This window comes from Oncorhynchus gorbuscha, linkage group LG10 (assembly GCF_021184085.1).
Source record: "Oncorhynchus gorbuscha isolate QuinsamMale2020 ecotype Even-year linkage group LG10, OgorEven_v1.0, whole genome shotgun sequence".
Taxonomy (NCBI): domain Eukaryota; kingdom Metazoa; phylum Chordata; class Actinopteri; order Salmoniformes; family Salmonidae; genus Oncorhynchus; species Oncorhynchus gorbuscha.
In genome coordinates, this window is record NC_060182.1 from 49952399 (window position 1) to 50012980 (window position 60582).

A 60582-nucleotide genomic window follows, 5' to 3' on the forward strand; every position below is an offset into this window, starting at 1 on the left:
GCCCCCTACCCTAGAGAAGTTAATAAAAATAAAAAATAAAAATAAACTATAAAACATAAAATACTTGACATCTAGTTGACGTCTAGTTCACTGTTGAGTCTACGGCTGATCGTTGTTTGTCATTTCGGAAAATGTTCGACAGCAGCATGGGCGACGATAGCTCCGGCACAATGGAGGTGTCACCTGCCGTCCAAACAATTGCTGGTGCTGCAGGAACACATTCGTAAACTTGTCCCCCTGCTCTTGGAAGATTGCGGCGAGGCTCTGACCACCTTGAAAACCGCTCTAGAAGAGAAGAGCAGATGAGGAAGTTTCTCTCAGACCCCCAAATTCACACCATTCCCGTCGAGAGAAGCACTCTCAAAGGTCAGTCTGATTCAAGTAACGTTAGCTAGCTAACTAGATGGCAATAAATATCTTATTTGTAGGCTAGCTAGCTAACCTGCCTGTCAAATAAAATGCTGACGGTTTTACCAAAAGACTACAGCAGGGTTCACCCAACTGGCCAGGGGGTGGTTTTATTTATGAGCATTCCTTTGATATAAAGTTTTTGACAAACGTGTAACTTATTGAAGTAATACCATGTTAAACTACTTAAGACATTGGTTCGAATTTGAGGTCCACTGATTAATTGGTATGGCCGGTTTTCATAACAATCAGTAATCTGCATTTTTGGGCTCCGATTATGGCCGATTACATTGCATTCCATGAGGAAACTGCGTGGCAGGCTGACCACCTGTTGCGCGAGTGCAGCAAGAAGCCAAGGTAAATTGCTAACTAGCATTAAACTTATAAAAAAACATCAATCTTCACATAATCCCGAGTTAACACGACATATGCCACTTTGTTTACATACCATACCCTACATTACTCATCTCATATGTATATACTGTACTCGATACCATCTACTGCATCTGCCTATGCCATTCTGTACCATCACTCATTCATATATCTTTATGTACATATTATTTATCCCTTTACACTTGTGTGTATAAGGTAGTAGTTTTGGAATTGTTAGGTTAGATTACTCGTTGGTTATTACTGCATTGTCGGAAATAGAAGCACAAGCATTTCGCTACACTTGCATTAATATCTGCATGTGACAAATACATTTGATTTGATTTGAATCAAGCGGAAAACTGACTGAACAACTCAAACTCCCCAACTTATGCTCTCCAAATGGACTTTAGATGTAAGGGCCTAGATGCCCATACATTGACATTTGTTCGCTATACTCTACATATCGGGATGCTTTGCACAAGGACATATTGTTGTGGCTCACAATTCCTGAGCATGAAATGGCACAGGATGTTCATTATGCTGCGTGGCTATATTGACATGTCACCATTAAATCCCATGAAATCTATGGTGGGATGGCAGGCAGACCTCTGTGTCTCCCTCTGCCATATGGACACATTTTATGATACACAGAGAGCAACTGGCAGCAATATAGCTGAGCACAGAACTCTGAGATGTACTGCAGCAGGTAACTTCGATTGTAAACTACATCAAACCACATCCACTGTGCGCATGTCTGTTCGCAAAACTGTGGAGATATGGTATCCGAGCATGACAATGTTCTATTTCACACCGAGGCTTGGTGATTATCGAGAGGGCGTGTTAGAAAGATTCTTTGCATTGAGAGAGGAACTGTCATTTTACAATTCATGTATAAAAAAAAAACAACAGACAGACTTGGTTGACTTTCTGTGTAATGAAAAGAAGACGTCTCCTCACCTATAACAGACATATTTGGCTAACTGAATGCAAGCATGCAGGGGAAATACAAAAACGTTCTACAGATGAGTGACCGAATCAGTGGATTCATAGGAAAAAAATTCTTATTGGAGAGTCTTTCAAAAGCTAACCATGCCTCCTTCCCTCGGCTATGCATGTTTGTAAAATAAAACAGGATCAGTAAGTGTCCCAAACTCCAATGCACTTTGGGACTCATTTCCAAATCCGTTTGAATGTGATCCTGGCTCAGTTGAATTTTCGGAAAGTGAAATCTATCAGCTGGTCGAGCTGTCAAGTGACCGAATGCATTCACGGGTCATTATGTAGGAGAATTTGTTCCTGACTCAAAGGGAATAAATACCCTGCAGTCTACATCTGAGCATTAATGCTGCATTAAAAACCAATGGGAACGTGGAAATCTCAGACTTAAGTACGTACAAGACAACTGGAATCTTTGAGGGGGGGGGACAAGCTCCTACTGGGAGCTGTCATCCAACCTCGTAATATTTTTTCACATGATTGGGGTCGTGAGAATTGTCATATCAAAATGGGGTCGTGGGACAAAAAAAGTTTGAGAACTCTTGGGCTAGGGCAACAGGCCTGGCTACCCCTGCCTACTCTGCTCAGAGAATATTGTGGAGGAGCAGACTGGCCGAGGAACGGTGAGGAGAAAAAACGCAAGGAAATCAAAAGATAACTAATCAAACACGGCAGAAAGATTACACAATATGACGCCCCGTCACCTCAATTCAGTAACTTACAGTAAACACTTCAGCGAGCAGGCCTTTCTAATCGACCTGGCCCAGGTATCCTGGAAGGATATTTACCTCATCCCGTCAGTAGAGGATGCCTGGTTGCTCTTTAACATGAGTCTATCATTATTAAAACGTATTCTTGCTAACTTTATAACCTCATTCAACAATAAACTATAATAATACTATTATATCAATTTCACATCCTTGTTGTGTTAAATGTATTACACACATTACAACAACAGCTGACTACCTAAGGGAAAATAAAACTTTGCTAGATTACTAAACATTACTTAAGCCAAACTAGTTGGAGTTTCAAAATAACCTTATGACAGTTTTTTTATAAACCCACCTTCGCCCCATGTTTAACCCATAATTCTCCATGAGAGTATTGTATAAAAATACTCAATAATAATAATTGGTCAAAAGATAAAACAAAGTTTCAAATAACATAATCAGATGATAATCACTACTCTGAAACACTCCACAAAGAAAAATTATTGTACCCCTATGGCCATAGGAAGACCCTATCTTTATTCTCATTGGTTCAAATTACAAATATGTCAAAGAACTATAAACTCCATCATAGTTATCAATTACACAAATGACCTTAAAATCAGTATTACAAATTACATTAAATTCATTATCCAAATAGCCCTCCCATGAGGCTGATCAGACCACAAAGGAAAGCCATCTTAGAGGTAAAAAGTCACCTTCAAAGAAACGTTTCTTACTATATTAGACATATTAAAGAAAACCCGTCAGACATTTTCGACATGTTGTACCCCAGGTTCCCAGAACAGTCCCTTATCAAAATAATTCACGTGTTTAATTAAAACTCAGAAAATAAAAATTCCATGTGTGTGTGTGTGTACCCCTTTAAGATGTCCTCCATGAGAGATGACTGTATAGTTCCCTTTAAGGAAAAGCACCTTTAGTCAATCTGCTTTTGTTCCACATAATGGAAACAGATTTATAATGTTAGAATACATTAACTTCCTGCTCAAATTCACTGTTGTTACTTAAACATTAAAACAAAAAACAATAATCAGAAAATATCACAAATCACTTATGAAATGTCCAAGATTTAAAAGTAACATGTATAACCTACATCAGTCAATCCATAAGAATAAAAAACACATTTTGGTGGGCACAACTCTATCACAATTACCTCTCTACATTGGATTTAGGTAACTGTCTCTTCTGTGATTCAGTCATTCCAGCAGACCATTTAGGCAACAGACAACATATTACATGGATATTGTCATGTTTGTCATTTATTATCATGTCTTGTCCCTGTGCTCCCCATTCTATTCGTTTCCCTCTGCTGGTCTTATTAGGTTCTTTCCCTCTTTCTATCCCTCTCTCTCCCCCTCCCTCTCTCACTCTCTCGCTCTCTCTTCTCTCTATCGTTCCGTTCCTGCTCCCAGCTGTTCCTATTCCCCTAATCATCATTTAGTCTTCCCACACCTGTTCCCGATCCTTTCCCCTGATTAGAGTCACTATTTCTTCCTTTGTGTTCCGTTCCTGTCCTGTCGGTTCCTTGTTTAGAATTCACCGTGCTGTGATTGTGTATCGCCCTGTCCTGTCGTGTTTTTGCCTTCATCATATGCTGCGTGTGAGCAGGTGTCTCTGTCAGCTACGGCCTGCGCCTACCCGAAGCGACCTGCAGTCTGTGGCCGCTTCTCCTGTTATTCCCCTCTACAGACTAGAGGATTTCTGTTATTCCCTGTTTGGACATTTCCTGTTAAGGATTCAGGATTTGTCGTTTTCTGTTTGGACTTGAATAAACTCTGTTTCTGTTAAGTCGCTTTTGGGTCCTCTTTCACCTGCATGACAGAAGGAACCGACCAAGGAATGGACCCAGCGACTTCAGACGCTCGTTACACTGCCGTCGAGATCCAAGGAGCCATGCTCGGCAGACACGAGCAGGAATTGTCTGCTGCTCGCCATGCCGTGGAGAACCTGGCCGCTCAGGTTTCCGACCTCTCTGGACAGTTCCAGAGTCTACGTCTCGTGCCACCTGTTACTTCCTGGCCTGCCGAGCCTCCAGAACCTAGGGTTAATAACCCACCTTGCTACTCCGGGCAGCCCACTGAGTGCCGCTCCTTTCTCACGCAGTGTGAGATTGTGTTCTCTCTCCAACCCAACACATACTCTAGAGAGAGAGCTCGGGTTGCTTACGTCATTTCACTCCTTACTGGCCGGGCTCGAGAATGGGGCACAGCTATCTGGGAGGCAAGGGCTGATTGCTCTAACAAGTTCCAGAACTTTAAAGAGGAGATGATTCGGGTTTTTGACCGTTCAGTTTTTGGTGGGGAGGCTTCTAGGGCCCTGGCTTCCTTATGCCAAGGTGAACGGTCCATAACGGATTATTCTATTGAGTTTCGCACTCTTGCTGCCTCTAGTGAGTGGAACGAGCCGGCGCTGCTCGCTCGTTTTCTGGAGGGACTCCACGCAGTGGTTAAGGATGAGATTCTCTCCCGGGAGGTTCCTTCAGATGTGGACTCTTTGATTGCTCTCGCCATCCGCATAGAGCGACGGGTAGATCTTCGTCACCGGGCTCGTGGAAGAGAGCTCGCATCAACGGTGTTTCCCTGCTCCGCATCGCAACCATCTCCCTCCTCTGGCTTTGAGACTGAGCCCATGCAGCTGGGAGGGATTCGCATCTCGACTAAGGAGAGGGAACGGAGGATCACCATCCGCCTGTGCCTCTATTGCGGAGTTGCTGGACATTTTGTTAATTCATGTCCAGTAAAAGCCAGAGCTCATCTGTAAGCGGAGGGCTACAGGTGAGCGCAACTACTCAAGTCTCTCCATCAAAATCCTGTACTACTTTGTCGGTCCATCTACGCTGGACCGGTTCGGGTGCTACATGTAGTGCCTTGATAGACTCTGGGGCTGAGGGTTGTTTCATGGACGAAGCATGGGTTCGGAAACATGACATTCCTTTCAGAGAGTTAGAGAAGCCTACGCCCATGTTCGCCTTAGATGGTAGTCATCTTCCCAGTATCAGATTTGAGACACTACCTTTAACCCTCACAGTATCTGGTAACCACAGTGAGACTATTTCTTTTTTGATTTTCCGTTCACCGTTTACACCTGTTGTTTTGGGTCATCCCTGGCTAGTATGTCATAATCCTTCTATTAATTGGTCTAGTAATTCTATCCTATCCTGGAACGTTTCTTGTCATGTGAAGTGTTTAATGTCTGCCATCCCTCCCGTTTCTTCTGTCCCTACTTCTCAGGAGGAACCTGGCGATTTGACAGGAGTGCCGGAGGAATATCATGATCTGCGCACGGTCTTCAGTCGGTCCCGAGCCAACTCCCTTCCTCCTCACCGGTCGTATGATTGTAGTATTGATCTCCTTCCGGGGACCACTCCTCCTCGAGGTAGACTATACTCTCTGTCGGCTCCCGAACGTAAGGCTCTCGAGGATTATTTGTCTGTGTCTCTTGACGCCGGTACCATAGTGCCTTCTTCCTCTCCGGCCGGGGCGGGGTTCTTTTTTGTTAAGAAGAAGGACGGTACTCTGCGCCCCTGCGTGGATTATCGAGGCTGAATGACATAACGGTTAAGAATCGTTATCCGCTTCCCCTTATGTCATCAGCCTTCGAGATTCTGCAGGGAGCCAGGTGCTTTACTAAGTTGGACCTTCGTAACGCTTACCATCTCGTGCGCATCAGAGAGGGGACGAGTGGAAAACGGCGTTTAACACTCCGTTAGGGCATTTTGAGTACCGGGTTCTGCCGTTCGGTCTCGCCAATGCGCCAGCTGTTTTTCAGGCATTAGTTAATGATGTTCTGAGAGACATGCTGAACATCTTTGTTTTTGTCTATCTTGACGATATCCTGATTTTTTTCTCCGTCACTCGAGATTCATGTTCAGCACGTTCGACGTGTTCTACAGCGCCTTTTAGAGAATTGTCTCTACGTAAAGGCTGAGAAGTGCTCTTTTCATGTCTCCTCCGTTACTTTTCTCGGTTCCGTTATTTCCGCTGAAGGCATTCAGATGGATTCCGCTAAGGTCCAAGCTGTCAGTGATTGGCCCGTTCCAAGGTCACGTGTCGAGTTGCAGCGCTTTTTAGGTTTCGCTAATTTCTATCGGCGTTTCATTCGTAATTTCGGTCAAGTTGCTGCCCCTCTCACAGCTCTTACTTCTGTCAAGACGTGTTTTAAGTGGTCCGGTTCCGCCCAGGGAGCTTTTGATCTTCTAAAAGAACGTTTTACGTCCGCTCCTATCCTCGTTACTCCTGACGTCACTAGACAATTCATTGTCGAGGTTGACGCTTCAGAGGTAGGCGTGGGAGCCATTCTATCCCAGCGCTTCCAGTCTGACGATAAGGTTCATCCTTGCGCTTATTTTTCTCATCGCCTGTCGCCATCTGAGCGCAACTATGATGTGGGTAACCGTGAACTGCTCGCCATCCGCTTAGCCCTAGGCGAATGGCGACAGTGGTTGGAGGGGGCGACCGTTCCTTTTGTCGTTTGGACAGACCATAAGAACCTTGAGTACATCCGTTCTGCCAAACGACTTAATGCCCGTCAAGCTCGTTGGGCGTTGTTTTTCGCTCGTTTCGAGTTTGTGATTTCTTACCGTCCGGGTAGCAAGAACACCAAGCCTGATGCCTTATCCCGTCTGTTTAGTTCTTCTGTGGCTTCTACTGATCCCGAGGGATTCTTCCTTATGGGCGTGTTGTCGGGTTAACAGTCTGGGGAATTGAAAGACAGGTTAAGCAAGCACTCACGCACACTGCGTCGCCGCGCGCTTGTCCTAGTAACCTCCTTTTCGTTCCTGTTTCCACTCGTCTGGCTGTTCTTCAGTGGGCTCACTCTGCCAAGTTAGCTGGTCATCCCGGTGTTCGAGGCACTCTTGCGTCTATTCGCCAGCGCTTTTGGTGGCCGACTCAGGAGCGTGACACGCGCCGTTTCGTGGCTGCTTGTTCGGACTGCGCGCAGACTAAGTCGGGTAACTCTCCTCCTGCCGGTCGTCTCAGACCGCTCCCCATTCCTTCTCGACCATGGTCTCACATCGCCTTAGACTTCATTACCGGTCTGCCTTTGTCTGCGGGGAAGACTGTGATTCTTACGGTTGTCGATAGGTTCTCTAAGGCGGCACATTTCATTCCCCTCGCTAAACTTCCTTCCGCTAAGGAGACGGCACAAATCATTATTGAGAATGTATTCAGAATTCATGGCCTCCCGTTAGACGCCGTTTCAGACAGAGGCCCGCAATTCACGTCACAGTTTTGGAGGGAGTTCTGTCGTTTGATTGGTGCGTCCGTCAGTCTCTCTTCCGGGTTTCATCCCCAGTCTAACGGTCAAGCAGAGAGGGCCAATCAGACGATTGGTCGCATACTACGCAGCCTTTCTTTCAGAAACCCTGCGTCTTGGGCAGAACAGCTCCCCTGGGCAGAATACGCTCACAATTCGCTTCCTTCGTCTGCTACCGGGTTATCTCCGTTTCAGAGTAGTCTGGGTTACCAGCCTCCTCTGTTCTCATCCCAGCTTGCCGAGTCCAGCGTTCCCTCCGCTCAAGCGTTTGTCCAACGTTGTGAGCGCACCTGGAGGAGGGTGAGGTCTGCACTTTGCCGTTACAGGGCACAGACGGTGAGAGCCGCCAATAAACGCAGGATTAAGAGTCCAAGGTATTGTTGCGGCCAGAGAGTGTGGCTTTCCACTCGCAACCTTCCTCTTACGACAGCTTCTCGTAAGTTGACTCCGCGGTTCATTGGTCCGTTCCGTGTCTCCCAGGTCGTCAATCCTGTCGCTGTGCGACTGCTTCTTCCGCGACATCTTCGTCGCGTCCATCCTGTCTTCCATGTCTCCTGTGTTAAGCCCTTTCTTCGCACCCCCGTTCGTCTTCCCTCCCCCTCCCGTCCTTGTCGAGAGCGCACCTATTTACAAGGTACATAAGATCATGGACATGCGTTCTCGGGGACGGGGTCACCAATACTTAGTGGATTGGGAGGGTTACGGTCCTGAGGAGAGGAGTTGGGTTCCGTCTCGGGACGTGCTGGACCGTTCACTCATCGATGATTTCCTCCGTTGCCGCCAGGATTCCTCCTCGAGTGCGCCAGGAGGCGCTCGGTGAGTGGGGGGTACTGTCATGTTTGTCATTTATTATCATGTCTTGTCCCTGTGCTCCCCATTCTATTCGTTTCCCTCTGCTGGTCTTATTAGGTTCTTTCCCTCTTTCTATCCCTCTCTCTCCCCTCCCTCTCTCACTCTCTCGCTCTCTCTTCTCTCTATCGTTCCGTTCCTGCTCCCAGCTGTTCCTATTCCCCTAATCATCATTTAGTCTTCCCACACCTGTTCCCGATCCTTTCCCCTGATTAGAGTCACTATTTCTTCCTTTGTGTTCCGTTCCTGTCCTGTCGGTTCCTTGTTTAGAATTCACCGTGCTGTGATTGTGTATCGCCCTGTCCTGTCGTGTTTTTGCCTTCATCAGATGCTGCGTGTGAGCAGGTGTCTCTGTCAGCTACGGCCTGCGCCTACCCGAAGCGACCTGCAGTCTGTGGCCGCTTCTCCTGTTATTCCCCTCTACAGACTAGAGGATTTCTGTTATTCCCTGTTTGGACATTTCCTGTTAAGGATTCAGGATTTGTCGTTTTCTGTTTGGACTTGAATAAACTCTGTTTCTGTTAAGTCGCTTTTGGGTCCTCTTTCACCTGCATGACAGATATAGCCTTGCTAGTATTTTGAATTAATTAGTCTTTCAATTTAACCTAAACAAGTTATTAAAACGTTCAGTTTAAAACTTAAACAAACACTAACGATCATATCTCTCCAGGCAAAACATACCAATAGTTGAATTACAATCAGAAACCCAGATTTTAGTCTATTGGTGCATAGGCTGGGAAATGAACCCAGTTCTCCTGCATAGTAGGTGAGAATTATACCCCTGGACAACCAAAGCTATTGAAATGTCAAAGACTCGCAAATAACCGTATTTATAATTGTCTGTAGTCAAAAAATCAGGCACATACTATCGAGACAATTCCCAGAAAATAGCCCTAATTTAAAGGTCCAAGCATTTCTCCGGCGATGATTCTCCTTACTCTCTCTCATTGTCTCTGTCTCTCTTTCTCTTTGCATGTCCCCTTATCTTCTCTTTTCCTTTCCTCTTTTGTCACTTTATCTCCTACTCAGAATTTAGAAATAATTACTATTGTGACTTTTGATAAGTTATTAAGTCTCACACGCACATCATTTTTTTCACCGCTGATATCCTTCTTGAAACTTTCTCTCACCCTTTCTCTACACTTGCCTTCTTACCTTACTTTCTGGGCTTCAGACAGCCAGGTTAGATAACCCTCGACCTGCTGTTTCCCTTGACTATCTACACATCTTATGTATCTACTTTATCATTAATTCTAATTTTTCTACATCTAGACGTTTCTCAAATTCATACTTCTTTCTCCATTTTGGGCATTAGATTTACCTCTCATCCCCGGTTAATTCCGGGACCTCCTTTGAGGATTTACCTCCCATTATTAGTTAAAACCTTGTAGTTATTATGACTAGAAATTTGGATGTATGATTAGTTTACCTTGTTTCGTTTAATTCAAATCAATTAATTTGGATCTATGATTAGTTTACCTCATTTCGTTTCATTCAAATCTCTCACCTCTCCTCCTTTTTGGACTTTATTTCAGTATTGTCTTTTGAATCGGATCTATGGTTAATTCACTCTTGTTAATTGACCATTTGAGTTATTTTGTTTGCATAGAATTTTATTCGCATAGCATTACCGTCCTATCTCACAAAACCTATTTTATATCCTCTCCTCAATTTAGGACTTTATTTAGGCATGTCTTTTGAATCGGATCTATGATTAATTTACCACATGTTAATTCATAATTTAAGTTATCCTATTTGCACAAAATCACCGTCCTGTCTCACAGCACCTACTTTATATCCCTTCTTAATAACCTCTCGGCCTTTTCTCACAGACCTAAATTATTAAGCTAGTTTTATTTATGGTAGTTCACATGTACCTCAGGTCTTCGCGGACCTGATTGATTTAGTTAATACACAAAGTATTAAACCGTCACGGTGAATCTGTTTAGAATAACTAAGTTCCTATCCTTGATTAATTCTAGGTGTTTAGAATATCAAGTCCAAGATGTCTTAAAATATTCCCCCAAATTTGTGAATAAAGATTTACTGACCTTCGTCTTGTAGGCTGGGAAAAGCAATGTTGGTTGGATTCCGTCACTGTCTCTGTCGACCTTAGATATATTACCGGCCTGTTATGGAATTAACGGGTCAACGACCCTCCCGTGCACGGTTTTTGGCATGTTACCTTTGGACAACAGGGAATATATTGGAATCCGGCTCAAAGGACCAAATTGTTATGAGAATTCCGTTATCAATGTTCATAAACTACAATTAATCTACTCAGTCTGCAACCCAGAGTTTGTAAGGTTCTGGTTTAAATGAAATGGACAGATTTCCCAGTTTATAATACACACAAACTTTCACACAAACAGTAGGTATCCTACGCACAATCATACACACAAACAGTAGGTGAGTTGCATCCTTCTCCATAGTTCTCACCACTGTGTATCACTACCCAGCTGACGGTTCCATTCCCTGAGATTAGGGAAACCTTGAGAAGTACTCCCTGTCCTATCATAAGTTTCTCAGAGTTCTAGCCAGGTCGAGTCAAACACAGTTTAATTGTTCTCAGTATTTTCTTAGGCACACACATTTCTCTCCCTTACAGTTCTCTTCTGAACCTAGTTGGACTTACGTTTAACACTTTAATTTTTCCTTATACATGCTACATAAACTATAATCTCTAATAGTTAGGTTTCAGGGTAGAATTGTTTAATCATTATCTTTAAACAAAAAAATATTTTATCAAAATACACTACCGTTCAAAAGTTTGGGGTCACTTAGAAATGCACCTTTTCTCCATTTAAAATAATATCTTATTGAACATAATGTTGTAAATATCTACATAGGCATATGGCCAGAAACAAAGAACTTTCTTCTGAAACTCGTCAGTCTATTCTCGTAAAACGCTGTATACTACTCCCTTCACAGAACAGCGCAAACTGGCTCTAAACGTCAACAGTGAAATGGAGACTCCGGGATACTGGTCTTTTAGGCAGAGTTGCAAAGAAAAAGCCATATCTCAGACTGGCTAATACAAATAAAAGATTAAGATGGGCAAGAGAACACAGACACCGGACAGAGGAACTCTGCCTAGAAGGCCAGCATCCCGGAGTCGCCTCTTCACTGTTGACTTTGAGACTGGTGTTTTGCAGGTACTATTTAATGAAGCTGCCAGTTGAAGACTTGTGAGGCATCTGTTTCTCACACTAGACACTCAAATGTAATTGTCCTCTTGCTCAGTTGTGCACCGGGGTCTCCCACTCTTTCTATTCTGGTTAGAACCAGTTTGCGCTGTTCTGTGAAGGGAGCGTTGAACACAGCGGTGTACGAGATCTTCAGTTTCTTGGCAATGTCTCGCATGGAATAGCCTTCATTTCTCAGAACAAGAATAGACCGACGAGTTTCAGAAGAAAGTTCTTTGTTTATGGCCATTTTGAACCTGTAATCGAACAAACAAATGCTGATGCTCTAGATACTCAACTAGTCTAAAGAAGGCCAGTTTTTTTGCCTCTTTAATCAGAACAACAGTTTTCAGCTTTGCTAACATAATTGCAAAAAGGTTTTCTAATGATCAATTAGCCTTTTAAAATTATAAACTTGGATTAGTTAATAACACAACGTGCCATTAGAACACAGGAGTGATGGTTGCTGATAATGGTCCTCTGTACGCCTATGTACAGTCGTGGCCAAAAGTTTTGCAAATGACACAAATATTAATTTTCACAAAGTCTGCTGACTCAGTTTGTATGATGGCATTTTGAATATACTCCAGAATGTTATGAAGAGTGATCAGATGAATTGCAATTAATTTGCAAAGTCCCTCTTTCCACTGCATTTCAGCCTTGCCACAAAAGGTCCAGCTGACATGTCAGTGATTCTCTCATTAACACAGGTGTGAGTGTTGACGTGGACAAGGCTGGAGAACACTCTATCATGCTGATTGAGTTCGAATAACAGACTGGAAGCTGCAAAGGGAGGGTGGTGCGTGGAATCATTGTTCTTCCTCTGTCAGCCATGGTTACCTGCAAGGAAACACGTATCGTCATATTTGCTTTGCACAAAAAGGGCTTCACAGGCAAGGATATTGCTACCAGTAAGATTGCACCTAAATCAACCATTTATCGGAAATTCAAGGAGAGTGGTTAAATTGTTGGGAAGAAGGCTTCAGGGTGCCTAAGAAAGTCCAGCAAGCGCCAGGACCGTCTCTTAAAGTTGATTCAGCTGTGGGATCAAGGCACCACCAGTACAGAACTTGCTCAGGAATGGCAGCAGGCAGGTGTGAGTGCATCTGCATGCACAGTGAGGTGAAGACTTTTGGAGGATGGCCTGGTGTCAAGAAGGGCAGCAAAGAAGCCACTTCTCTCCAGGAAAAACATCAGGGACAGACTGATATTCTGCAAAAGGTACAGGGATTGGACTGCTGAGGACTGGGGTAAAGTCATTTTCTCTGAATCCCCTTTCCGATTGTTTGGGACATCCGGAAAAAAGCTTGTACGAAGAGGACAAGTTGAGCGCTAATACCAGTCTTGTGTCATGCCAACAGTAAAGCATCCTGAGACCATTCATGTGTGGGGTTTCTTCTTAGCCAAGGGATTTTTTTTTGCCTAAGAACACAGCCTTGAATAAAGAATAGTTCCAACACATCCTCCGAGTGTAACTTCTCCCAACCATCCATGAACAGTTTGGTGACAAACAATACCTTTCCTGCACGATGGAGCACCTTGACATAAGGTAAAAGTGATAACTAAGTGGCCCAGGGGACAAATCATTGATATTTTGGGTCCATGGGCAGGAAACTCCCCAGACTTAATCCCATTGAGAATTTGTGGTCAAACCTCAAGAGGTGGGTGGACAAACAAAAGCCCACAAATTCTGACAAACTCCAAGCATTGATTATGCAAGAATGGGCTGCCATCAGTGTGGCCCAGAAGTTAATTGACAGCATGCCAGGGCGGATTTCAGAGGTCTTGAAAAAGACCAAATATATGCAAATATTGACTCTTTGCATCAACTTCATGTAATTGTCAATAAAAGCCTTTGACACTTATGAAATGCTTGTAATTATACTTCAGTATTCCTTAGTAACATCTGACAACAATATATAAAGACACTGAAGCAGCAAACTTGGTGGATATTAATATTTGTGTCATTCTCAAAAAAATTGGCCACAACTGTAGATACTCCATTAAAAAGCAGCCATTTCCAGCTACCCCAAACTTTTCAATGTGTGTGTATTTGGTCCTTTATGTAACTAGGCAAGTTAGTTCAGACCAAATTCTTACTTACAATGCTTGCCAAACCAATTGTGTGCTGCCCTATGGGACTCCCAATCACAGCCAGATGTGAACCAGGGACTGTAGTGATGCCTCTTGCACTGAGATGCAGTGCCTTAGACCGCTGTGCCACTCAGGAGCCCCTATAAACTAGTTACTGATTTTGAACATTCAAGCTCATTCTGTTGTAGATTAAAGATATTGAAAACTTAAATTACAAATGTCTACATGAGGTATAACTTAGCATTCTGGTTTGTTTACCTCGAGCTTGTTTACCTCACTGTGGCACAGTGGTGGATGACTTATCTAGACTATCTAAATAGGTTTTCTCTCGCTCATTCATCTCAGGTGCCAGTGAACCTGCTACGTGCTGGACGTATCTTTGTATTTGAGCCTCCTCCCAGTGTTAAGGCCAATATTCTGAGGACCTTCAACAGCATCCCTGTGTCTCACATGTGCAAGGTGACACAACCATATGAATACTGATTCTCTCTGGCTTTCTCTCACTGTGCCTTCCTCTGCCTCTCTCTCATTCTCTCCTTCTAGCTTTCTGATCTCTCCTGTCACTCTACCTCCGTGTTGGTCTCTCACTTACACACACTCCTTCCTCTAAACTTGACTGAATGTTTTCTTTTGACCCTTTTGAATTACTAAACCAACCTTTTCCTCACCACTTCTTCAGGCTCCCGCCTCTACTTCCTACTGGCCTGGTTCCAAGCCGTCATCCAGGAGCGGCTGCGTTACGACCCGCTGGACTGGTCCAAGAAGTACGAGTTCGTAGAGTCGGACCTGCGCTCGGCCTGCAGCACCGTGGACACCTGCTGGACGACACCGCTAAGGTTAGTCACACACGCAAAATAGACACACATAAAATACGCCCACACTGTTGTCTCTTACGTATGTAAAAAAATATATGGAAATTGTCATGCAGGTGAAAGAGGACCCAAAAGCGACTTGGCGAAAACAGAGTCTTTAATCCAGTAAAGTGAATACAAACAAAAAAACACAACTTTCACTCGAAATGACGAGGACTAACTGGAGACTCGATCTTGAACAGCAGGTGAACAGCAGGTTGCCTCGGGAAGGCACTCGAACCAGACAGACTCAGACACCTGCTCACCACGCAGCATCTGAGGAAAACACGACACGACAGGGCGATACACAATCACAGCACGGTGAATTCTAAACAAGGAACCGACAGGACAGGAACGGAACACAAAGGAAGAAATAGGGACTCTAATCAGGGGAAAGATTCGGGAACAGGTGTGGGAAGACTAAATGATTGATTAGGGGAATAGGAACAGCTGGGAGCAGGAACGGAACGATAGAGAGAAGAGAGAGCGAGAGAGTGAGAGAGGTAGGGGGAGAGAGAGGGATAGAAAGAGGGAAAGAACCTAATAAGACCAGCAGAGGGAAACGAATAGAATGGGAAGCACAGGGACAAGACAAGATAATAAATGACAAAACATGACAGTACCCCCCACTCACCGAGCGCCTCCTGGCGCACTCGAGGAGGAATCCTGGCGGCAACGGAGGAAATCATCGATGAGTGAACGGTCCAGCACGTCCCGAGACGGAACCCAACTCCTCTCCTCAGGACCGTAACCCTCCCAATCCACTAAGTATTGGTGACCCCGTCCCCGAGAACGCATGTCCATGATCTTATGTACCTTGTAAATAGGTGCGCTCTCGACAAGGACGGGAGGGGGGAGGGAAGACGAACGGGGTGCGAAGAAAGGGCTTGACACAGGAGACATGGAAGACAGGATGGACGCGACGAAGATGTCGCGGAAGAAGCAGTCGCACAGCGACAGGATTGACGACCTGGGAGACACGGAACGGACCAATGAACCGCGGAGTCAACTTACGAGAAGCTGTCGTAAGAGGAAGGTTGCGAGTGGAAAGCCACACTCTCTGGCCGCAACAATACCTTGGACTCTTAATCCTGCGTTTATTGGCGGCTCTCACAGTCTGTGCCCTGTAACGGCAAAGTGCAGACCTCACCCTCCTCCAGGTGAGCTCACAACGTTGGACAAACGCTTGAGCGGAGGGAACGCTGGACTCGGCAAGCTGGGATGAGAACAGAGGAGGCTGGTAACCCAGACTACTCTGAAACGGAGATAACCCGGTAGCAGACGAAGGAAGCGAATTGTGAGCGTATTCTGCCCAGGGGAGCTGTTCTGCCCAAGACGCAGGGTTTCTGAAAGAAAGGCTGCGTAGTATGCGACCAATCGTCTGATTGGCCCTCTCTGCTTGACCGTTAGACTGGGGATGAAACCCGGAAGAGAGACTGACGGACGCACCAATCAAACGACAGAACTCCCTCCAAAACTGTGACGTGAATTGCGGGCCTCTGTCTGAAACGGCGTCTAACGGGAGGCCATGAATTCTGAATACATTCTCGATAATGATTTGTGCCGTCTCCTTAGCGGAAGGAAGTTTAGCGAGGGGAATGAAATGTGCCGCCTTAGAGAACCTATCGACAACCGTAAGAATCACAGTCTTCCCCGCAGACAAAGGCAGACCGGTAATGAAGTCTAGGGCGATGTGAGACCATGGTCGAGAAGGAATGGGGAGCGGTCTGAGACGACCGGCAGGAGGAGAGTTACCCGACTTAGTCTGCGCGCAGTCCGAACAAGCAGCCACGAAACGGCGCGTGTCACGCTCCTGAGTCGGCCACCAAAAGCGCTGGCGAATAGACGCAAGAGTGCCTCGAACACCGGGATGACCAGCTAACTTGGCAGAGTGAGCCCACTGAAGAACAGCCAGACGAGTGGAAACAGGAACGAAAAGGAGGTTACTAGGACAAGCGCGCGGCGACGCAGTGTGCGTGAGTGCTTGCTTAACCTGTCTTTCAATTCCCCAGACTGTTAACCCGACAACACGCCCATAAGGAAGAATCCCCTCGGGATCAGTAGAAGCCACAGAAGAACTAAACAGACGGGATAAGGCATCAGGCTTGGTGTTCTTGCTACCCGGACGGTAAGAAATCACAAACTCGAAACGAGCGAAAAACAACGCCCAACGAGCTTGACGGGCATTAAGTCGTTTGGCAGAACGGATGTACTCAAGGTTCTTATGGTCTGTCCAAACGACAAAAGGAACGGTCGCCCCCTCCAACCACTGTCGCCATTCGCCTAGGGCTAAGCGGATGGCGAGCAGTTCACGGTTACCCACATCATAGTTGCGCTCAGATGGCGACAGGCGATGAGAAAAATAAGCGCAAGGATGAACCTTATCGTCAGACTGGAAGCGCTGGGATAGAATGGCTCCCACGCCTACCTCTGAAGCGTCAACCTCGACAATGAATTGTCTAGTGACGTCAGGAGTAACGAGGATAGGAGCGGACGTAAAACGTTCTTTTAGAAGATCAAAAGCTCCCTGGGCGGAACCGGACCACTTAAAACACGTCTTGACAGAAGTAAGAGCTGTGAGAGGGGCAGCAACTTGACCGAAATTACGAATGAAACGCCGATAGAAATTAGCGAAACCTAAAAAGCGCTGCAACTCGACACGTGACCTTGGAACGGGCCAATCACTGACAGCTTGGACCTTAGCGGAATCCATCTGAATGCCTTCAGCGGAAATAACGGAACCGAGAAAAGTAACGGAGGAGACATGAAAAGAGCACTTCTCAGACTTTACGTAGAGACAATTCTCTAAAAGGCGCTGTAGGACACGTCGAACGTGCTGAACATGAATCTCGAGTGACGGAGAAAAAATCAGGATATCGTCAAGATAGACAAAAACAAAAATGTTCAGCATGTCTCTCAGAACATCATTAACTAATGCCTGAAAAACAGCTGGCGCATTGGCGAGACCAAACGGCAGAACCCGGTACTCAAAATGCCCTAACGGAGTGTTAAACGCCGTTTTCCACTCGTCCCCCTCTCTGATGCGCACGAGATGGTAAGCGTTACGAAGGTCCAACTTAGTAAAGCACCTGGCTCCCTGCAGAATCTCGAAGGCTGATGACATAAGGGGAAGCGGATAACGATTCTTAACCGTTATGTCATTCAGCCCTCGATAATCCACGCAGGGGCGCAGAGTACCGTCCTTCTTCTTAACAAAAAGAACCCCGCCCGGCCGGAGAGGAAGAAGGCACTATGGTACCGGCGTCAAGAGACACAGACAAATAATCCTCGAGAGCCTTACGTTCGGGAGCCGACAGAGAGTATAGTCTACCCCGAGAAGGAGTGGTCCCCGGAAGGAGATCAATACTACAATCATACGACCGGTGAGGAGGAAGGGAGTTGGCTCGGGACCGACTGAAGACCGTGCGCAGATCATGATATTCCTCCGGCACTCCTGTCAAATCGCCAGGTTCCTCCTGAGAAGTAGGGACAGAAGAAACGGGAGGGATGGCAGACATTAAACACTTCACATGACAAGAAACGTTCCAGGATAGGATAGAATTACTAGACCAATTAATAGAAGGATTATGACATACTAGCCAGGGATGACCCAAAACAACAGGTGTAAACGGTGAACGAAAAATCAAAAAATAAATAGTCTCACTGTGGTTACCAGATACTGTGAGGGTAAAAGGTAGTGTCTCAAATCTGATACTGGGAAGATGACTACCATCTAAGGCGAACATGGGCGTAGGCTTATCTAACTCTCTGAAAGGAATGTCATGTTTCCGAACCCATGCTTCGTCCATGAAACAACCCTCAGCCCCAGAGTCTATCAAGGCACTACATGTAGCACCCGAACCGGTCCAGCGTAGATGGACCGACAAAGTAGTACAGGATTTTGATGGAGAGACTTGAGTAGTTGCGCTCACCTGTAGCCCTCCGCTTACAGATGAGCTCTGGCCTTTTACTGGACATGAATTAACAAAATGTCCAGCAACTCCGCAATAGAGGCACAGGCGGTTGGTGATCCTCCGTTCCCTCTCCTTAGTCGAGATGCGAATCCCTCCCAGCTGCATGGGCTCAGACTCTGAGCCAGAGGAGGGAGATGGTTGCGATGCGGAGCAGGGAAACACCGTTGATGCGAGCTCTCTTCCACGAGCCCGGTGACGAAGATCTACCCGTCGTTCTATGCGGATGGCGAGAGCAATCAAAGAGTCCACATCTGAAGGAACCTCCCGGGAGAGAATCTCATCCTTAACCACTGCGTGGAGTCCCTCCAGAAAACGAGCGAGCAGCGCCGGCTCGTTCCACTCACTAGAGGCAGCAAGAGTGTGAAACTCAATAGAATAATCCGTTATGGACCGTTCACCTTGGCATAAGGAAGCCAGGGCCCTAGAAGCCTCCCTACCAAAAACTGAACGGTCAAAAACCCGAATCATCTCCTCTTTAAAGTTCTGGAACTTGTTAGAGCAATCAGCCCTTGCCTCCCAGATAGCTGTGCCCCATTCTCGAGCCCGGCCAGTAAGGAGTGAAATGACGTAAGCAACCCGAGCTCTCTCTCTAGAGTATGTGTTGGGTTGGAGAGAGAACACAATCTCACACTGCGTGAGAAAGGAGCGGCACTCAGTGGGCTGCCCGGAGTAGGTAGCAAGGTGGGTTATTAACCCTAGGTTCTGGAGGCTCGACAGGCCAGGAAGTAACAGGTGGCACGAGACGTAGACTCTGGAACTGTCCAGAGAGGTCGGAAACCTGAGCGGCCAGGTTCTCCACGGCATGGCGAGCAGCAGACAATTCCTGCTCGTGTCTGCCGAGCATGGCTCCTTGGATCTCGACGGCAGTGTAACGAGCGTCTGAAGTCGCTGGGTCCATTCCTTGGTCGGTTCCTTCTGTCATGCAGGTGAAAGAGGACCCAAAAGCGACTTGGCGAAAACAGAGTCTTTAATCCAGTAAAGTGAATACAAACAAAAAAACACAACTTTCACTCGAAATGACGAGGACTAACTGGAGACTCGATCTTGAACAGCAGGTGAACAGCAGGTTGCCTCGGGAAGGCACTCGAACCAGACAGACTCAGACACCTGCTCACCACGCAGCATCTGAGGAAAACACGACACGACAGGGCGATACACAATCACAGCACGGTGAATTCTAAACAAGGAACCGACAGGACAGGAACGGAACACAAAGGAAGAAATAGGGACTCTAATCAGGGGGAAAGGATCGGGAACAGGTGTGGGAAGACTAAATGATTGATTAGGGGAATAGGAACAGCTGGGAGCAGGAACGGAACGATAGAGAGAAGAGAGAGCGAGAGAGTGAGAGAGGTAGGGGGAGAGAGAGGGATAGAAAGAGGGAAAGAACCTAATAAGACCAGCAGAGGGAAACGAATAGAATGGGAAGCACAGGGACAAGACAAGATAATAAATGACAAAACATGACAGAAATATTTTATTTAACTAGGCAAGTCAGTTAAGAATACATTAATATTTACAATGGCGGCTTAGGCCGGCCAAACCCTCCCCTAGCTCGGACGACATTGGGCCGAACGGAAATGGAACCAGGGTCTGTAGTGACAGCCCTAGCACTGCAATGCACTGCCTTAGAGAGCTGCCCTACTCAGGAGACTTTCTGTTTGCAGCAATTCTCTGTATTAGATGATGAATCCATCACGAACATGATTCTATGTGATTGGAAACTCCTATACGGATCTGACGTTTGATAATGCAATTCACACACAATTTATACATTCTTGCAAATGGGAATGAAGTTGTTGGTCACAAAACAAACACAAAAAAATGTGTACCTAGAGTGCAGTGACCATAGAATTAGAACATATATGCAGTGCTGTCCAAAATGAAATGATACAATGACTGGGGTAAAAGTGCAGACTGTCAAGCTTTAATTTGAGGGTATTTTTATCCATATCGGGTGAACCATTTAGAAATTACAGCATTTTTTTGTTCATAGTCCCCCCATTTTAGGGAACCCAAAATTATTTGTCCAAATTAAGTTGTGTGTTCAGGGTTCGATCCAGGACTTTCTAACAAGGGAGTGCCTTTGGACTCAAGTTTTTTTTGAACACCTGTAACTGCCATTTCCTGCAATCTAGGGAAAATAATAATACTCTATTAGGCTGTGGTACCTGGCCTTAAATGATAAAAACAAAAAAACTTGTTGGATGCATTTGCAGTTTGTTTTGGTTGTGTTTCAGATTATTTTGTGCCCAATAGAAATGAATGGTAAATTATGTATTGTCATTTGAGTACATTTTATTGTAAATAATAGAATGTTTCTAAACATTAATGTGGATGCTACCATGATTACAGATAATCCTAAATTAATCGTGAATAATTATAAGTGAGAAAGTTGTGTGTCTAGCATACCCCCCTCAGAAATGCTAAACTCCCCTGTTATTGCTAATGGTGAGAGGTGTCGTGGCAGAATCAGAGGTCGGGTTAGTCTTATCTGTGAATGTGTCTGTAAACTATTCCTAAACCATGTGAGGGGATGGTGTGATTAATGGGGAACCAGTTAGGTGGCTCCACAATGGCTGTGTGCCAGTCACGTCTCTCTGTGATCTTGTCCAGGAGGGGGTGCATTTGATATATGCCATTGGATGAGGTAATGTCACAGGGCTATGGTGAAGCACATATAATTAAAGATGGACTTTATGGTAACTCTGACTTGTGTGTGGTTTGCTCTCTCATGATTTGGTAATACAGGAAATTTCCATGACATTTGGCGACGAGGAAGGGATGTGAATCTTCACTCGGTGACCAATCCTGACGATCTAGGTAAATAAATCCTGCACGAGGGATCCCTCAAACTTGGGATCTTAGGGAAACCACACTTCGGGAACGAAGCAGATGGACCAACCTTTGATCTGAGAGGAAGCGAGCCGAGTGGATACCACATTTCGAACATAAATTTCGAACATAATATTTTTTTTTTTACTCTGTGTGAGTATTTTGTTACGGGATCACTAGGTAATATTTGTCGCTCTGTGTGAGCGGGGTAGGTTGACTCTGTGTGTACCTTTCAAGTATGTTCTGATGTTCTCTGTGAACGTCTGACCAGTTCTGTGTGAACATCTGACCAATCCTGTGTGGGTGATCCTTAAAGTTCTGTGTGAGTACCTAAGTTTTCTTATGTTTTATATGGATTCTGTGAATATTTGAAATTATGATAAATTGTATGTGTGTATAATCAATTACTAGAGATTTGATAAAGTAATGCTGAGAATATAATTAGATAAAATTTAAACCACCCATTCGTAGACGTGGGTAGGTTTTGAGTTGGTATCTATAATTAAAGAATTTGATAAAGATGAGGGTTTAAGCAATATTAAACTAGTCTACAAAATCTGGGAAATTGAGCTCTAGAAACTGATTAGAGTGTGTTCACTTTTGGTTATCTTACCCTAACGATGTAACTATAAAACGCATATTGGATTATCTCCGTCTGGGTACAACATTTGAAATAAAACTGCCCCTAAGGTCTGATAATGTTATATTTTTTCTTCCCAGTATGAGAGAAGTTGCGGGATTTATTGAATAAACTGTTTTCCATAAAGTTAGAGAGAATTTGAGGGAATCTCGATGTAATTTATAATGTCGTACAAAGCCTAAGGTTTTCCATCAAACTAATTATAATTGCGTGATGTAGTAAAGTAATTGAAATATGTTGCATAAGTAAACATAATCCACTTTTATTAAAAGGCGCAAGATCTATTTCCTAGTCAATAAATGTCGATTTTATTCTTTGATTGCTAATCTAAACCAGGGCTATTATTTTTCTGGGAATTGCCTATAGTAACGTGTCTTGATTTTAATTGTAAAGTGGGTTTCTTTGCGGAGAATCTTAGTCATTTACATAGTGTTGGTGGTATAGTGGTGAGCATAGCTGCCTTCCAAGCTGGAGTACTGGGTTTGGTTCCCAGCCAATGCGCTAACTAAAATCTGGGATTTTGATTGTAATTAAACTATTTGTATGTTTTGCCTGGAAAGTTATGGTCGCTAGTGTTTGTATAAGATATAAACTGAACATTTTAATAGCTTGTTTAGGTTAAATTGATAGACAAATTCATTCAACTTAAAATAATAACGAAGCAAATTTTGATGCAAGACAATGTCTGTTCACTAAATTATCTGCTGGAATAATGTATTGAGAATTGAGTCTAATTTAAATTACTGTATCAATAGAGGAGCCAGTTACCTAAATTAAAGAAATTCTAAACCATGGCGGAGAGATAATGGCAATAGAAAGTGATTTCCAAAATGTTTTTCATTCTTATAGATTGACTGACACATGTTATAATTTTGGTGCTGTGTGTGTTATTTTTTAAAGTCTTGGACATTTCATAAGTGTGAAGAGCAAAGAGAAGAGGAAGTTATAAAGTTTGGTTTTAATCTTATGATAAGAGTTAAGGAAAAATGTTGAAATGAGACGGGTTATATATTTTTGCCCACTGGGAAAAAAGGAATAGGATAGGAAGGGAGTTAGTTGCTGTGTTGGCTACTAATTTTCAGGGTAAGGTGCTAGAGGCAGGTAGATTTTTGAGGAATAACGTAAAACTGTGTCATTACGTTGGATATACAATAACATTAATCAAATTGTTTTGACCGTTGTTCAGGTACACTCTTTTCTGTACTTCTGGCAGTACAATTTTGATTGAGAGATGTTGATTTAACTTAATTAAACATTGTATTCTGATGTGTTTGAGTAGGATTATTTCTTCCAGGACGGAGGGGAGTTGAAGGAACCATGGGAGAACACGTTTACATTTTTATTAAATGCCTGGGATAAATGACTGATTTCTTATGCTGAGAAATGTACTACATTTGCGACAGAGGAAAAAGTATTACATTTAGATAGTAATGAAATCAGGATAATTGTATCTAAGGGTAGCATGTTCAATTAAGCATACATGTACTTTGATGTTGATTAAAATGTATGATTAATGATTTGAGGTACAGTGGAATTATCATTAGGTTTGGTTTATAGTTAATTTTTGAGTCTCTGAATCGATGTAGTGTAATGAATACTAACAAAGTGTTTTGTGTCTTTCTGGGAAAAGGGGTTTCATTGTCTCTCTTTGAAATGTTGCCTGGGACTATAATCTTGGGGAGAGTGAGTGAGATTGAGGCCATAAACTACCAAATTGATAAGGGCCTGGAAGTTTTTGTTTTTACCTTAAGGTTTGCAAATACACACACACAAAACATTTGTTATGACTGTTTGTTTGGTATTTTTAAACGCACATGGGTTTTTATTTTCTGAGTTTTAATTACACACGTTAATTCTTTTGATAAAGGAATGTTCTGGGAACCTGGGATACAAGCAAGTAGGAAATAATTGTCTATTTTTATAATTTGTCTAATATAGTAAAAATCACTTCTTTAAAGGTTTTGTATGACCTGTGACCTCTGATGACCTTCCGTTGTGGCTTGATCACCCGCATTGGAAAGCCATTTGGATAATGAATTTATGGTCATTTGTAAATACTGCTTTCAAGACAATTTGTGTAATTTGTAAATATGTTTGAGTTTATAGTTCTTAGCCATATTTGTAATTTGGACCACTGTGAAGAAGGAGAGGGCATTGCCTTTAACTAAGGGTATGCTGCTTTAAGTCTATTTTCCTATGACCACATGAGTTGAATAATTTTTCTTTGTGGAGTTTTTTCAGTTTAGTGATTTTAATTTGATTAGGTTAGATGACATTTTGTTTAATATTTTTTTTCCAGTACTCGTTTTGTTTTTTACATTACTCTCATAGAGAGATACAGTGGGACAAAAAAGTATTTAGTCCGCCACCAATTGTGCAAGTTCTCCCACTTAAAAAGATGAGAGAGGCCTGTAATTTTCATCATAGGAACACTTCAACTATGACAGACAAAATTAGAAAAAAAAATCCTGAAAATCACATTGTAGGATTTTTATTGAATTCATTTGCAAATTATGGTGGAAAATAAGTATTTGGTCAATAACAAAAGTGTCTCAATACTTTGTTATATACCCTTTGTTGGCAATGACAGAGGTCAAATGTTTTCTGTAAGTCTTCACAAGGTTTTCACACACTGTTGCTGATATCTTGGCCCATTCCTCCATGCAGATCTCCTCTAGAGCAGTGATGTTTGGGGCTGTTACTGGGCAACATGGACTTTCAACTCCCCCCAAAGATTTTCTATGGGGTTGAGATCTGGAGACTGGCTAGGCCACTCCAGGACCTTGAAATGCTTCTTACGAAGCCACTCCTTCGTTGCTCGGGCGGTGTGTTTGGGATCATTGTCATGCTGAAAGATGCAGCCACGTTTCATCTTCAATGCCATTGCTGATGGTAAAGGCTTTGTTACTTTGGTCCCAGCTCTCTGCAGGTCATTCACTAGGTCCCCCTGTGTGGTTCTGGGATTTTTGCTCACCGTTTTTGTGATAATTTTGACCCCACGGGGTGAAATCTTGCATGGAGCCCCAGATCGAGGGAGATTATCAGTGGTCTTGTATGTCTTCCATTTCCTAATAATTGCTCCCACAGTTGATTTCTTCAAACCAAGCTGTTTACCTATTGCAGATTAAGTCTTCCCAGCCTGGTGCAGGTCCTTTGACAGCTCTTTGGTCTTGGCGATAGTGGAGTTTGGAGTGTGACTGTTTGAGGTTGTGGACCGGTGTCATTTATACTGATAACAAGTTCAAACAGGTGCCATTAATACAGGTAACGAGTGGAGGACAGAGGAGCCTCTGAAAGAAGAAGTAAGTTACAGGTCTGTGAGAGCCAGAAATCTTGCTTGTTTGTAGGTGACCAAATACTTATTTTCCACCATAATTTGCAAATAAATTCATTAGCTAGCCAGCTATTTGTCGTCCTTAACGTAGGAGACTCTGCTAGCTAGCCAACAGCTCGCCAACAGCTAGCCAACGTCTACCGAATAGACTCACAACCCGGTCGCATTCACAGGTAGTATCACATTTTCATTTCATTTCATTACAGTACAACGGTTTGATTTGTTTGATCGTAGCTAGCTACATAGCTAGCTACATAGCCGTCTTTGTATCAAAGATAATTGTGTAGTCTAGAGCGATTTTCTAGGTTAGCTAGCCAGCTATTGTCATTCTTTTAACGCAACGTAACGTAAACAACACTACTAGCTAGCCAGCTAGCCCCCGAATAGCAGCACTGCAGAAACTATTACACTCAACGGAACGACTTGATTAGTGTAGTGTCAACAACGCACCCACTGCCAGCTAGCCTACTTCAGCAGTACTGTATCATTTTAATCAGTTTAGTCAATAAGATTCTTGCTACGTAAGCTTAACTTTCTGAACTTTCGAGACGTGTAGTCCACTTGTCATTCCAATCTCCTTTGCATTAGCGTAGCCTCTTCTGTAGCCTGTCAACTATGTGTCTGTCTATCCCTGTTCTCTCCTCTCTGCACAGACCATACAAACGCTCCACACCGCGTGGCCGCGGCCACCCTAATCTGGTGGTCCCAGCGCGCACGACCCACGTGGAGTTCCAGGTCTCCGGTAGCCTCTGGAACTGCCGATCTGCGGTCAACAAGGCATAGTTCATCTCAGCCTATGCCTCCCTCCAGTCCCTCGACTTCTTGGCACTGACGGAAACATGGATCACCACAGACAACACTGCTACTCCTACTGCTCTCTCTTCGTCCGCCCACGTGTTCTCGCACACCCCGAGAGCTTCTGGTCAGCGGGGTGGTGGCACCGGGATCCTCATCTCTCCCAAGTGGTCATTCTCTCTTTCTCCCCTTACCCATCTGTCTATCGCCTCCTTTGAATTCCATGCTGTCACAGTTACCAGCCCTTTCAAGCTTAACATCCTTATCATTTATCGCCCTCCAGGTTCCCTCGGAGAGTTCATCAATGAGCTTGATGCCTTGATAAGCTCCTTTCCTGAGGACGGCTCACCTCTCACAGTTCTGGGCGACTTTAACCTCCCCACGTCTACCTTTGACTCATTCCTCTCTGTCTCCTTCTTTCCACTCCTCTCCTCTTTTGACCTCACTCTCTCACCTTCCCCCCCTACTCACAAGGCAGGCAATACGCTCGACCTCATCTTTACTAGATGCTGTTCTTCCACTAACCTCATTGCAACTCCCCCAAGTCTCCGACCACTACCTTGTATCCTTTTCCCTCTCGCTCTCATCCAACACCTCCCACACTGCCCCTACTCGGATGGTATCGCGCCGTCCCAACCTTCGCTCTCTCTCCCCCGCTACTCTCTCCTCTTCCATCCTATCATCTCTTCCCTCTGCTCAAACCTTCTCCAACCTATCTCCTGATTCTGCCTCCTCAACCCTCCTCTCCTCCCTCTCTGCATCCTTTGACTCTCTATGTCCCCTATCCTCCAGGCCGGCTCGGTCCTCCCCTCCCGCTCCGTGGCTCGATGACTCATTGCGAGCTCACAGAACAGGGCTCCGGGCAGCCGAGCGGAAATGGAGGAAAACTCGCCTCCCTGCGGACCTGGCATGCTTTCACTCCCTCCTCTCTACATTTTCCTCCTCTGTCTCTGCTGCTAAAGCCACTTTCTACCACGCTAAATTCCAAGCATCTGCCTCTAACCCTAGGAAGCTCTTTGCCACCTTCTCCTCCCTCCTGAATCCTCCTCCCCCCTCCTCCCTCTCTGCAGATGACTTCGTCAACCATTTTGAAAAGAAGGTCGACGACATCCGATCCTCATTTGCTAAGTCAAACGACACCGCTGGTTCTGCTCACACTGCCCTACCCTGTGCTCTGACCTCTTTCTCCCTCTCTCCAGATGAAATCTCGCGTCTTGTGACGGCCGGCCGCCCAACAACCTGCCCGCTTGACCCTATCCCCTCCTCTCTTCTCCAGACCATTTCCGGAGACCTTCTCCCTTACCTCACCTCGCTCATCAACTCATCCCTGACCGCTGGCTACGTCCCTTCCGTCTTCAAGAGAGCGAGAGTTGCACCCCTTCTGAAAAACCTACACTCGATCCCTCCGATGTCAACAATTACAGACCAGTATCCCTTCTTTCTTTTCTCTCCAAAACTCTTGAACGTGCCGTCCTTGGCCAGCTCTCCCGCTATCTCTCTCTGAATGACCTTCTTGATCCAAATCAGTCAGGTTTCAAGACTAGTCATTCAACTGAGACTGCTCTCCTCTGTATCACGGAGGCGCTCCGCACTGCTAAAGCTAACTCTCTCTCCTCTGCTCTCATCCTTCTAGATCTATCGGCTGCCTTCGATACTGTGAACCATCAGATCCTCCTCTCCACCCTCTCCGAGTTGGGCGTCTCCGGCGCGGCCCACGCTTGGATTGCGTCCTACCTGACAGGTCGCTCCTACCAGGTGGCGTGGCGAGAATCTGTCTCCTCACCACGCGCTCTCACCACTGGTGTCCCCCAGGGCTCTGTTCTAGGCCCTCTCCTATTCTCGCTATACACCAAGTCACTTGGCTCTGTCATAACCTCACATGGTCTCTCCTATCATTGCTATGCAGACGACACACAATTAATCTTCTCCTTTCCCCCTTCTGATGACCAGGTGGCGAATCGCATCTCTGCATGTCTGGCAGACATATCAGTGTGGATGACGGATCACCACCTCAAGCTGAACCTCGGCAAGACGGAGCTGCTCTTCCTCCCGGGGAAGGACTGCCCGTTCCATGATCTCGCCATCACGGTTGACAACTCCATTGTGTCCTCCTCCCAGAGCGCTAAGAACCTTGGCGTGATCCTGGACAACACCCTGTAGTTCTCAACCAACATCAAGGCGGTGGCCCGTTCCTGTAGGTTCATGCTCTACAACATCCGCAGAGTACGACCCCGCCTCACACAGGAAGCGGCGCAGGTCCTAATCCAGGCACTTGTCATCTCCCGTCTGGATTACTGCAACTCGCTGTTGGCTGGGCTCCCTGCCTGTGCCATTAAACCCCTTCAACTCATCCAGAACGCCGCAGCCCGTCTGGTGTTCAACCTTCCCAAGTTCTCTCACGTCACCCCGCTCCTCCGTTCTCTCCACTGGCTTCCAGTTGAAGCTCGCATCCGCTACAAGACCATGCTGCTTACCTACGGAGCTGTGAGGGGAACGGCACCTCAGTACCTCCAGGCTCTGATCAGGCCCTACACCCAAACAAGGGCACTGCATTCATCCACCTCTGGCCTGCTCGCCTCCCTACCACTGAGGAAGTACAGCTCCCGCTCAGCCCAGTCAAAACTGTTCGCTGCTCTGGCCCCCCAATGGTGGAACAAACTCCCTCACGACGCCAGGACAGCGGAGTCAATCACCACCTTCCGGAGACACCTGAAACCCCACCTCTTTAAGGAATACCTAGGATAGGATAAGTAATCCCTCTCACACCCCCCCCCCCTTTAAGATTTAATAATAATAATAATATATGCCATTTAGCAGACGCTTTTATCCAAAGCGACTTACAGTCATGTGTGCATACATTCTACGTATGGGTAGTCCCGGGGATCGAACCCACTACCCTGGCGTTACAAGCGCCATGCTCTACCAACTGAGCTACAGAAGATGCACTATTGTAAAGTGACTGTTCCACTGGATGTCATAAGGTGAATGCACCAATTTGTAAGTCGCTCTGGATAAGAGCGTCTGCTAAATGACTTAAATGTAATGTAAATGTAAATGTAAATGTTAAAAATCCTACAATTTAATTTTCTGGATTTTTTTCTTCTCATTTTGTCTGTCATAGTTGAAGTGTACCTATGATGATTTTTTATTTTTTTATTTTTAATATTGAGTATGTCCCTTCTAAAGAATCAGAACATTAATTACATGTCCCTGAGAGGGGAATGTCATGGCAGAATCAGACATCTTTAGGTAACATTTATAAATAATATGTTTTATTCATTTTGTTTTACACCATTTTCATAAGCTTGCTTATGTGGAAAAAGTTACTTGGGCCCAGAGAGGGGAGAGGTTGGGTTAGTCTTATCTGTGAATGTGTCTGTAAACTATTCCTAAACCATGATAGGGGATGGTGTGATTAACCTCTAGTGACACCCCATCCCGTGAACGGGACCGTTGTCATCATCTGACACTAATTAGCATAATGCAACGGACATTAATATTCCTAGAAAATATTCCTATTCATGAAAATCACAAATGAAACATATTGAGACACAGCTTAGCATTTTGTTCATCACCCTGTCCTCTCAGATTTTCAAAATATGCTTTACAGCCAAAGCTAGACAAGCATTTGTGTAAGTTTATTGATAGCCTAGCATAGCATTTTGTCCAGCTAGCAGCAGGTAACTTGGTCACGGAAATCAGAAAAGCAATCAAATTAAATCGTTTACCTTTGATGAGCTTCGGATGTTTTCACTCACGAGACTCCCAGTTAGATAGCAAATGTTCCTTTTTTCCAAAAATATTATTTTTGTAGGCGAAATAGCTCCATTTGTTCTTCACGTTTGGCTGAGAAATCGCCCGGAAATTGCAGTCACGAAAACGGCGAAAAATATTCCAAAGAGAGAGTCACCCTGGGAGCCATCAGGTGACCACTTACGGGTATTCTTTAACATAAATGCGTAAAACTACGTCACAATGCTGTAGACATCTTTGGGAATACGGGGAAAGAGTAATCTGGCTGATAGCCCATTCACTGGTCAATAGCTTTCAGAACATGAGGCACTTCCTGATTGGATTTTTCTCAGGCTTTCGCCTGCAACACAGACAATATTTTTACAGTTTTGGAAAATGTAGAGTGTTTTCTATCCTAAGCTGTCAATTATATGCATATTCTAGCATCGTATCCTGACAAAATATCCCGTTTACTACGGGAATTTTTTTTTCTTTCAAAAATGAAAATACTGCCCCCTAGTCATAAAAGGTTAATGGGGAACCAGTTAGGTAGCCACCTAACTGGTTCCCCATTAACCTTTTGTGACACAAAATGTCTGTGTGCCAGTCACATCTCTCTGTGATCTTGTCCAGGAGGGGGTGCATTTGATATATGCCATTGGATGAGGTAATGTTTTTGGTTCTAAGTGGTACCAAGAACGAGATAGGAACCTAGTTTAGAGACCAAACTGAACGATAATTTATAGCCAATGCTGTCTGGCTATGTGTGTCTTTGCTATAAAGGATCTCAGTTGTCAATATGTTAAGCACTCTCAGAGAATTCATTTATGGACACTGAATTGATCTGAGAGTCACAGGGCTATGGTGAAGCTCATATAATTAAAGATGGACTTTATGATAACTCTGACTTGTGTGTGGTTTGCTCTCTCATGATTTGGTAATACAGGAAATTTCCTCTTGGATGCATTATCTTTGTAGGAGCGCCAGGAAATAATAATTATTGATATAATTATTGAGATATTGAAATAAATTATTGAGATACAGCCTATTTGAATTTGAGCTACTTTTGAAGCACATGTTGTGCCCTATAAACTACACTGAACAAAAATATAAATGCAATATGCAACAATTTCTAAGATTTTACTAAGTTACAGTTCATATAACGATCCTAATCTATTGATTTCACATAACGGGGAATACAGATATGCTTCTGTTGGTCACAGACACCTTAAAAATACAGAAAACCAGTTGGTATCTAGTATGACCACTATTTACATTCTCATGTAGCGCAACACATCTCCTTCACATAGAGTTGATCAGGCTGTTGATTGTGGAATGTTGTCTCACTCCTCTTCAATGGCTGTGCAAAGTTGCTGCATATTGGCGGGAACTGGAACATGCTGTCGTGTACGTCGATCCAAAACAACCCCAAACATGCTCAATCAGTGACATGTCTGGTGAGAATGCAGGCCATGTAAGAACTGGGACATTTTCAGCTTCCAAGAATTGTGTACAGATACTTGCAACATGGGTCCTTCTGTAGCTTGCAACGTGGGTCCTTCTGGGTCCTTCTGTAGCTCAGTTGGTAGAGCATGGCGCTTGTAACGCGAGGGTAGTGGGTTCGATCCCCGGGACCACCCATACATAGAATGTATGCACACATGACTGTAAGTCGCTTTGGATAAAAGCGTCAGCTAAATGGCATATATTATTATTATTATCATGTTGAAACATGAGGAGATGGCGATGGTTGAATGGCACGACACTGGGCCACAGGATCTCATCACGGTATCTCTGTGCATTCATTTAAAATGCAATTGTGCAAATAATAATGGGGATCAAGGGAAAACAAAAGGTCAAAAGGCACAATGGGGGCATCTAGTGACCAAAAACCGGAACAACCCTGGCCAAATCCTGACAGTAATGTTTCCAGGTTGTTAGAAAGTTAGCCAATTAGGTAACATGACTGAACAAAGTAGACAACTGGGTAACGATGCGTGAGTAGTATTAGAACGGCCCACAACAAGGTTTATGTTATGAATGTAAAATGTGGTCCCGGCGTTCCGCTATAGGAAGATACAAATTTCGTACCGGTAATATGGGTCAGATCCTATGACCTGGTTGGGCTAGAAGCAAGCCGTTTTTGCTGTAGGAATGGTGCAACCATGATGCTTTTCTTTCTAGGGCTCTCTGAAACAACAGCATTATTACAACAATTATTATCTGGGAGATTTTATTTCTAGTCGCATGGTGCTCCTAGAATAAGAGTTCAATGTGGACGGCCACAAGGACATCAAGATGCCCGATGGCATCCGGTCAGTGGCCGGGGTTGGGAGGTAGTGGTGTTAATTTAGTTTAGTTTGATTTCATTGGCAACTGAAAGCTGCATTTTTTGAAACAGTACATGCAAAAAAACATGAAACATGGTTTCCAATATATTGTGACCAATCCTTCTCAGCAAAACTTATGTAAATGTCAAAAAAATTCATTAGGAAACCTTTATATTTTTTAGAAGTGCAACTTCTGAAATGCACACATTTAGGAATCTCCTTCAGAAGGGGATTTTCTAACTTCCTCCATACTGTCTCATTGACACTCTGCTGTTCTGTGTCTTTTCTTCCAGACGTGAGGAGTTCATGAACTCCGGACTGCTGCCGGACACCCAGACCCCGTCCTGGCTAGCCCTGCCTAGCAACGCTGAGAAGGTCCTGCTCACCACTCAGGGTATGCTATTGGCTTCTGCTGGTTGTTCCCGTCTGCAGCTGAACTCAAGGAGCGTGTTCGGGTTTGTCTGTGGGATCCTATGTCAGCAGCAAGGAGAGCTACAGGAGCTCATCTCCCAGTTTCTCCATTTCTCTAATAGCTCTACATATGTTCTAACACATCTTATTTTAATTTTAAATCCTATACAAGACTACCATTGATGCAGAACATATTCTCACATTGCTCCCGTTACATTTTACATTTACGCCATTTAGCAGACACTCTTATCCAGAGCGACTTACAGTAGTGAGTGCAGACATATTTTCATATTTTTTCAAACTGGTCACCCCGTGAGAATCGAACCCACAACTCTGGCATGGCAAGCACCATGCTCTACCAACTGAGCCACACAGGACACTTGGATGCAATGGCATTGGTGGCTCATTTTTGCTCCCTAGGTCTCTTTCCTTTTCCTCCTATCAGTGGTAGCTGTACCCATGTGAATGGGGGTGTTCTCACCCTCCAGCAGCTACATTTCAAATTTGTGTCTTGCTTAGCTTCCGGTTCCAACTCCCAGCCATTGATGCATCCATCCCTCTTTTCCCATTTGAATACATTGATTTCTCTCACAGAGCCTTGGAAACCTTTTTCATGTACGACTTCATGCCTCCATCACTTCATCACTTTAAGTTACTATGATGTTCTCAGAGCCCACAGGAACCCTTTTCACTTTTTATATTGGCCTCCTGTTTACTCTTGACTTTGTGTCCGTGTCCTTGTTTTCGTTATGTCTTCTTGACTTATTGTAACCGCTAATTTTGAAGCACAACCACCCTTTATTAACATGTGTATGAGAATGCAAGGCTTTGTCTTTTTTACAATGCAAGGCATTGGTCAAGTCCACCGTTAATTTCTTCTCCCCTCACTCCTACTCCTTCCACGGGCTTGTCTCCTCCCTAACCCCTCTCCCTTCTCCTTTCCGGTTCCCCTTGTTGGGCTGCTCAGGCACTGACATGATGGGTAAGATGCTGAAAATGCAGATGTTGGAGGATGAGGATGAACTGACCTACGAGAAGGAGACGAAGCGCAACCGCAAGGTGTCCACCTCAACCGAGGCCCCGCCCGCATCCTGCGCACCACTGCCACCAATTGGCTGACGCTCATCCCACAGGTGGTCAACCACCTCAAGCGTATCGGGGAGAATATCAATGTAACGTCCCAGTAATGTCTCATCTGGTTTGAGCAGCATCTGTGGGATCTGATGGGTTGAGGTTGGAAGAGTGTTCTTATGGTATTTTGCCACTTCTATTTCTTTATATTACTTATATTTCACACATACGTATGTACATACCGTAACACTTCAGGTAAACACAGTCTCAAATAGCCGCCTGTCCCTCTAACTAGCCAGGCAACAGCACACATTTCAGCAAATAAATGCCTGTTTCAAATAAATGCTGGGTTGATTAATTGATTACCGTGAATAGTTTTAGGTTTGTTCGGTTTTTTTACATTGAAAAAATTTGAGTAATTTCTGAATGATTTAATCACAACTTTTTATTTTTACGAAATAGAGGCATACTAAAGGAAAAAGAAACGCGACATCGTATGTAAGATAACACATTAGCGCAGGAAATGAAGAAATTGTCACTAGGGGGATTTCTAGGTATTATATTTCTATGTTGTTGTGTGGGTATGGTTCCCAATTAGAGGCAGCTGATATTCATTACCTCTAATTGGGGATCATACTTAATAATGTGTCCTTTTTCCACCTGCGATGTGGGATATTAGTTTGTTTGAGTGCCGATGTGTGCTACGTTTATTTTATTTTATTTATTTCACCTTTATTTAACCAGGTAGGCTAGTTGAGAACAAGTTCTCATTTACAACTGCGACCTGGCCAAGATAAAGCATAGCAATGTGAACAGACAACACAGAGTTACACATGGAGTAAACAATAAACAAGTCAATAACACAGTAGAAAAAAATTGTCTATATACATTGTGTGCAAAAGCATGTATTTCATGATCGTTATATCTTTGTTGTTTTTGGAAATTTCACTATCAATAAAATGTGGAACTCTACTCACGCTGCACCTTGGTCCAATTTTTCATACGATGGTCGTGACAAAAATGTATTAAAATGCTGGAAATTGAACAATTAACTATGCAAATGAGTAAAAGCTGTCTGTGTTAAGGAAATGGACACCAGTCTCAAATAGAAGCCTGTCTGTAATAAGCACCTGTTGTGTACAGTGATTTAAGCAAATAAAGGCCTGGGCTATTAATTTAAGTTTTAGGCTACACTTTTGCGCACACGGACTCAAACTGCCTTCTCTTAAGGATCTTTGCATTAAATGATGAGTCTATCCTGAACCTGATTTCATGTGAATGAAACTCTTATACGGATCTGACTTCTGATAATGCAATTCACAAACACTCAGGGTGTGGGTTTCTTTTCAAGGACTGTACAGGTGAAATGAATGCCACACACAAGATCCCCTGTTCTGCTGCTTTGAGCGCGAGGTGAAGATGCTTCAGGAGGTGCGCCAAGATCTGACTGATGTGGTGCAGGTGTGAGAGGGCAAGAAGCAAACCAACGACCTGCGGACCTTCATCAACCCTCATCAAACTCCTACACTTCTTCCACTACTATGAAACGCTTTTATAGGTGAAGCAAGAGCACATTTTCTTCTGGAAATGTACCTTTTCCAGTTATACCCCATGTGGTTGTACAGTCACAATGTGTGAAATTTAATATGGTAACATATAGACTTTTTCAAGTCAATATGGTTATATAGAGTGTCGAGAAGGATTCCCAATGCTAACATGTACCATGTCTCCTCCGGGTATTCTGCTTCATAGTTGGTGCCACTACACCGTGCCTGCCTCCATGACTGTGGGTGGCCGACTTCAGCGAGCACGTCGAGCAGCTGCAGGCCATCTCCCAGGGAGCTGCCAGCGAGGGTGCTAAGGAGCTCAAGGTACTTCATCTGACTTCTATATTAAAGGGATAGATTCTTCGTGGATTTGGTGTTACCTTAAAATGTTAAAATGACTCCATTAATGATTTCTCACAGTTGATAGACACCCTGTTTGCCTAATTCGTCAGGTTAGCATATTGCGAATGTTCGCATCTCATTTGGATATTATTCATGTCACGACTTCTGCCGAAGTTGGTCCCTCTCCTTGTTCGGGCGACGTTCGGTGGTCAATGTCACCGACCTTCTAGTCACCACCGATCCATGTTTCATTTTCATTTTGTTTTGTCTTATTCATACACACCTGGTTTCCATTCTATTAATTAATGTTCCTTACTTAACCCTCTGACTTCCCTCTCTGTTTTGTGCGTTATTGTTTGTCATGTGGGTTCGTTCTTTTTGCTCTGGAAGATTGTGTTTTTCCTTGTTGGAACATTACGAGTAAATTTGGATTATTACTCATATCTGATCCTGCGCCTGACTCCGCATTTTTCCATTCACCAACAACCTCACAATTCATTCAACTCTGAATGACTTGAACTACTGAGAAGAGGCACATGGTACGTCTCATAACAACATAAATACTGCACTGTACACAAATGTACAAATGTTAAGCGATTGAGCTCAATGCTTTCATTGGATTCAATTCAATACAAAAACTTGATTTATCCCCTCCAGGCTATTGCCAGATTACAAATGTCAACTTTCTCCACATATAATACCAACCTCACATTCCCTTAGAATGTATCCAATAAATAGATGGCTCATAGGAAGTCAGTCAAATACATACAATTAATTTGGGAGCTATTCCTAGTCTATATTGTCCAAATACCATAACAATTGTACTGTTTTAATGACGTAACACACTTGTATATCTCTCAATCCCACAGGTCACTCTGCCTGTATATTTGAACTTCACCCGAGCCGATCTCATCTTCACCGTAGACTTTGACATCGCCACCAAGGAAGACCCTCACAACTTTTACGAGTAGTGTCACCAGAAGCCTAGGGAATTCCTATTAATAAATCATTCCTATTAATAATTTATTTGTAGTATAGTACTCTTATGAAACAGTTTGTATGGGTAATGTTGATATGAAACACTTTATTCATGTAACCGTAGTTGGAATAAAATCTGCATTTAATATCCATTGTAATTGGGAAGTGGTCAAGGAAGTCTGAGTAATGTGGTCAGTTGTCTTGTGTATGGAAAAAAAAGGAGGCCCATGGAAAATGGGTCAGCTGGTTTGTGTATGGAAAAGGGAAGTTGGAACAAGTTAGGAGACGGATTCTGTATATTTTTATGATGGTGTAAAGATGTTGGTTAATGACATTAATGACAGTGTCAATGATTTAAAATGTGGTTGCTAGTTATTAAATCACTATTGGTCATAGACTGCTGCATACATTTCAAAATGTATTTTTAAAATGAGACTGTTCCATGATTTTAGTCTTAATGTGTGACCTTTTCAAAATGCATGACTCATAATTGGGCACAGAAGAGCCTGTGCACAATTACCATATTACTAGTCTCCTTTTAAAAGTGAGGCAACCATATTGATGCTTACTTATACAGATAGAATGGCTAACCAAACTATGGCTAAACTTGAGCCCTTTACTTTGTAACTGTGATATTTGATTCATCGTTCCTCTGCTCTTGGGCTGAATTCCAAATGAACCCTAGCCCCTTGATGTAATGTGGAATGTCCACCCTGGTGTAATTAATACAATTGTCCAATCTTTTCATATGTACAGATGATCCTCTACATTCATGGGGGGGTGTATGAGGGGAGCTGTCTGTCATTGTCAGAACAGATGAAGAGCCACATAGCAGAATGTGCTTTGTTTACAGGAAATTGAGAAAGATTGTGGATGCTTTATTCTCAAGGACTTACAGAATACTCAAATTGAGTCACTTTATTATTTAATATTAATCTAAAGCACATCCCTCTACCACATATTTATTCCATAACTACCATTCAATAGAACTTGCAAATGCATTACATTTACATTTACATTTACATTTAAGTCATTTAGCAGACGCTCTTATCCAGAGCGACTTACAAATTGGTGCCTTCACCCTATGACATCCAGTGGAACAGTCACTTTACAATAGTGCATCTAAAACTTAAGGGGGGTGAGAGGGATTACTTATCCTATCCTAGGTATTCCTTAAAGAGGTGGGGTTTCAGGTGTCTCCGGAAGGTGGTGATTGACTCCGCTGTCCTGGCGTCGTGAGGGAGTTTGTTCCACCATTGGGGGCCAGGGCAGCGAACAGTTTTGACTGGGCTGAGCGGGAGCTGTACTTCCTCAGTGGTAGGGAGGCGAGCAGGCCAGAGGTGGATGAACGCAGTGCCCTTGTTTGGGTGTAGGGCCTGATCAGAGCCTGGAGGTACTGAGGTGCCGTTCCCCTCACAGCTCCGTAGGCAAGCACCATGGTCTTGTAGCGGATGCGAGCTTCAACTGGAAGCCAGTGGAGAGAACGGAGGAGCGGGGTGACGTGAGAGAACTTGGGAAGGTTGAACACCAGACGGGCTGCGGCGTTCTGGATGAGTTGAAGGGGTTTAATGGCACAGGCAGGGAGCCCAGCCAACAGCGAGTTGCAGTAATCCAGACGGGAGATGACAAGTGCCTGGATTAGGACCTGCGCCGCTTCCTGTGTGAGGCAGGGTCGTACTCTGCGGATGTTGTAGAGCATGAACCTACAGGAACGGGCCACCGCCTTGATGTTGGTTGATTATTTATTCATCCCCCAAAATATCACTACACCAAAATATAAACCAGCAATACAAATGAATATGGAATGCTATTCCTCACATGTGTAAGAATGAAGCTCTTCAAATTCTTTTGAAAAGAGTGAAAGTGCATATTTGCATTCATAATGGACTGTAAATGTGAATAACTTCTACATCAATGTTCTCCAATAGATTGATTTATATCAATTTGTCCTACAAGAAAGACAGTGATACCGTATGGCAAAAAAGGGCCTGTGTTTTCCGGGGGGTGACGACGCACTGCCTCTTCCTGTGGCCACACCCTTGTGCTATCTCTGCTCGTGGAGAACCGAACTTCCATTTGAAGAGTCACCTGAGAGAGGCGGGACTGTCAGGAGATTTCTCTGAAGAGCTCTTCTTTGGGATTTGGTTGGCAGATCGCATCGAACTTTTAGGTGCCTACACCTACTGTACTGGTGTGTGAGGCCATTCACAGCCTACCAACATATTATTTGATACAAGAGTAAAGTGAAAATGGAAATGACCCTACCACCTATTAGCCCTAAAAAACACCCTTTCCACTATTTAACCCTAGCTAGTCCTACTCTAGACCAATAGTCTGAGAGAGGACATAGTGCTTTCGGGATGCATTAAGACACCTTGACTTTTTCCACATTTTGTGACGTTAGTGCCTTATTCTAAAATGTACTCAATTGTTTTTTTCCTCATCAATCTACACACAATACCCCATAATGCGAAAAGAAAAAACTGTTTCAACATCTAGTGAAAAGTACAACTCCCTTATACTTGGCCTGGGGTAGGACAAAATAGATTCAAATAGTGGAGTAGGGTGGTGTTATTTTTGTATTATTTAAAAAAATGTGTTCGTATTGTGTTAGATGGTAGAGTATTTATTTGTTCAAGCAAACAGCCTGGATGGATGGGACACCACCACTTACCATATCCTGTAACTCTTCTGATGTCAAGTCTCACACGCCCAAATACCTTTCTGCAGCTGCCACCACAACCTCCATTTTCTGTGACTTATGTTCCATCCCTGCAGTACAGTTGATAACCATTATTATAAATGCTAAAAATCCAATCTTACTGAAACATATATCACTTGTTGGTTTATCCTTCTGTACTGGTACAGGTATACTCACACCAATCCTCTCAGGATCCCTCCCTTTGACCCATCTTCCTCTACTTTCTTGACTGCCTCAGCATATGACAAAATCTACACTACTGTAACCCTGGAAACCTCAACCTGTCTCTCTCGCTCCATGGGCACCCCTACAATTAACCCATACCACTACTTTCCCCAATGCTACACATTCCTTTGTCTCATGCCCTTCTGCACACTTCTCACACCTAGGAATCTCCCTCCTACACACTGCTCGTACCGAATAACTTATATATCCTAACATCACTTTGTTGGGCAAAGACTCAACATCAAAACTCAAAAGAACAGACAATAATTTCTGTTTCACCACTCACGCTGCCCTCACCAAACAACGAGCATCACAAACACCGGGATCTTCCCCTTCAGTTGTTCAACGTTTATTTACTGCTACTCCAGTAATCACTCCTTTCAATGGCACCCTTTTCTTGAGAGCAAAACAATTCACATTTCTTGCCCCCATTCGTTTAACAAGCCTTCTCCCTCTGACCAGCAGAAACAAACAATTATCACAAAACCACTTCTGGTTACCCTCACCAATTCCACAGCACCCAACTCTGTTTCACAAACCCTGAAACCACAAATAGATCAGCCAAAAGGCAAAGGTCCACTTTTTCCAAAAGCTTCACTGCTACTGTCACAGACTCATCTTTATCCTGACCCTTGGTGCAAGACTTGGACTCAGAACTTCACCACACCTACCACCTCTGATACATCGACCTCATTCACTTCCATTTATCCTCTTCAGCTAATTCTGCTTACACATTCTACCATTCTTCTTTAACAGACCATCCCCCTTTTGGTTGCAATTTTTAACCGACTCAAGATCACCCTCTATCTCTCTTAAACCTTCTCTGCCTTTCTTTTTCCCTCTATTCCTCCTCCATATTCCACCCTGGACTTCTCCTGACATATATCTTATTCTTGCCTTCTCAAGGGACGCCATTTAACCTGCTGCCACAATCTCCGTACAATCAGCACGGACCCCTGGGGATGTCATCACCGGGAGCCTTCATAGAAGAGTTTAGGCTTTTATTGTAGCAAAGGGGGGACCACCTCCATATTAAAACCCATGATTTGGAACGAGATGTTCAACGAGCAGGTGTCCACATACTTTTAGTAATGTAGTGTATATGTTTTTAAAAGTTGGTTTCTTATTGTTCATAGCAATGGTTATCAACTGTACTGCAGAGATGGAACGTAGGTCACAGAAAATAGATGTGGTGGCAGCAGAGAAGTATTTGGGGGTACGAGATTTAACTTCAGAAGAGTTACAGGGTGTGTTGGGTGGTATAGTGCCCCGTCCTCGCAGGTTGTTGACCAGGGGTAGGATTTAGATAGGGTTAAAGTAATAGAATAAGGTGGTGGGTTTTAATGAGTGTAGGGTTAGTTGGTAGGGTATGTCAAAATATATTTCATTTTTTATTTTCCCGTTTCCCCTTTTCACATGTTGTATCACAAAGTGTAATGGATGTATACTATATTTCAATTAGGGCGATTATACAACAGCCGTTTAACTCCACCGAAGAAGAAAGAACGTGTATTTTACCAAGGTGGGAAATATATGGGCTGCCAGTGTTAGAACGTATCACGTTTTTGAGGTGGTTTCTTCTTCTCCTGTCCTACATTCGAATAGGTCTACTTGCGCGAGTCGACACTACTTTTACCTATGAACGGGCATGCGCACGTTTCATGTGTAAAATCCGGACTCGAGGAAGGATGAATGTAATTCAAAGATGGCGGCGGAGGGAGGAGGGAAGGACATTAACGAAATTAAAACTCAATTCACTACACGGGAAGGCGTCTATAAACTCCTCACTCATTCCGAATATAGCCGCCCCAATAGGGTGCCTTTCAATTCCCAGGGTTCGAATCCTGTCAAAGTTTCATTTGTCAACGTCAATGACCAGTCTGGCAACGGCGACCGAATATGTTTCAATGTGGGCCGGGAGCTGTACTTCTACATCTACAAAGGCGTTAGAAAGGTAGCTAAACATTATGCTGTTTTATTTATAATTTGTATGTCTTAATTGATGACAACAGGTCAGTTTTGTCCAGTTTGCCTGGTGTATGACAAATGCACAGTAATGTTACTGTGTCTTAGCTAGCACCACCAGTCTAAGTAAGTGTTGTGGTAACGTTATGCACCGCGAGCTAGCCAGCAAACTAACTCTAATCTGACAGTCAGTTAACCGGTAACAGCTATCTACGGACCATGCTGAACATTTGACAAGAATCCCAATATTGGCAATTGATGTGACCTCCACTGTATTTCAATTTAATTGCTTGGGTCATGACGTAGCTACAGTGCACGGATGCTCTGCTTCTGTTGTGACATAGGCGAGCTAGCTAGGCTACGCAAAGTATTGAGGTGTAAAGTTACCTACACTAAATAACTCCTTTCACAATAATGGAGTCAAGGTATTGTTGAGAATTAATTTGCACAATAACTTGCAAATTCATATGTATATAATGATGTTCTATGACTGACCACATACCGCTCATCAGTCTATTATTGTTCTGAGAAATGAAAGCTATTCCATGTGAGAAATTGCCAAGAAACTGAAGATATCGTACAATGCTGTGTACTACTCCCTTAACAGGACAGCACAAACCGGCTCTAACCAGAATGGAAACTGAGCAAGAGGACAAGTACGTTTGAGTGTCTAGTTTGAAAAACATACACTTCACAAGTCCTCAACTGGCAGCTTCATTAAGTAATACCCGCAAAACACCAATCTCAAAGTCAACAGTGAAGAGGTGACTCTGGGATGCTGGCCTTCTTGGCAGAGTTCCCCTCTCCAGTCTCTGTGTTATTTTGCCCATCTTAATCTTTTATTTTTATTGGCCAGTCTGAGATATGGCTTACTCTTTGCAACTCTGCCTAGAATGCCAGCATCCCGGAGTCACCTCTACTATTTAATGAAGCTACCAGTTGAGGACTTTTTAAGGTGTCTGTTTCTCAAACTAAACACTGAAATGTACTTGTCCTCTTGCTCAGTTGTGCAACATGGCCTCCCACTTTCTATTCTGGTTAGGACCAGTTTGCGCTGTTCTGTAAAGGGAGCGTTGAACACAAGCGTTGTACTAGACCTTCAGTTTCTTGGCAATTTCTTGCATGGAATAGCCTTCATTTCTCAGAACAAGAATAGACTGACGAGTTTCAGAAGAAAGTTCTTTGTTTCTGGCCATTTTGAGTCTGTAATCGAACCCACAAATGCTGATGCTCCAGATACTGAACTAGTCTAAAGAAGGCCAGTTTTATTTGCTTCTTTAATCAGAACAACAGTTCTCAGCTGTGCTAACATAATTACAAAAGGTTTTCTAATGATCAATTAGCCCTTTAAAATTATAAACTTTGATTAGCTAACACAACTTGCCATTGGAACACAGGAGTGATGGTTGCTGATAAATGGGCCTCTGCACGCCTTTGTAGATATTCTATTAAAAAGAAAATCAGCTGTTTCCAGCTACAATAGTCATTTACAACATTAACAATGTCTACAATGTATTCCTGTTCAATTTGATGTTATTTTAATGGACAAAAAACGTGCTTTTCTTTCAAAAACAAAGACATTTCTAAGTGACCCCAAACTTTTGAACGGTAGTGCATGTTATGGTTCACACTTAGTTTTCCTTATCTCCACCGTGGAATGCCCATTGTTGATCCTCTTGGCTGACTTGGTCTTCTTGATCCATCCACATATCTTAGTTTTTAGTCAGTCCTGACGCCTTCATCCCATAGTTGTTAATGGTAATTTAATATGACTGAAGAGGCAGCATTTTATGCCAGGCCACTTCTAATCGGGTATAACAGACTCGTTAGAACTTTGACCACACAACCTCTAGATGGACTACATGCCTCGATCATGATGGACTCTACCTCTACATGCCTCTAGATGGACTCTACCTCTATCAAGTGAAAACTGTAATGTTTCCTCAAAACAAATGTTGTAAAAGTATGCTAGCCAGTTATCGAATAAATCATACCTAGTTTGATGTTTCTGTGACAAACAGTGAATTAGTTATTGATTTCTACAGCTTTAAATTGCATTTTAAAGATATGTATTTTCATCAAATCAAAACTGGATTTTTAAAATTCAAAACAAAGGTTTTAAAAGTATGCTAGACATTTATAGAATAAACCATATCTATTTTTATGTTTGTGACAATCAATTAATTTTTTAGTGATTTTATAATTTTAAAATGCTTCTGTTGAATGTCCGAATTAAGAGGTCGACCGATTAATCGGAATGGCCGATGTTATGAAATCTGCCATTTTGGACACCAATCATGGCCGATTACATCGCACTCCACGAGGAGACTGTGTGGCAGGCTGACTACCTGTTATGCGAGTGCAGCAAGGCACCAAGATAAGGTGCTAGCTAGCATTAAATGTATCTTGTAAAAAACAATCAATCTTAACATAATCACTAGTTAAGTACACATGGTTAATGATATTACTAGTTTATCTAGCTTGTTGCATATGCGGTGCGGTGCCTGTTAATTTATCATTGAATCATAGCCTACTTCGCCAAACGGGTGATGATTTAACAAGCACATTCGCAAAAAAAGCACCGTCGTTGCACCAATGTGTATCTAACCATAAACAACAACGCCTTTCTTAAAATCAATACACAAGTATATATTTTTAAACCTGCATATTTAGTTAATATTGCCTGCTAACATGAATGTCTTTTAACTAGGGAAATTGTGTCACTTCTCTTGCGTTCTGTGCAACAGAGTCAGGGTATATGCAGCAGTTTGGGCCGCCTGGCTCGTTGCGAACTGTGTGAAGACTATTTCAACCTGACAAAGACAAGCCATCTTCGCCAAACGGGGGATGATTTAACAGAAGCGCGTTGGCGAAAAAATCACAATCGTTGCATGAATGTACCTTACCATAAACATCAATGCTTTTCTTAAAATCAATACACAGAAGTACAGATTTTTAAACCTGCATATTTAGTTAAAAGAGAACGAGGTTAGCAGGCAATATTAAACTAGGGAAATTGTAACTTCTCTTGCATTCATTGCACGCAGAGTCATGGTATATGCAACAGTGTGGGCCGCCTGGCTTTTTGCGAACTAATTTTCCGTAATTATGACATTACATTGAAGGTTGTGCAATGTAACAGGAATATTTAGACTTATGGGTGCCTCCCGTTAAATAAAATACGAAACGGTTCCATATTTCGCAGCTTTTGTGGAGCGATGGGTAAACAATGCTTCGAGGGTGGCTGTTGTCGATGTGTTCCTGGGTCGAGCCCAGGTAGGGGCGAGGAGAGGGACGGAAGCTATACTGTTATACTGGCAGTACTAAAGTGCCTATAAGAACATCCAATAGTCAAAGGTATATGAAATACAAATGGTATAGAGAGAAATAGTCCTATAATAACTACAACCTAAAACTTCTTACATGGGAATATTGAAGACTCATGTTAAGGAACCACCAGCTTTCATATGTTCTCATGTTCTGAGCAAGGAACTTAAACGTTAGTTTTTTTACATGGCACATATTGCACTTTTACTTTCTTCTCCATCACTTTGTTTTTGTATTATTTAAACCAAATTGAGCATGTCATTATTTATTTTGAGGCAACGTTTATTTTATTGATGTATTATATTAAGTTAAAACAATTGTTCATTGTTCATTCAGTATTGTTGTAATTGTCATTATTACAAATAAGTAAATAAGAAAATTGACCGATTAATAGGTATTGGCTTTTTTGGTCCTCCAATAATCAGTATCGGCATTGAAAAATCATAATCGGTCGACATCTAGTCTAAATGTGTGAATATAAAACCTCTGAATTTCTAGTGCATGGTTTTGCATTGTTACCTCAATTTCTCCATGAAATTAAGCATTAAGAGTTTAAAAAAAAAATGAACCCCAACTCATTCGAGTCGCTATAATTTCAAAACGTTCATCCATAAACCCTTACGTGTACCTACAGTGGGGCAAAAAAGTATTTAGTCAGCCACCAATTGTGCAAGTTCTCCCACTTAAAAAGATGAGAGAGGCCTGTAATTTTCATCATAGGTACACTTCAACTATGACAGACAAAATGAGGGAAAAAAAATCCAGAAAATCACATTGTGGGATTTTTAATGATTTTATTTGCAAATTATGGTGGAAAATGAAGTATTTGGTCAATAACAAGTGTATCCCAATACTTTGTTATATACCCTTTGTTGGCAATGACAGAGGTCAAATGTTTTCTGTAAGTCTTCACAAGGTTTTCACACACTGTTGCTGGTATTTGGCCCATTCCTCCATGCAGATCTCCTCTAGAGCAGTGATGTTTTGGGGCTGTTGCTGGGCAACACAGACTTTCAACTCCCTCCAAAGATTTTCTATGGGGTAGAGATCTGGAGACTGGCTAGGCCACTCCAGGACCTTGAAATGCTTCTTACGAAGCCACTCCTTCGTTTCCCGGGTAGTGTGTTTGGGATCATTGTCATGCTGAAAGACCCAGCCACGTTTCATCTTCAATGCCCTTGCTGATGGAAAGAGGTTTTCACTCAAAATCTCACGATACATGGCCCCATTCATTCTTTCCTTTACACGGATCAGTCGTCCTGGTCCCTTTGCAGAAAAACAGCCCCAAAGCATGATGTTTCCACCCCCATGCTTCACAGTAGGTATGGTGTTCTTTGGATGCAACTCAAGCATTCTTTGTCCTCCAAACACGATGAGTTGAGTTTTTACCAAAAAGTTATATTTTGGGTTATCTGACCATATGACATTCTCCCAATCTTCTTCTGGATCATCCAAATGCTCTCTAGCAAACTTCAGACAGGCCTGGACATGTACTGGCTTAAGCAGGGGGACACGTCTGGCACTGCAGGATTTGAGTCCCTGGTGGCGTAGTGTGTTACTGATGGTAGGCTTTGTTACTTTGGTCCCAGCTCTCTGCAGGTCATTCACTAGGTCCCCCCGTGTGGTTCTGGGATTTTTGCTCACTGTTCTTGTGATAATTTTGACCCCACGGGGTGAGATCTTGCGTGGAGCCCCAGATCGAGGGAGATTATCAGTGGTCTTGTATGTCTTCCATTTCCTAATAATTGCTCCCACAGTTGATTTCTTCAAACCAAGCTGCTTACCTATTGCAGATTCAGTCTTCCCAGCCTGGTGCAGTCTACAATTTTGTTTCGGGTGTCCTTTGACAGCTCTTTGGTCTTGGCCATAGTGGAGTTTGGAGTGTGACTGTTTTGAGGTTGTGGACAGGTGTCTTTCATACTGATAATAAGTTCAAACAGGTGCCATTAATACAGGTAACGAGTGGAGGACAGAGGAGCTTCTTAAGATTGGAGCAGTAACCTTTTCAATGTTGCAAGTTTTCGGCTCTTGACCAAAGCATCAACGGTGGCATGCAAAAGCAATGAAAGACATGAGTAGTGCGCTCATAAAGCCACCAAAAGCTTTTTTCAAACGGTCTTTGAAGTTGATAGGTTTTAATGAGCATTACAGTATAATCAAGTCAAAAATCAGAGGGCATCAAAGACTGATATTAGGCCTACGTGACAATAAACAGTGTCACAGGGGGATTGCTGCTGTTTAGTTATGAACAAGAGTTCTATCCAGAAGCCCTGCAGGAAAAGTGAACTCAAAATAGGGTTACAGTAACAATCAGATAACTTTGACGCATCCAAACCCCAATTTTTGTCATATTGATACAATCAGACCAGGGAATGCAACTCTAGCCTGACTGAATTGGTCCACTCACACTGACAACGTCGTGAAGAAGGCGCAGCAGCGCTTATTCAACCTCAGGAGGCTGAAGAAATTCGGCTTGTCACCAAAAGCACTCACAAACTTCTACAGATGCACAATCGAGAGCATCCTGGCGGGCTGTATCACCGCCTGGTACGGAGGGTAGTGAGGACTGCACAACGCATCACCGGGGGCAAACTACCTGCCCTCCAGGACACCTACACCACCCGTTGTTACAGGAAGGCCATAAAGATCATCAAGGAACCACTGCCTGTTCACCCCGCTATCATCCAGAAGGCGAGGTCAGTACAGGTGCATCAAAGCTGGGACCGAGAGACTGAAAAACAGCTTCTATCTCAAGGCCATCAGACTGTTAAACAGCCACCACTAACATTGAGTGGCTGCTGCCAACACACTGTCATTGACACTGACCCAACTCCAGCCATTTTAATAATGAGAATTGATGGGAAATGATGTAAATATATCACTAGCCACTTTAAACAATGCTACCTTATATAATGTTACTTACCCTACATTATTCACCTCATATGCATTTGTATATACTGTACTCTACATCATCGACTGCATCCTTATGTAACACATGTATCACTAGCCACTTTAACTATGCCACTTTGTTTACTTTGTCTACACACTCATCTCATATGTATATACTGTACTCGATACCATCTACTGTATGCTGCTCTGTACCATCACTCATTCATATATCCTTATGTACATGTTCCTTATCCCCTTACACTGTGTATAAGACAGTAGTTTTGGAATTGTTAGTTAGATTACTTGTTGGTTATCACTGCATTGTCGGAACTAGAAGCACAAGCATTTCGCTACACTCGCATTTAACATCTGCTAACCATGTGTATGTGACAAATACAATTTGATTTGATTTGAGCCTCTTAGGTTTGTGTTTTATTCTAAATGCCCCATGGGCACAGTTAATGAACAAGCACTACGACAGTCACACTAGTTAATGGTTCACTCCATCGACAGAGTGGAAAGATTTGAAGTGGTTAGAAGGCCATTTCTCATGTTTCCAGTCTGCTCATCTGTTGTGGCATAGGCCTATTCCAACCATAGGCATATAGTATATCTTAGTGTGTTAATGTCAGAAAAGTACAACCTTTGGTAGTTATGCACCTTAAGGGTCTGAGTGAATAATGTAGATGTTTAGATCTGTTTACACACTTGAAAGAAATGACGACAGATTTCTTTTGTTAGGTCACACTGAGGAAATAAGGATCAAGCACCTGTAGCCCTGCATTATCAACCTGTCATGTCCACAACTACAGAGTGACAGATGCCCCTCTCTGAAAGAACTCTAGGCAGAACTTCCTACTTGACCATCAGTGTAACCACACTGACACAAAGTCAATGCAAAACCTTGCCAAGTAGCTTAACTCCATGAGTCAAAGGTTTATGACCCGCCGACTCGTTACTCAAATGCTTGAATGTAAAAATTGGTGGTTGTATTTGATTAACGTTTTATTAAAAAGTATGGATTTCAGCAAACAAATAAAGGCACGCAACAGAAGGAAAACATACAGTGGGGCAAAAAAGTATTTAGTCAGCCACCAATTGTGCAAGTTCTCCCACTTAAAAATATGAGAGGCCTGTAATTTTCATCACTTCAACTATGAGAGACAAAATGAGAAGAAAAAAAAATCCAGAAAATCACATTAGGATTTTTAATGAATTTATTTGGTGAAATAAGCATTTGGTCACCTACAAACAAGCAAGATTTCTGGCTCTTACAGACCTGTAACTTCTTTAACCTCTTACGTCCCCCCCATCCCGGATCCGGGATCGTGACTACAGCTCAAGCTCATTACCATAACGCACAATGCGCAAAAATATTCCTAAAAATATTTAACCTCCACACATTAACAAGTCCAATAGCTCAAATGAAATATAAACATCTTGTTAATCTACCCAGCAAGTCAGATTTCTAAAATGTTTTACGGCGAAAACATAGCACATATTTATATTAGATAACCACCGAAACAAAAGGCAAACGGCGGCCATTTTGTCCCAGAAAAAAAAAAATTAAAAGTAGGATTAAAAAATAAATAATTCACTAACCTTTTGAAAATCTTCATCAGATGACAGTAATATTACATGTTACACAGTACATTTATTTTTTTTCCAATAATATGCCATTTATATCCATAAATCTCGGTTTACAATGACGACATTTCAAAAAATGCTTCTCAAATGTCCGGAGAAATGATGATCGCTCCGACAGATAACGTCAGATAACAAGCAATAAACATGACTAAATATACATGTTCTACACATATTTACAAAGATACACTTCTTCTTAATGCAACCGCTGTATTACATTTATTTTTAACGTTACAGACATCGTTCACTGGGCTATACTATGAGTCAGCGCTCAGATATTAGCAGTATGTCTCCTCTACGTTTGGAGTCCACAGAAACCACAAATAACCACGTAAATATTCCCTTACCTTTGATGTTCTTCCATCAGAAGACGTAGAAGGAGTCATACTTCGTTCACGTTGTTTGTCCCTGTATTAGCATATGCTAACAGCTTCAGTTGAAATGCGTTAAAAATGACTTCTGGTCCAGCACTGTTGCGCATCAAAACTTCCCATTTACATATTATATGTCGATTAAACTGGTCAAACGATGTGCAAAATCGAGCTTTATGATGTTTTTAGCATGTAGAACAAAGAGCAACGCTAACAGACAATCCGGCTTGAAATGCTGCATCATGGAAAAAGACGTAGTCCAAATCGGCCACGCGCAAAAGAGTGCCTGATTTTCAGAGGGACACGAGCAATTTCGCCCCCGCCAAACGTGCAGGGCTCGTGGGATTCTCACAATGAACGCGTCACTTGAAAGCTGACATCGCGCTGAAGAGAGAGACTGTTCCTGGATCTGTAGCTCCCTGGGGAGGGTGTGGCTCATGACATCAAAGTTGAACCAACTTTTCTCTTCACAAGAGAGAGTTTGGGAGAAAGGCTGCCCTTTCAGTTCTGCTTTACATAGAGACATAATTTAAACGGTTTTAGAAACTTTAGTGTTTTCTATTCAATAATCATTTTTATATGCATATATTAGCAATTTTGGGAAAAAATATTTTCAGTTTACTATGGGTACGCACTTTCTCCAACAGGGGCAGTATAGAGGAGTCATAAGAGGTTAATAACTTCTTATGGATGAAATCCTGTTAGCGGGATCGATTTGACAACAGCCAGTGAAAGTGCAGGGCGTCAAATTCAAACAAATCTCACAATTAAAATTCACCATTTTAAAGATAAACTTGTTGTTAATCCCACCATAGTGTCCGATTTACGACGAAAGCATACCATGCTAGGTCAGCACCTAGTCATCTTTCCAGCCAAAGAGTCACAAAAAGCAGAAAAAGAGAAATGAATCGCTAACCTTTGATCTTCATCAGATGACACTCATAGGACTTCATATTACACAATACATGTACGTTTTGTTAGATAAAGTCCATATTTATAACCAAAAATTTCAGTTTACATTGGTTCGGTATGTTCAGTAATGCTTCCAAATAATTTTGCAGAGAGCCACATCAATTATTTATTTATTTTTACCCCTTTTTCTCCCGAATTTCGTGGTATCCAATTGTTTAGTAGCTACTATCTTGTCTCATTGCTACAACTCCCGTACGGGCTCGGGAGAGACAAAGGTTGAAAGTCATGCGTCCGATACACAGCCCAACCAAGCCGCACTGCTTCTTAACACAGCACCATCCAACCCGGAAGCCAGCCGCACCAATGTGTCGGAGGAAACACTGTGCACCTGGCAACCTTGGTTAGCACTCACTGCACCCGGCCCGCCACAGGATTCGATGGTGCGCGATGAGACAAGGATTTCCCTACCGGCCAAACCCTCCCTAACCCGGACGACGCTAGGCCAATTGTGCATCTCCCCACGGACCTCCCGGTCGCGGCTGGTTACAACAGAGCCTGGGCGCGAACTCAGAGTCTCTGGTGGTACAGCTGGCGCTGCAGTACAGCGCCCTTAACCACTGTACCACCCGGGAGGCCTAGAGCCACATCAATTTAGAGAAATAGTCATCATAAATGTTGATGAAAATACAAGTGTTATACATGGATTGAAAGATATACTTCTCATTAAATCAACCGCTGTGTCAGATTTCAAAAAAGCTTTACGGAAAAAGCACACCATGCAATAATCTGAGTACAGCTCTGAGACCAAAACAAGCCATACAGATACCCACCATGTTGTGTAGTCAACAGAAGTCAGAAATAGCATTATAAATATTCACTACCTTTTGATGATCTTCATTAGAATGCACTCCCAGGAATCCCAGTTCCACAATAAATGTTTGTTTTGTTCGATAAAGTCCATTTATGTCCAAACACCTCCTTTTTGTTTGCGCGTTTAGTTCACAAATCCAAATTCATGAGGCGCAGGCACACTTAGTACAGACAGTCAAAAAAGTTATATTACAGTTCGTAGAAACATGTCAAACGATGTATAGAATCAATCTTTAGGATGTTATTAACATAATTAACATTCAATAATGTTTCAACCGGAAAATTCCTTTGTCTTTCAAAATGCAATGAAACACAGTTTGCTCTCACGGGCGCACGCCTGACTGAGCTCATGGCATTCTGCTAGACACCTGATTGAAACAGTTATTATTCTCACAGTAGAAGCCTGAAACAAGGTTCTAAAGACATCTAGTGGAAGCCTTAGGAAGTGCAATTGGACCAAATTTCCACTGTATATTGGATTGGCAAAGACTTAACCTACAAACCTCAGATTTCCCACTTCCTGGTTGGATTTTTTCTCAGGTTTTTGCCATATGAGTTATGTTATACCCAGACATCATTCAAACAGTTTTAGAAACTCCAGAGTGTTTTCTGTCCAAATCTACTAATAATATGCATATCTTAGCTTCTGGGCACCTTATTCATCCAAGCTACTCAATACTGCCCCTCATCCATCCATAAGTTAACTCACTTTTCTTGTATGCTTATCTTTCAGGCTGATGACCCGAGCAAACCAATTGACAAGAGGATATGCAAACTTCTTAGGGATCGGCGCAACGGGACAGTTGTAAATCATGCAGTTTACAGTGCCTTGTAGTGCCTTGTGTCACGATCGCAGATTTTAGAGAAACAACAAATGTCGGTACATATAAGTGTCTATCGGCTGAAAGCTTAAATGATTGTTAATTTAACTGCACTGTCCAATTTACAGTAGCTATTACTGTGAAAAAATGCCATGCTGTTGTTTGAGGAGAGCTCCTAACAAAACACTTTTTCACCGTGATAGGTTTGATAAATTCACCTCTGAAGGTGAAATGTGTACTTAAATTCTGAAATCTTGCTCTGATTTATTATCCAAAGGGTCCCAGACATAACATGAAGTGTCATTTTGTTAGATAAAATCCATTTTCATATCCTAAATAGGTCCATATAGTATGCACGATCGATTTTGTATTTCCACTCATTCAATTTGCAAAGAAAGGAATCTGTGAAAATCTAACTCTAAATGTTTCAACTAGTCAAATCGCATTTGTAAGTATTCCTCAGAGATCCTAGAATGTAACCAGACTTCATTATATCATTAGTGGTGTAGTATAGCCTAACAACACCATATTTGGTCAGAGTGCGACGCCTTCATGGCACACTGATGAGTGGTCTTCACTTGAACTCTAACTTTGTCAAATAAGCACCAATCGGGGTGGACTTTATGGGCTTTATGGGAGCCTTGTATCTGTCGTAAAATGTTTCTGCTAACATTGTGCGACAGGATATTCAGAGTTATGAAGTTATGAAAACGGATTGTTTTGCAAATGTTGAACTTATAATATGTCTAATACTGGAAAAGCTAAATCAAAGTCCAAGTATACAGTTTTGATGATATTCTGCCATCTTGTGGACACTATCGGAATTACAACCAGAGTGACGGCTAGCACTGGGACCTTTCTCTTTCATTTCAGAGATGGTGGTAGAAAAAAGCTGGTTGTTTTTTTTCTTTGCATTTTCGTCTACCAGATCTATTGTGTTATATTCTCCTACATTCAATTCACATTTCCACATTTAGGCGAAAACTTAAAGATAGCCCCCTTTTTTTCAATTAACTCACTTATCTTGTATGCTTATCTTTCAGGCTGCTGATCTGAGCAAACCTATCGACAAGAGGATATACAAAGGAACACAGCCCACATGTCACGACTTCAACCACCTCACGGCCACGGCGGAGAGCGTCTCCCTGTTGGTGGGCTTCTCGGCTGGCCAAGTGCAGCTCATCGACCCAATCAAGAAGGAGACCAGCAAGCTTTTCAATGAGGAAGTAAGTCGGGACGGAAAGTAAAAAATAAAAGAAAGCAAAAGTTAAAAAAGTAGAGAGAAAAAAAAGTAAAGATGGAAATTACATTGGAACTAGCCTCAAATGTTATGTTTTTGACATATAGGCAATGAATGCCATTGTTGCTTACAGTTGAAATGTAACATTTATGCCTTCTCTCCCCACTTTCTATCCCAAACCGCTTTCCCCAGAGACTAATAGACAAATCCAGAGTAACTTGTGTAAAATGGGTGCCAGGCTCGGAGAGTCTGTTCCTAGTCACTCATTCCAGTGGAAACATGTACTTGTACAACATGGAGCACACGTGTGGCACCACGGCACCTCACTACCTGTTGCTCAAACAGGGTCAGAACTACTCAGTGCACACTTGTAAGAGCAAGTCCACGCGCAACCCCTTGCTCAAATGGACGGTGGGCGAGGGAGCCCTTAACGAGTTTTCTTTCTCACCTGACGGGAAGTTCCTGGCTTGTGTGAGCCAGGACGGCTTCCTTCGGGTCTTCAACTTTGATGCGGTGGAGCTGCACGGGACCATGAAAAGCTACTTTGGGGGTCTGCTGTGTGTGTGCTGGAGTCCAGACGGAAGGTACATTGTCACGGGGGGCGAGGATGATCTGGTGACCGTGTGGTCGTTTGTGGACTGCCGGGTTATTGCACGTGGTCACGGACACAAGTCGTGGGTGACTGTGGTGGCGTTTGACCATTACACAACCAGTGTGGAGGATGCGGACCCTATGGAGTTCAGCGGCAGTGACGAGGACTTCCAGGACCAGATCCACTTCGGTCGCGACCGGGCCAACAGCTCGCAGTCCCGACTCTCTAAGCGCAACTCCACGGACAGTCGGCCGGTACAGGTCACATACAGGTTTGGTTCAGTGGGCCAGGACACTCAACTCTGCTTGTGGGACCTCACAGAAGATATCCTTTTCCCCCACCTCCCGCTTTCCCGGACAAGAACGCACACCAATGTGATGAATGCTACCAGCCCCCCGGCGGGAGGGGACGTGGCTGTGGGAGGCGGGGTAGGTGGTGGCATAGAGAGTATTAACCCTAGCACTAACGGCACCAACACCCCTGGTAACCCCCTCACTACTCCCCTGCCACGCTCCAACAGCTTACCGCACTCTGCAGCTATGACCGCCAACAGCAAGAGTAGCGTCATGGACAACACTATTGCCGCAGGCGTAAGCAAGTTTGCCACACTCTCAATTCACGATCGCAAAGAGCGACACCACGAGAAGGACCACAAATGGAACCACAGCATGGGCCACATTATCAGCAAGAGCAGTGACAAGCTCAACATGCTCACCAAAACCAAAACAGACCCTGCAAAGACACTGGGTACGCTGCTCTGTCCCCGCATGGAAGACATACCCTTACTAGAGCCCCTCATCTGTAAAAAAATAGCACATGAGAGACTGACTGTCTTAATATTTCTTGAAGACTGTATAGTGACAGCTTGTCAGGAGGGTTTTATTTGCACATGGGCAAGGCCTGGCAAAGTGGTAAGTTCTTTGAATAGAAATTAAGTTCTGCTAAATTCCTGTGCATTTCTTTGTAAATGTCTAAAATGCAAGGATCCATTTAGAAAAGTTAGTATTATTGTGGACATTTTAGACAGCATTGTGACAACATTACCTACTGTAGATGAGTATGGGAATCTCTTGCACTTGCAGTGTTATATCTCAAACTGTCTGTATGTACACTTCCCTACATATTTATTTGGACAGTGAATCTAAAATGTTTAATTTGGCTCTATACTCAGCATTTTTTATTTGAGATCAAATGTTTTATATGAAGCTACAGTACAGAATGTCACCTTTTATTTGAGGGTGTTTTCATTATTATCTATTTTACCATTTAGAAATTAAAGCATTTATGTATCTAGTCACCCAACTTTTAAGGTGTCAAGTATTTGGACATATTCACTTAGTGTATTAAAATTTGTCAAAAGTATAGTAGTTGGTCACATATTTCTAGCACTCAATGACTCCATCAAGCTTGTGACTCTACAAACCTGTTGGATGCATTTTTAGTTTGTTTTGGATTTTGCTTGCCTAATAGAAATGAATGGTAAATAATGTGTAGTCATTTTGTCAATTTTATTTTAAATAAGAATACTTCTACATAAATGTGGATAATCATGAATATATTGTGAATAATGATGAGTGAGAAAGTTGGAGGCATAAATGTCATTCCCCCCCAAAATGCTAACCCCTCTCCTGTTATTGGTAATGGTGACAGGTGAGCATGTTTTTGGGGCATGATCTTTGCATCTAACTTAATCACTCATCATTATTCATGATTCATTCATGATTGTCTGTAATCATTTTAGCATCCACATTTATGTATTTAATTTTTTATTTTACCTTTATTTAACTAGGCAGGTCGGTTGAGAACAAATTCTTATTTACAATGGCGGCCTACCCCGGCCAAACCCTAATCCCGGACGATGCAGGGCCAATTGTGCGCCGCCCTATGGGACTCCCAATCACGGCCTGTTGTGATACAGCCTGGAATCGAACCAAGGGCAGTAGTTATGCCTCTAGCACTGAGATGCAAGTGCCTTAGACAGCTGCTCCACTCGGAAGCCCCAAATGTAGAAGTGTTCAGAACATATTCTATTCTTATTTACTGTAAGTGACTCCAAAATGACAATACATTTTTTACCATTAATTTCAACATAATCTGAAACACAACCAAAACCTAACTGCAAATGCATCAAATACTTAAACAAAAAATGCAAGCTTGATGTAGTCACTGTGTTCTAGGAATATGGCACAAAATACTAAACTTGACTAAATTTAAGTGAATTTGTCTTAATACTTATTACACCTTAAAATGGGTGTGCTGGATACATGAAGTGCATTCATTTCTAAATGGTAAAAACAAATCTGAAAATACCCTCAAATAAAATGTGACATGCTGTAGCCTCATATATAAAACATGTGTATAGAGCCAAATGAAACATTCTAGCTTCACTTTCCAAATAAATCAGTAGGGGAGTGGTTTGTGTTCATCTGCCACCCCATGCAAAGCTAATACATTTTAAAAGAAATCAATAATGGTAAGAATCTCGTATGTCAAGTACAATCAAGTCACCTGGTGGATAAGTAAGTGCCCTTAGGTAGCCCTCCTTATCAGTGGAAAGAAGACATTGATCCCAATTGAGTATATTTGTATGCATCGGCTCCATATTAAAACAAACATATTGGAGCATTACCATCCCACAGGGCACCGCAGCATAAATAAGCAAGTCATCTTTACGCTCACCCACAACACTCTCAGATTCTTTATGAGAGGACCTGTTTATTTGCCAAACAGCGTTATATTAATGCATTACATTCACTGCGTCATCCACTAGCTAACTGCTGTGCACTGGCCATTTTGAAGGCAGGAAGATGGGTGTACTGAATTTGATGCTTTGTGAACTTTCCCCAATGCAAATCTCCTTTTTCTTTCCAGGGTTTGTCATCCCAAAACCAAGCCAGCTCTCCCAGTGGAACTGTAGTATAGCCCACATTATTTATGCTGCTAAGAAACCTGCATCACAGAGCTGTATTGTCACCAGAGCCTGGTGCTGCTTTTCACCCTGCAAAGCACTGCAAGTTTATTTTATTTTTGGTTATCATACACATGGCCAAGATGGTGGAAGTATTCAAATACAGAAATGGAAAGGGTGTGGTGCAGTTTTGGACAGTGGCTCTGTCCTTTTCTGGAATTTTGTCAAATATTTTTTAATAATTTGTCTTCTTTCGCTCATACGTTAGGCTCTTTTTCTGGACTTCGAGCTTGGCTTAGTTGATGAAACCATTCATATTATACTTGTGTTTAAAAGGATAGTTCACCCAACAACTTTTATCATTCCTGTTTCTTACCTTACAAGTTGTCCACGGGCCAGGAGTGACTGCCACAAGCTGTCACAGGCTAAAGTTTACTGAATTACACAAAAACAGCGGTGTTCCATAGTGCCCACTATCCATTGTCTAAAAGTTGCACACCAAAATCATGTCCTTCATCTACATTAGCCTTTATGATTTGGAATATGTGCATTGTCAAAGGGTACTACAGTTGCTAAAGTCAAACTATGTTCTTGACCTACCTACACACTATCACATATTTTGGTGTGGCTTGTCTTCCGTTTAGAAGGTGGTTTCGGTCATCGTAGGTGTGGTTTTTGCAGTCAGTCCAGGCTCAGACTGCATTCAAGGTAAGAAAAAGATTAACCAAAATTTAATTACTGTAAACTATCCCTTTAAGTCCAAGAATGTGGGTATCTAAGGATTTGCTTTCATCCAAAGTATTTTTAATTTACTGAACAAAAATTTAAACGCAACATGTAAAGTGTTGGTTTCATGAACTGAAATAAAAGATCAACGTAAAATGTTCCTTGTGCACAAAAGGCTTATTTCTCTGTTGTGCACACATTTGTTTACATCCCTGTTGGTGAGCATTTCTCTTTGCCAAGATAATCCATCCACCTGACAGGTGTGGAATATCAAGAAGCTGATTAAACCGCATGATCTTTACACAGGTGCACCATGTGCTGGGGACAATAAAAGGCCACTTTAAATGTGCAGTTTTGTCACACAATGCCACAGATATCTCAAGTTTTGAGGTAGTGTACAATTGGCATGCTGACTGCAGGAATGTCCACCAGAGCTGTTGCAAAATAATTTAATGTTAATTTTTCTACCATAAGCTGCCTCCGACATTTTAGAGAATTTGGCAGTGCATCCAACCGGCCTCAGAACCGCAGACCATGTGTAACCACACCAGCACAGCACCACATCCAGCTTCTTCACCTGCGGGATCGTCTGATCGTCCCGGATTGATGAAACTGTGGGTTTGCACAACCAAATAATTTTTGCAGAAACTGACTCAGGGAAGCTCATTTGCGTGTTGCTTGTCCTCACCGGGGTCTTGATTGCAGTTCGGTGTCGTAACCGACTTCAGTGGGAAAATGCTCACTTTTGATGGCCACTGGAGAAGTATTTATTATGGATCCCCATTAGCTGCCAAAGCTACTCTTCCTGGGTCCAGCAAAATTAAGGCAGTTTATACAATTTTAAAAACATTACAATACATTCACATATTTCACAACACACTGTTATCGTGTGTATGGATGTGTCTGTGGCAATGTTTGTGTTGCTTCACAGTCCCCGCTGTTCCATAAGGTCATAAAACAAACAAAAAAAACATTTAAATGAAATTGAACTGCTTGCGTCAGTTGATGTGGAATAGAGTTCCATGTAGTTATGGCTCTATGTAGTACTGTGTGCCTCCCATAGTCTGTTCTGGACTGTGAAGAGACCTCTTGTGGTATATGCATGGGTGTCCGAGCTGTGTGCCAGTAATTTAGACAGACCGCTCGGTGCTCTTCACTGATCAATCCTGGTTTCAACTGTACTGGGCAGATGGCAAACGTATGGTGTCGTGTGGGTGAGCGGTTTGCTGATGTCAATGTTCTGCAAACAATTCCTGGAAGCTGAAAATGTCCAAGTTCTTCCATACCAGACATGTACCCATTGACTATATTTTCGTATGCTCTTGATCTTCGTGAACGACAGCGTGTTCCAGTTCAGGCCAATATCGAGCAACTTCTCACAGCCATTGATGAGGAGTGGGACAACATTCAACAGCTTGATCAACTCTGTGAAGGAGAAGCAAATGGTCACACCAGTACTGACTGGTTTTCGGATCCACACCCCTAAACTAAAAAAATGTAACAAATATATCTGTGACCATCAGATGCACATCTGTATTGCCAGTCATGAAATCCATAGATTAGGGCATAAAATGTCTTTCAATTGACTGATTTCCTTTATGAACTGTAATTCAGTCAAGTCTTATTTTAAATATTTTTTTATCTATATTTGTGTTCAGTGTAGACTCCCCTTTGAGAACTTTGCACTGATTTTAATTAGTTTTGTAACTACTGGAACGGAACAAAATACAGAGAGGTTTGAGGGTGGCCTTTATTATCATTACACTAGTGGAAGTTCGATCATTTAAGGAATTAGGGATATTTCTAAAGTAGAAAAATGTATACTAATATTAAACCCTTGAATATGTAGGTTGCAGGTTTGTACATCCAGATCCACTATATATACAAAAGTATGTGGACAACCCTTCAGAAATGACTGAATCCTGCTATTTCAGCCACACCCGTTGCTGACCGGTGTATAACATTTCTGCCCTGTAAGTGCTGCTGTTGTGAAGTGGTAGGCCACACAAGCTCACAGAACAGGACCTCTGAAGCGCGTAGAGTGTAAAAATCGTCTGTCCAAGTTACAAACTGCCTCTGGAAGCAACGTCAGCACTAGGACTGTTTTTTGGGAGCTTCATGAAATGGTTTTCCATGGCCCAGCAGCCACACACAGGCCTAAGATCACCATGCGCAATGCCAAGCATCGGCTGGAGTGGTGTAAAGCTCGCCGCCATTGGACTCTGGAGCAGAGGAAATACATTCTCTGGAGTGATGAATCAAGCTTCACCATCTGGCAGTCTGATGGACAGATCTGGCTTTAGCGGATGCCAGCAGAATGCTACCTGCCTGAATGCATAGTGCCAACTGTAAAGTTTTGTGGATAAGGAATAATGGTCTGGGGCTATTTTTCATAGTTTGGGCTCGGCCCCTTAGTCCAGTGAAGGGAAATCTTAACACACCAAGCATACAATGACATTCTAGACGATTCTGTGCTTCCAACTTTGTGGCAACAGTTTGGGGAAGGCCCTTTCCTGTTTCAGCAAGACAATGCCCCGTGCTCAAAGCAAGGTCCATACAGATGGTTTGTCAAGATTGGTGTGGAAGAACTTGACTGGCCTGCACAGAGCCCTGACCTCAACCCCATCGAACAACTTTGGGATGAATTGGAACACCGACTG

The 60582-nt window shown here is 43.0% G+C and overlaps 1 protein-coding gene and 2 non-coding genes across 4 annotated transcripts; all 3 read left to right on the forward strand.

Annotated features, from left to right (window-relative positions):
* Nucleotides 1-20394: 20394 nt before the first annotated feature.
* Nucleotides 20395-20467, forward strand: LOC124047045. The gene has a single exon (XR_006841095.1). It is a non-coding gene; the product is annotated as a small nucleolar RNA SNORD50 (small nucleolar RNA).
* A 14636-nt stretch (nucleotides 20468-35103) lies between these two features.
* LOC124047044 lies at nucleotides 35104-35175 on the forward strand. Its single transcript, XR_006841094.1, has one exon. It is a non-coding gene; the product is annotated as a small nucleolar RNA SNORD50 (small nucleolar RNA).
* A 6131-nt stretch (nucleotides 35176-41306) lies between these two features.
* On the forward strand, nucleotides 41307-58082 carry LOC124046208 (WD repeat-containing protein 20). Of its 2 annotated transcripts, XM_046366331.1 has the most exons (4): nucleotides 41307-41611; nucleotides 53500-53682; nucleotides 53889-55199; nucleotides 57160-58082. In XM_046366331.1, exons 1-4 carry the CDS (start codon nucleotides 41363-41365, stop codon nucleotides 57208-57210), a joined length of 1794 nt encoding a protein of 597 aa, XP_046222287.1. In that variant the 5' UTR covers nucleotides 41307-41362; the 3' UTR covers nucleotides 57211-58082. The 2 variants fall into 2 exon arrangements, with proteins under 2 accessions (XP_046222287.1, XP_046222288.1); XM_046366332.1 differs by lacking the exon at nucleotides 53889-55199.
* The last annotated feature ends 2500 nt before the right edge of the window (nucleotides 58083-60582 follow it).

Coding starts and splice junctions, on each gene's coding strand:
- LOC124046208 (XM_046366331.1), top strand. CDS start 41,363: ATGGCGGCGGAGGGAGGAGGGAAGGACATTAACGAAATTAAAACTCAA. Junction 41,612..53,499: donor TCTACAAAGGCGTTAGAAAG/GTAGCTAAACAT, acceptor CTTATCTTTCAG/GCTGCTGATCTGAGCAAACC. Junction 55,200..57,159: donor GGGCAAGGCCTGGCAAAGTG/GTAAGTTCTTTG, acceptor TTTTCTTTCCAG/GGTTTGTCATCCCAAAACCA.